The sequence below is a fragment of the Drosophila elegans genome, unplaced genomic scaffold (genome assembly GCF_018152505.1).
Source record: "Drosophila elegans isolate 14027-0461.03 unplaced genomic scaffold, ASM1815250v1 contig_773, whole genome shotgun sequence".
NCBI lineage: Eukaryota > Metazoa > Arthropoda > Insecta > Diptera > Drosophilidae > Drosophila > Drosophila elegans.
In genome coordinates this window covers 252,907-324,995 of record NW_024546126.1, presented here as the reverse complement: position 1 = coordinate 324,995, position 72,089 = coordinate 252,907, and the positions used below count along the sequence as shown (strand labels likewise).

General features: G+C 39.9%; 1 protein-coding gene and 2 pseudogenes across 1 annotated transcript; all 3 read left to right on the top strand.

The window, feature by feature from the left end:
• Nucleotides 1-33,222: 33,222 nt before the first annotated feature.
• On the top strand, nt 33,223-33,734 carry LOC121467819. Its single transcript, XM_041710125.1, has 3 exons — nt 33,223-33,334; nt 33,372-33,545; nt 33,624-33,734. The coding sequence occupies exons 1-3, from the start codon at nt 33,233-33,235 to the stop codon at nt 33,732-33,734; spliced, it is 387 nt and encodes a 128-aa protein (XP_041566059.1). The 5' UTR covers nt 33,223-33,232.
• Nucleotides 33,735-52,042: 18,308 nt separating this feature from the next.
• Nucleotides 52,043-53,477, top strand: LOC121467820 (annotated as a pseudogene).
• Nucleotides 53,478-53,694: 217 nt separating this feature from the next.
• On the top strand, nt 53,695-58,814 carry LOC121467818 (annotated as a pseudogene).
• Nucleotides 58,815-72,089: the final 13,275 nt, after the last annotated feature.

Here is a 72,089-nt window from a genome sequence, read left to right as displayed (position 1 = left end):
TATAGGATAATTCTCCAGTTTCTTATTTCTCGTAGGGTTTTCGAAAATTCGTGCGTGTGTGATTTTACGAAAATAATATATAAAAGTGACGGTCATGGTTCATGATGAGACCAGATCCGATAAAACCTAAAAGCTTAAATTTATCGGTAGAAAGAGAAAATACTAGATCAGGCGTAGACATTCCTTCCACCTTGCAATATACTACGAATTCCAAAAAGAATTCTTCGATGACTAGTAGCAGTAGGATAGCATCCATCCTAGCACAGTATTCTGCGCCACCAGACGCCCACTCGGACTCGGTAATAACCCAGGCTGGATCAGATTAGGGTAGACGTCTGCACCCAGAATCACGGAGATTCCTGTCGGTCTGTAGAAATTTGGATCTGCCAGGACGATGTTGGCAAATTGTGTCCGAACTGTGTCGGACAATTCCCTCGCAGGAGTACGCATCCGCAGCTGGTCTTCCACGCTGAAAACCAATTCCATCCTAGGCGTCTCTGCATTGATAGGGATAAGGGAAGCTTTGCAGACGCGCTCGCTTCCAACTCCCAGGATTGGGAGATTCATGGCTTCGGACAACGAATTGTCAATTCGGCTGACGACTGAACAAGCGTCCACCATAACTTTGACATCAAATTTCTTTGAGCCTACGTCGAAACGTCGAGGTGTGCGCGAGATGGGTTGAAAGCCGAGGCATCTCAGCAGCTTGAGGCGGATTTGGGGAACGTTGACGTCGGTTCTTCCTGCGATAAACGTGAAGCCGAATGTGGTGATCACTGCCACAGACCTGAATGTTGATGTGCCAGGCAATTGGGACAGTATTTATTGATCAAGACTGCCCGCATACGACGCTCCGCATTCAACTGTAGGAAACGGGAGCAAGTCCGTAAAGGATGTATTCCTGTACAGACTCGGCATCGGAACGATTTAGTTCCTCGAGAACTTTCCGTTGTTTGGGCGTTTCGGTGGGACGGCATTGTCGGATGACGCAAAAAAAAGGGTAGCGAAAAAAAACTACTAAAGACTGAAGGAAAAAAAAATTCATGGATTTGATAAGTTGATGTGAAAATATAGTTATTGACATTGAACACATTGAACGTTGTTGTCTACGGGAGGAACACCACTTTACTAGAAGGTCTTTTAAGGAGTCCGCGAGTAGTGCGAATAAATGGATCCACTACGCGAACGTTGTTATCAGAGCCAGGGTATACCTTCTGAATGCGACCAAGTCTCCAGTCACATAATGGCGTGTTGTTCTCCTTAACAACGACCAAGTCACCTTATGTAAAGTTTTTCGTTGGAATCTGCCATTTGCTGCTTTTGTGGAACTCTTGGAAATATTCTGTTTTCCATCTCGAGAAAACATTTCAATCGAGTTTGTGCACTTGTTTCGTACGGTCGTGTTAAGCTCCTAATTATCAACTAGAAAGTGATCTTCAATTTCTTCTGATGTGCATATCTGCGCGCAATCTATTTTTAGACGCAGTCCGACGGTGTCTTTACCGAGTTCTACCAATTTAACAACCGAGCGGCAGTGTGCGTTGTGTACGACTCTGCCCATTGGGCTAGGTCTTGTCTCTCGTTTGTGCTCCCACTGCCCAGCGAGAGATAAGAAGTAAAGACTTTTGAACATTTTGCATTTGATTTCAATTGTTTTCCTAATCGAAAATATAGTTTATTAAAAATGAATAGCAACACACCTTCTTATCCGCCACTCTCGAAAGAGCTGTACGGACTTGAGAAGATGAAGGAAATCGCTGGCCAATCTCCCGCGAAACTTCGAGCCAAGCTTGCAAGAGATTTGGCTCGACGATATGTGGACACCCTTCTACAACAAGACGAAGAAGCTGTTAAAACTAGCTCTGCAACACCTGTAATTAACACCGTTACAGCTACAAGTGCCAGTTCTGGCACCAGTTACCACTCCAGTTACCTCTGCAGAAATGTTAACGTCTCCAGGAATTAACAATTTCCCAAAAGTACCCGATATGGGGTGCTCGTTTCAAGCACCAAGTACTTCTCTTCGCAGGAAACGAAACACTTCAAACTGCAGTAAAGAGCCAGAGAGCATCAATAAAAGTAAAGGCAATGTAAACAAAATTGGTAATTCAGGTCAAACTTCGACGTCCAATGGACTACGCAACAACCGATTCGCACCTTTATCTGAAGAAATTAACTCTATTGAGGATATGGAGACAAATGATGAAACGTTTGATCCTAATGGCCAGAAGCATAGCTCAAGCCAACCTGAATCGACCAAGCCGAAACTTCCACCCATATGTGTTCCAAAGGTAACCAATATTCTCACTCTGGAACCACCCTTGATGAAATCATCTCTGCAAATCAATATGAGATACGAACATCTAAATTCGGAAGTACTCGCATATACACTGACAGTACTGAGGCATTCCGCAAGGTGGTTCGTAGCCTGACTGCATTAAATTGCGAGTTTTGGCATCATCAACTCCGTGAGGACAAACCATTTAAGCTGGTGCTGAGGAACATACATTCCATGCTTTACGGACAAAGGTTTTAACGTTGTTAATATTTACTGTCCAAGAAAGCCTGGCCTGTGCGGGACTATGGACAACGTTATTGCTGATGATAGGCAAAATTTGTTTTACGTCAATCTCAAGATGACTCCGAATGTCGCTGAGTCGCTTAAAATTAAACTAATCGGAAGGCATAGAGTTACGGTAGAAAAGGCTACACGCAATAAGGATCTCGTCCAATGTTATAAATGCCAGAACACACTCAAAATTGCTGATTTATAAATCAGTCTCTGATCAGCTTTCGTTGCGAGCAGACGCGTTTTTCATTTCGTTATGACCCCATTTACGTGCTCTGAGTGCAATGTTGCCGTTACGCATGCGTAACTTCGCGGTTTTGAGGCGGTTCGATGTTCATCGCTTTGTCATCGCACTTTCCACATTTCTTGTGTTAATTTGCCTGAAGAGGCAATACAATTGCTAACTATTATGCCGAATCTGTTATGGCAATGTGATAGCTGCGTAGTGAGCAATGATTCGCACTCAAAAACAGACGAAATCATTGAAGAACTTCGTGAACTTAAAGTCCTATACTTGCACTTATATACAAAGTTTCAAATCGCTTTTCCTGAATCTGTGGATGCCCCGGCTAATGTCAACACCAACAAGCGGAAGAAGGAAAAAGTTGCCAATAAACCTCCGACTTCATCTTCTTCCCATCATACGAATCCCGTTGTGTCAGACCATAACCCTCCCAATGAGGGCTTTACGGTTGTCTCCAAGAAAAATAAAATTAATCGTAACAACAAGAAGCATATTATTGGTTCGGCGCTCGCTTGTGATCAACTTTCAGTATTGCCCAGCAAAAGATTTTTGCATATTGGCAAATTCACTGTAAACACAAAGCCAGAGGCGCTGTGCAAGTTTGTTTCTGACAAGTTAAAAGTAAATTCTGACAGCATATCATGCTATTCATTATCAAAAAAGAGGTAGATCTTAGCACACTGAAGCTCATTAACTTTAAGCTTGGAGTCCCTGAGCAGTATTATCAGACTGTCCTCAGCGGTGATTTCTGGCCACGATCAGTTAAGGTGAGCCGATTCATTCACAGGGATAGAGAGCACTTGGAGTCTACCGTGGTGGACACATTGGGTGGAGAACCATTGCGTACATCTACCCCTGCCAAGCTTCCATCAAAAAACCCCCAGTAATCGACGTCACTGGCTCTGACGTCATTAGCAGTTCACTTTCGTGCATCATTTATAAGCGCAGTTCTCAACTTCATCACCAACAACAAATGCATAAGCTGGTGCTTAAGCCGCTTGCCCTCTACATCGTTCTTTCGAATCAAGGCGCGCAGCCGCAGCAGTTTTCGCAACAACAACAATACGGCGCTCTCTTCGGAGTTGTAGCGGCGCCTGAAGAAAGTTTGTTTGTTTTGGCTTGAAAACTGGCGATTATTTTTTTTTTGTATTTAGCGACCTTTGGAGAGTAGCCAGATGTCTAGCCAAATGTAGTGTCGGAAATTAGTGTTTAGCAAAAAAAATACTAATTAGTATTTTTTGCGGGTGATGCCAGATAGTTCCACGATCAGCTGTTGCTGAGAAGCTTGTCCTAAGCCGAAATGGCGGATTTTTCAGCTGTCAGAAATTTCTAGAAAAGGCCGCAACCGACGCCGCTTGATTTCCTTCTTAATTAAACCGGCGTGGCCGTCAGACGTGTGCTATTTTATCCGTTCCCAATCGGCAAAGTGGGAAAAAATATATACACGCGGTATTTCGAAGTTCTCAAAGTGATTTTTTTTACTCAATATTTCGAAAAAAAAAGTGAGTTGTGTGGGTTTTCTCACTAAATATTTTCAAGTGCTGAATTTTCGATCTCTTTTAAAAGGCTGAAATTTTGCGTTTCGGGGAGCACCCACCTCGGCCGGCAATTAGATCTGCCCTGTGGAGCACCCACGCTGCCCAGCGTTTTGGATCAGCCCGGAGGACCACCCACCTTGGCCGCAATTAGATCTGTCCCGCGGAGCACCCACGCTGCCCCGCGTTTCGGATCCTCCAGGAGGAGCACCCCATTGTCGGCGACCTGCAGTCGCCCTGAGGAGCACCCGCCTTGGCCAGCTAAGCCGCAGTGCCTTAGGGAGCACCCCCAAATTTTGTTCAGTGATCAGTTGAAGCAGGGAGCACTCCCTAATTTGTTCAGTGATCAGCAGTTGAAGCAGCACCCTCTCATTTAATTTAACAAAGAATTATCTCGGCCAGATAATCCTATAGGCTAGAAAAAAAAAAAAAATGTCCAATTAGATCGGGCCTAACCCAAATTCAAATTTAGAAGAAAAAAAAATGTAAAAACTACGCTTGGGCTCGATCTTAACCTCATTTGTAACCTAAAAAAATGCAGCTTGCGAAAATGTTCACGTGCATATCAGCCAACCAGGCTACACTGGGAAAAATTCCCAAACTTGTGTTAACGTAAAATCAAAAAAAAAAACGTATTAAAAGAATGCGATTGAATTTTGAAGTGACTATAATTATGTTATGAAAATTTAATTTAATTAAATAATTATAAGAATTAAATTAAGTTATGATTCATCTAGTGCGCGGTTAATTTACGGTTCCTATCTCCTGGCAAAAGTTTTCTTAAATTCGTTTTGATTCAAAAAAAATTAATTAAAAAAATGGTTTTGAGTGCACATATATTATATAAAACAATAACCATGTCAAAGCAGAAATGCCTTGATTTCTTTTCCAGCCTACCTGCGTCGGAAGATCGATCGTCCGCCGAGGAACTAGCTGTGTGAGTTGTATTACCTTTATTTCAAATTATTAAAAATTAAAATAATTTTAATAAAATTAAAATTTTATTAAAAATAAAAAAAAATATATATATATATCAATGCCGAAAATTTAAGAAAGCTATTACTTCTAACATTAACTTTGGAAAAAAAAAAAAAAAAATTAATTTACAATGAGAATTTTTTTTCTTTAAAAAAAAAAATTTAATTTTAAATAAAATTAAAAGTAATTACCTAGCGAACCACTGATGAATATTGAATTAAGAATGAATATTAGTAATCATAAAAAAAGAACAAATCTTTGAATTTCCTTTGAACATATAACTATTTATTTATTTTTAAAGATCATTTTGTTAATATACCCTATACTTATTTTTAACTATTTTTACTATACATATGTACTTTACATTAATAATTATAAACACCTGTGAAGCCCAGTATTTATCCATGAGGTTTAACGCGTATTATATTTTTATCTTTTCTCGCTGAAATTGTTTTCTCGTTTGTAAATTATCTAAGAAAGATTAAAAATGTTTTTATTGAAATCAATTGAAATAATCATTTTAATGAAAGCTTAAAGAAAACCAAATAACTGAACTCAGCTGATGTCTCTGCGGTCGTAGGGTATAAAAGGGATCACCAGAGTTATGCTCTAGCGGCAGGTGGTCATAGGTAGGGTGGGCAATATGCGAGCCAAATTACATCTACGGCGTCGCAAACAACAAATTTCTCTTTCTCTTTCTTTTACACTGTCCCCTTTCAATAATTTCTCAAAACTTTTCTTTTCTAATTTATGCATCTTTTCTTCCGGTTAAGTATCTAGCTTTTGATTTTGTCGCATGCACGCTCAATTCTGATTTTATTAATAGTAATACGTAGACAGTGTCAAGATCTGTACGAGCAAGACCTCCACCTCCCAAGCCGACGAGCTAGAGTCGGAATATTTAGCGTGCGCAGCCAATACAGATCCTTGAAAACATTAAAGTACTTTGCACTTTAGTCAAACGTTACACGCTACAGTTATAATTTATTATTATTAATAAGAAAAGTGGCCTTAATGAATACAGTTTAATTCATTGAGACTCACAGATGCATAAATTTAAAAAATCTTTAACATTTTTCTTTACTCTTTTTAAAATTTTTTCTTAAATTTGTAATTATTCCTGGAAAAAAGTTCGAGTGCTACTAGTATTTCTGACTGTCCGAAAATTATAAATTAACGAGAGAATTTTTTTTTCTTTAAATAGCAGAAAGGACAAGGTGTCTTGATCTGAGGAAAGCAGAGACATAAACCAGAACTAGGTAGATTTTCTGTCCCGGAATCAAATGCCGAGTCATTGAGCTTATCACCTTTATGAAATTAAATTAGTACATATACTTCTCTATACGGAAAATACTGGCATTACTCACCAGCTGTGCCATATCCAGAAAGATGTTATGAACAAATTTTTTTTCCCTTCTTGGGACTAGAGGATTTATATTCTTTTAATCTGGAGTTGGAATACAAGCGAGTATGTTCTAGAACAATCCGCTGACCAAGTCCATATAAAGTATAAAACTTCTTTCCTTTCTTCGTCTTTTATTTTCTAATTTCTGAGAAATTTTATAAAAATATAGATACTCTTCGACGTAGAGCATCAAGCAAAGAGTTATTTCGGTTTTTTCCGTTTGGTTCAAAGCTTTAAAATTTTGCTTACCTATTATCGTATCTCTTATATTGTATAACTCAAACTACTATCGTACCGCTGATATTTTATCACTGAAACTACTCTCGTACCGCTGATATTTTTGAGGAAAATATTATCTTACCGTTTATATACAGTTGATTTGCTAAAACTATTTTTTTATCGTCCGTGTACATGAATTGAATATACCGATCTCCGGAAAGGGTTGCCGAAAGAGGCGCAAACATCGTCTGTCCGATATGCAAGGCCGAAGTATACCTAGTAGAGGTTTGCCTTACATCATGTCAACATGAATTTCACAAGCGATGCATAGAAACGCATTGGAAGAAAAGTGCACTGTGTCCGGTGTGCAAAGCTTCCTGTAGGCCAACTCTCCCAAAGAGTGGGGATAGCCGACAAACTCGTAGCCAATCGAAGAACCGTCAGCCCGTTGATAACGCGGACAAACAAGTATCAGATGATATAGCTTCTTCATCAGGATACAATTCCAATACTATTAACAGCGGTGATACTATTCCAAGTGTTATTACCGCAAATGCCATCACTTTACTAGCCATGGAGCGAAGATTACTAGCTACACTTACCGAAAGTATGGCCAGTTCAATTCAAAAGTCCGTTTCTGAAGCTATGTCAAGGATAATGTCCGATCAAGGTGCTAATAGAACCCCAAGCGAGCTGAGTCAACCGTTCAATTTTTAACAGTTCGGAAGTGGTTTCAATAGGATCGATACAAGAGAAGATGCCGGGGTGAATTCTAGACAAAAGATTTTAGCTCCGTGTTCTCCTGCGTCGCTACGAAGTGCCAATGCAGACTTGTTAAATCGACCAGATAAAGTAGTTCATATTTTGAACGGCTGGAAAATAAAATTTTCCGGTGTAGGAGTGTCAGTGGACAATATTATTTACCGCGTTGAAGCATTAACTAAGGAGACGTTAGGCAATAATTTCACTGTACTTTGTAGGAATGCTAGCGTTCTTTTCGAAGTGAAAGCCAATGAATTCTATTGGCGATATCACAAAGCTTATGGTGAAGTCCGATGGGATAGCTTTTGTTCAGCCTTGCGTCTACAGTTTCGACCGAGTAGGGATGATGGTGATCTTGAGGAGTTGATTAGAAACACCAAACAGAAGCCAAACGAAACTTTTGATAGTTTCTATGACAACATTTCAAGTCTAATCGATCAATTAGAACAGCCTTGGATGCCTCTCAAGCTCATTCGGGTTCTCCGAAACAATCTTCGTCCCGAAATTAGACATGAAATCTTGAATATCGACATTCAATCAGTTTCAGAACTGAGGGAGATTTGTCGCAGGCGTGAAGCGTTTTTGTCTGATGTTAGACGTTGTCAGGGTTATTTCAAATCTTCCCCTTTCAAACGTGAAGTTTCGGAATTTAGTCCAGAACCGGAGATGCCTCCAGAATCGGAATCCGATAAAGAAGGCGATATCGAAGCCTTTTCCTTGTTGTGCTGGAACTGCCGCAAGGAAGGTCACAGGTATCAGGACTGTGTAGCCGAAAGAAGAGTTTTTTGTTACGGATGCGGAGCACTCAACACATACAAAAGAAGTTGTAACAAGTGTTCAAAAAACTCCAGAGCGGGCGGGTCGATGCCGCCATACAAACAGAAGGCCTCCAGTGCACTGGCGTTCGGAGCCAAGCAACGATGACCGATCAATAGAGCATGCAGCTATAGTTGCACCAACAGTTTTACCTGACGTACAAATATCCCCAGACTGTCCTTTGCTTCACAGCAAAATTCCAATATTAGGAAAAATTAATATCCCGGATGTAAATAATGAACAAGAATTAGAAAAGCGAAAAACGCGAAGTTCCGTCCGAATAAAATCATTTTGGCAAGAGGTCAAAACGTGTAAAGCCGGACTGGAATATATTAACTCTCTACCTGCAGGACCAAAAGATCCTCGACCCTTTTTACTAATTCGCATGTTCGATCGTACCGTTTACGGACTGTTAGACTCTGGCGCGTCGATAAGTTATGTCGGTGGAAACCTAGCCAGTGACATAAGTAACAGTAAAGAATTTAAGTCGATAAAAGGCAGCGCTACAACTGCTGATGGAACATCTCAGCAGATAGTTGGTCATTTAAAAGTTGTTGTAGAATACAACGACGTTAAAAGACCCTTAAAAATCTACGTGGTACCTTCGCTGAAGCAAAATTTGTATTTAGGCATAGATTTCTGGAAACTTTACGATTTACTTCCGAAATGCATTAATATATCATCACTAGAATCCGATCCTGACCGTAAGGTTAATACTGATCAGCATAACTTGTCCGAGGTTGACAAAGCCAAATTAACGAACGTCATTAATTGTTTTCCGTCTTTCACGCAAGAAGGTCTCGGCAAGACCAACTTGATAACGCACTCAATCGATGTCGGTACGGCTAAACCGATAAAACAACGACACTTTCCTGTCTCACCCGCAGTAGAAAAGGTCATGTATGCCGAGATTGACAGAATGTTACAATTGGGTGTGATAAAGGAGTCCGAAAGTTCGTGGTCTTCTCCTATTGTAATGGTGACGAAACCCGGAAAAGTTAGGATTTGTCTAGATTGCCGAAAGGTAAACAGTTTCCCCAGATAGCGGGAATTTTAAGTCGTTTGCCTAAGGCGGAATTCATATCCAGCCTTGACCTTAAGGATGCCTATTGGCAGGTTCCTTTAGAGGTTTCATCACGAGACAAAACGGCCTTCACTGTCCCGGGTAGACCGCTTTACCAGTTTAAGGTTATGCCTTTTGGGCTGTGCAATGCCACTAGCACAATGTCCCGTTTAATGGACAAGGTTGTGCCAGCTCATCTCAGAAACGAGGTGTTCATTTACCTTGACGATTTATTGGTAGTTTCTTCCAGCTTTGAGAGACATCTTGAAGTTCTCAGAGAGATCGCGCTGCAGATAAAGCGTGCAGGTTTGACGATCAATATTGGCAAAAGTCACTTCTGTTTGCTTCGTGTGCGATATCTAGGTCATATAATCGACGATGGTGGAATACGCACCGACCCAGAAAAGGTGACCGCAATTACTAATTTTCCGTTACCGAAGACGTTACGCAGTCTACGAAGTTTTATGGGTTTGTGTGGGTGGTATCGTAAGTTTGTTCCTAATTTCGCTGCACTCTCATCTCCTTTAACAGACTTGATGACTACAAAACGAAGGTTTAGTTTAACCGACGAAGCCATTAAAGCTTTCGAAGTCTTAAAACTTTCACTCAGCAAGGCTCCAGTCTTATGCAGCCCCGACTTTACAAAGCCTTTCGCGATACATTGCGACGCTAGCAAAACAGGTATAGGCGCAGTACTAGTACAGCTGTCGGAAGAAGGAGACGAACGACCTGTTGCTTTCTTTTCAAAGAAGCTGAACAAAGCTCAGCGTAATTATACTGTCACCGAGCAAGAATATCTAGCGGCGGTAGCAGCTCTTAAGAATTTTAGGGCGTATGTGGAGGGACATAAATTTAAAATCATAACAGATCATGCCTCATTGAAGTGGCTAATGTCAAATCACGACCTAAATTCACGACTTGCTCGATGGGCTTTAGCTTTACAAAGATATGATTTCACAATTGAACATCGAAAGGGTTCTCTAAATATTGTTCCCGACTCACTTTCCCGTGTTAACGAAGACGTGGTAGCCGCTATAGACTTACGCGAAGGATTTTTAGTGGACATGAACTCAGAGCATTTCCAATCAGCTGAGTATATTTCACTAGTAGAAAAGGTAAAAGCCAATCAAGAAAATTTTCCTGATCTTAAGTCTGACAGTGGTTATGTTTATCGGAAAGCCGAACATTTAACGAGAGAGCAAGTTCATGATGAGTATGCTTGGAAGCTCTGGATACCTAAAGAACTGGTTCCAGAAATCCTCTCGCGAGCTCACGATAGTCCTTTATCTTCTCACGGCGGCATACACAAGACGATTAAGAGAGTAAGGCGATACTATTTTTGGCCTGGCCTTGTTCCAGATGTAAAGGCTTATATAAATGCCTGCGAAGTGTGCAAAACCACTAAAGCTCCGAATTGTGTATTGCGACCGCCATTAGGAAAAGCGCAGGAAAGTCAGCGATTTTTCCAACGGTTTTTCATAGATTTCCTTGGACCTTATCCTAGATCCAGAAGTAGAAATATCGGTATATTTATCGTGCTCGACCATTTTTCAAAATATGTCTTTCTCAAACCCGTAAGGAAAATAGATAGTGCAGTTATAAAATATCTAGAAGGGGAGCTGTTTATGGCATATGGGACTCCTGAAACAGTGGTGTCCGACAACGGCTCACAATTTCGCTCTTACGCTTTTCAGAAATTGGTGCAGCAATACGGCATTACGCATACGCTGACGGCTGTCCATTCGCCTCAGGCTAATGCGTCCGAGCGCGTTAACCGCTCTGTAATTTCTGCAATTAGGGCTTATCTTCGACCTGACCAAAAGGACTGGGACGAGTATCTCAACAGAATATGTTGCGCGTTGAGATCGTCCGTTCATGCTAGTTTGGGAACCTCTCCCTACTACATGGTCTTCGGACAACACATGATTACATCCGGTGGTACATATTCTTTGTTAAGAAAGTTAAATTTACTAGATGATCGGTCTTTAAAATTCAATCGTCAGGATTCATTTAAAATAGTTCGAGATAAAGCTTGCAAGTTAATGCAGGAAAAGCACGATATAAACGAGAAGCGATATAATCTTCGCTCTAGAGTTGTGTCTTTTGAAGAAGGGCAAGAGATTTACCGTCGAAATTTTAAACAAAGCTGTTTTAAAACTGACTACAACGCAAAATTCGGTCCTTCATTTGTGAAAGTGAGGGTTCGAGAAAGTTAGGAAACTCTTATTACGAATTAGAAGATTTACAGGGTCGAATTATAGGTACCTATCATACAAAAGATGTTCGACAATAACGTGTCTTCAGTCGGTATCTGTCTAGTGTAACCCTAGCCAGATTTTCCGGGGGAGCTTTGTAGCGGCGCCTGAGGAACGTTTGTTTGTTTTGGCTTGAAAACTGGCGATTATTTTTTTTTGTATTTAGCGACCTTTGGAGAGTAGCCAGATGTCTAGCCACATGTAGTGTCGGAAATTAGTGTTTAGCAAAAAAAATACTAATTAGTATTTTTTGCGGGTGATGCCAGATAGTTCCACAATCAGCTGTTGCTGAGAAGCTTGTCCTAAGCCGAAATGGCGGATTTTTCAGCTGTCAGAAATTTCTAGAAAAGGCCGCAACCGACGCCGCTTGATTTTTGAACTTCCTTCTTAATTAAACCGGCGTGGCCGTCAGACGTGTGCTATTTTATCCGTTCCCAATCGGCAAAGTGGGAAAAAATATATACACGCGGTATTTCGAAGTTCACAAAGTGATTTTTTTTACGCAATAATTCGAAAAAAAAAAAATATATATATATCAATGCCGAAAATTTAAGAAAGCTATTACTTCTAACATTAACTTTGGAAAAAAAAAAAAAAAAAAAATGAATTAACACTGAGAATTTTTGTTCTTTAAAAAAAAAAAAATTTAATTTTAAATAAAATTAAAAGTAATTACCTAGCGAACCACTGATGAATATTGAATTAAGAATGAATATTAGTAATCATAAAAAAAGAACAAATCTTTGAATTTCCTTTGAACATATAACTATTTATTTATTTTTAAAGATCATTTTGTTAATATACCCTATACTTATTTTTAACTATTTTTACTATACATATGTACTTTACATTAATAATTATAAACACCTGTGAAGCCCAGTATTTACCCATGAGGTTTAACGCGTATTATATTTTTATCTTTTCTCGCCGAAATTGTTTTCTCGTTTGTAAATTATCTAAGAAAGATTAAAAATGTTTTTATTGAAATCAATTGAAATAATCATTTTAATGAAAGCTTAAAGAAAACCAAATAACTGAACTCAGCTGATGTCTCTGCGGTCGTAGGGTATAAAAGGGATCACCAGAGTTATGCTCTAGCGGCAGGTGGTCATAGGTAGGGTAGGCAATATGCGAGCCAAATTACATCTACGGCGTCGCAAACAACAAATTTCTCTCTCTCTTTCTTTTACACTGTCCCCTTTCAATAATTTCTCAAAACTTTTCTTTTCTAATTTATGCATCTTTTCTTCCGGATAAGTATCTAGCTTTGTCTAGATTTTGTCGCATGCACGCTCAATTCTGATTTTATTAATAGTAATACGTAGACAGTGTCAAGATCTGTACGAGCAAGACCTCCACCCCCCAAGCCGACGAGCTAGAGCCGGAATATTTAGCGTGCGCAGCCAATACAGATCCTTGAAAACATTAAAGTACTTTGCACTTTAGTCAAACGTTACACGCTACAGAGTTTCGCTATCTCATCATCAAGCAGCTTCATACACTCAGTCGCCTCCTCATATTGGCGCTCTATCCATCTCCTGCTGCCTCGCTGCTTCGCTTTACTCGTGGATGGTTGAGCGATTGTGTTGAATTATCACTCTCTTCGCACCCATATTTGCAACAACAACAAAATCAGATGACTTTGCCCTTTTCTTTATGCAGCTTGAAAAGAGTTCGCTTCTATACAGCGTTCTCTTCCGGGTTGCGCTCCCTTTACCCCCCGATGCATCGGCGCTTCGGCCAACGTTTGGATGGCTTACTGGTGTTTTTGGAGTTCCGCTCACTTCCTCATGGTTGCCAACGGGTGATTTTAAAATCTTAGATTTTTACGGACGCTTGCTCTCCCGACAAGTTTTTCTTCTGTTGTCTCTCTTTGATGATGAGCTTTCTGCATTGCGCTCCCAAGGGCACTCATCGACTCTGGAAGTATCTGCAAGTTGGTCTTCTACGATTGTGCGAATGGATTGCAACTATAACCTTCGTAATGATAATCTTCCACTACCAATACGTATCCGGACTGGAATATTGCGTACGGCTCTGAATGACTTTTTTGGACTTGCGAGGCAAAGGCCGCATGTGGATTTTACGATACCATTTCTTGACTTCCGTTATGAAACTATGGCAACAGCTTCTGAGGATTCATCAGTAAAATGAATTGGAACTAATTGCCTTAAAATATATTTTCAAAACATATCTGGAATGAGAACTAAAACTCAGTCTGTCTTCATGAGCACTTCCAACAGTGGTTACGACATAATAATATTGTTTGAAACCTGGCTCAACATCAAATTCAACTCCAATGAGTTCTTCGATACTAATTTATTCCTTGCCTATCGCAAGGATAGAGACTTCAGCAGAATGAAGTGCGAGAGAGGTGGAGGCATCATCATGGCTGTCCGCCGTACCTTCTCCTGCTGCGCAGCTGTACTTTCAAACCAGGACCCTCTTCCGGACCAGTTGGCTGTTGAGGTATCTGGATTATCTGGGATGACTGTAAAGTTGCTTCTTATATTCCCCCTGGAAGTGACTTTACGCTTTATCAGGCGCGTATGAATAACATTGCCAGCCTACATGCCAGCATAGATGACTCTGTTGGCCTCGTTGTGACAGGAGATTTTAATTTGGAATCTGTTGTATGATCATGTGATCCGCAATCCCATTCTATGGTGCCTGGCAATGTACACCAGCCACATGAAATTATTGTTATCGATGATTGTTATAGTATGGGCCTCACCCAGATAAATTATATCTTTAATGATTAGCATGGGCTACTAGATTTAATATTCATCAACTCTATTGTTTATCCTCGGTAAGCCTTGCTGAATTTAGTATTTCTAGTTGTGATGTTCATTATTAGTCCTTATGCTTTAATATTGAATTTTATAATTTCTTGCCAGTTGTTAACTTTATTCCTATGTATAATTTTGATAATGCCGGCTTGGTTGCCGTAAGTGATTGCCTCACGTCTGTGGATTGGGTTTCCTTGCTATCAAATGCTTGCATTGAGACCAAATACAATAACTTTCTTGTCGCTTTAAAAAATATTCTTGACAGCACTTGTTCAACGAAGATACGGGGTTCCTATAGGCTTCCTCGGTATACAAAAGGTCTCCAGAAATATAAAAATCTAAGAAATAAGTTCTACAAACGGTTCATTAGATGGGGAATCCATTGGATCGTGATAGATATAGGCAACATAAGCGGGAATTTGAGTTTCTTAATAAATTTCTATATAATCAATACATTTCCGAAATTGAAAATAGCTTAAAGTCAAATCCAAATGTGTTCTGACGTTTTATTAATTCAAAGAAATCTTACTCTTCCATACCGTCAACTGTGTCATATAACCGCAAATTCTGGGACAAATATTGCAAACTTATTTGCTTCCTTTTTTTCGGCCAAATTTGAGTCTGCTTGTGACTGGAATGACCAGCAAATTCTAAATAAAATTCCAGAAATTTGTAATATTCGTTCCCTTGAAATTAATGATGAGGACATTTCTTAAGCTATTTCGCAATTTGACGACTCCATTAAGCCTGACATTGATGGAGTTTCTTCATTTTATCTTTAAAAATTTTATCACAGTCTTCTTCAACCCCTTAAGATGATCTTCTCGTCTTTGCTACTTCAGGGTAAATTTATTTCTAGATGGAAAATTGCCAAAATTTTACCGGTTCATAAAAGCGGAAGCAAGTCTGAGGTTTCTAATTACAGGCCGATTGCTAAAATAAGCAATATTGCCAAGCTATTCGAGAGAATTTTAGTTAAAAAATTATCCTTCCTGATACGTACTTATATTGACCCCAATCAGCCCGGGCTCATGCCTGGTCGTTCTACTACCTCGAATTTAGCTATTTTCGCGAAACATTGCATACAAGCCTTTGAGTTACATTCCCAAGTGGACACAGCTTATACTGATTTCGCCAAGGCTTTTGATAAGGTTTCTCACTCTGCCTTGCAAGTAAAACTTTTTAAGCTTGGTATTCACGGCCCTTTTCTAAATTGGATCTCTTCTTATTTGGCAAACCGATCCTATCATGTTGAAGTCAGCGGGTTTGTTTCTAACCTCTTTGAAGCAACCTCTGCTCGTCCTCAAGGCAGTTCTCTTGGTCCTTTGCTTTTCATTATTTTCATTAATGATATTTGTTTCTGCATTCAATCTTCTTTATGCGGATGACCTTAAAATATGCATGTCAGTGAATTCCTTAAATGACAGTTGTTTGCTACAATTGGACTTGAACAAAATCAGTTTATGGTGTATTCAGAACAATTTACCTCTCAACCTAAATAAATGTTATGTTGTTCGCTATAGTAAATGTATCTTAAATATTCTTTCTACATATGTTATCTATAACCATTCGCTCTCTGCACTTACTGAGATTATGGATCTTGGGGTCCTCTTCGACAGTAAATTTTTGTTTATTAACCATATAAACCATGTTCTGCCGAAGGCATATGCAATGTTCGCATTTGTCAAAAGAAACACTATACTTTTTAAGGACCCATACTAACGACTGACAGTGTTCTCAGCATTTGTGCGTTCAAGAGTGGAATATGCTTCCTTTATTTGGAACCCGTCAAGTGTTGTTCATATCAATAGTATTGAGAGGCTGCAGAAAAAGTACCTAAAATTTGCACTTCAGCTTTTAAACTTTTCGGAACCTTTGCCAGCTTACTCTAACCAATTTGCCTACTGCATACCTGCAGTCTAGAAGATCGCCGTTCGATAGCGAGCTTGCTCTCTATCAATGATGTTATAATTGGTTATATAGATAGGCCCTTCATATTAGGCTCAATTAAATTCAATATCCCTGCCAGGAGTCTCCGCACCATCATCCCATTTTTTGAAAGTGCTGCGAGGACTAACTATGCGTGTAATTAGCCAATCTTAAGAACTTTAAGACTTTTTAACTTTTTGTCACTAAGTATTCGATTGGTTTGGGGATCCAAGAAGGATGTTCTTAGGCAATTACTTAGGGAATAGTTTTTAATTAATACTTAGTTTTAAATTAAGTTAGCTGATAGCCAGATAAGGATATATCCATTGGCGAATAAGTAAATAAATAAATAAATAAAGCCTGTTTGTGGGAATTGTGCCGGTGATCATCCTACCAACTCTAAATCCTGGGAGTCGCATATTAACAACCAATGGATGTGTGCAAACTGCGGTGAAAATCACCCTGCTGGTTTTAAAGGCTGCAAAGTAAGAATGGAATTGTGCAAAAAATTAAAACCTGGGTTAAAACTCAGCAACACAACAAGCAATAGGGCAAACGAATCCCGAAACGATCAATTTTTCTCCATGTCAGCTATCAGAGATGGCGTCTCTTATGCAGACATGGCCAGAAATAGCCTTCCGAGCAGTACCAGCGCTGCAGCCAGACAGGCTTTGGCACATATTCCTGGAGATGACCGCAACTCTGACAGAAATCTGTCCACCTTGGAAAGGGCAATCTTTGATATAAATGCTACGCTGGATCAACTCTTCAAACTAGTTATGGAAACGATTGAGTTGAACCAGGCCTTTCGCGACCTAGTTCAGGTTCTAATTTCAGGGAAATGACAGTCGCAACACTTAAGATCGGACTATGGAATGCAAGAGGTATAGTTAAGAAGAGTGAAGAACTTCGTCTTATTGATAACTCAATAGACATTATGCTCATTACAGAGACCCATATGCGTCCTGGTCTTAAAATGTATTTACTTGGTTATGACCAATACCTTGCCAATCACCCTAGTAACACCGCTAAAGGCGGTTCTCATCAAGTCTAACATTATCAACACTCAGGCTGAGCCCACAACACGAAATGATTTACATCTAGCTAGTCTCGATCTTCCAACAAATGGAGGTGTTCTTAAAATAGCTTCATTGTACCTTCCTCCCAGCGAGCCCTGGACAAAAAACGATTTCGACCAGCTTATAGCATCTCTGGGCCCTAAATTTTTGGCTGGAGGGGACTTTAATGCCAAACATCAATGGTGGGGCAATATAAGGTCTCGTTTTCGGGGAAAGCGTCTTCAAGAAGCCATAATTTCTAGCTCAAGCCAAATTCTAGCTACTGTGGAACCTACCTTTTATTCTTCCAATATCAGACTTACGCCAACAGCCCTGGACTTTTTTGTTGTGAATGGAGTACCACTCAATAAGCTCTCGATCGAAACAAAATACGAGCTATCCTCCGATCATTTGTCAGTTGTTGCAACTCTAAGTCAAACACAGGAATACAAAATCAAAAGGAAATCAATACTACCGCCCGGCTCCTCAGTTCAAAAATTTAAGGAAACCATAGACAGAAGCTTAAATATCAACACAGTGATTAACCATCCAGATGATCTCGAAGACGCGGTAACGGTTTTCACGGAAAAGATATACACTGCTGCGACGGCTGCTAGCCCAAATCAAAGACATCCTACGGACCAAAATAAAACCAACCTGCTCCCACAAAATGCTTTAGTTCTCATACACCTAAGAAGGAAAGTTCGTCGAGTATACAAGAACAGGAGATATGCGAATCTACAACATTTACAAAAGGCTTTCAAATCGTCTAAGTAAAGTCTTGACAAAGAACAAACAAGACCAAATTGACTGTATGTTGGAAAATGCGAGTCCAGATGAATCGCCTAATTACTCCCTATGGGAGCTCACGTATCGGCTTAAGAGACAGATCACCCCAAAGGCTCCTATCAGAAATCCCGCTGGTGGTTGGTGTCGCTCCAGTCAGCAGAAGGCTGATATCTTTGCTGACAGTTTAGAGAACAGATTTAAGCCGTTAAACCTAACTCCGATAGAAAATCGAATGCTTGTGCAAATTCGTCTGGACAGACCTTTTCAAATGGCCCTGCCCACAAGGCCTGTAACACTGAAAGAGGTTGTGACACAGATCGGAAAGCTCAAAAACAAAAAAGCTCCAGGTGAGGATCTCCTGGACAACAAAACGCTCAAAATTCTTCCCAAAAAAGCACTACTTTTTATAGTCCTGCTGCTCAACAGCGTCTTAAAGCTGAGTCATTATCCAAGTACATGGAAGAGTGCTATCATCACAATGATTCCCAAGCCAGGAAAGCAAGCCACCGAAGTAGACGCATACAGTTTGGTTTCCGAAAAAGTCACGGTACTCCTGAACAGCTACACCGCGTTGTCAATTTTGCTTTGGAAGCCATGGAAAACAAAATGTATGCAGTTGCTGTGTTCATGGACATTCAACAAGCCTTTGATAGGGTATGGCACGACGATCTCCTAAGTAAGCTGAAGATTATACTAACGCCACAGCTTTTCCTCTTCATTCAGAGCTTTTTATCGGAAAGGAAATTCAGTGTGACTATCGGTTGTGAGAAGTCGTCAAAACGTCCAGTCTCAGCCGGTGTATCCCAAGGCAGTGTACTAGGCCCGACACTTTACTCACTCTACACGTCAGATATGCCAGATTCCTCGGGCTGTACCGAAGTTGACGATGATAACATGCTCATCGCAACATACGCCGACGACACTGCGGTTATGGTCAGGAGTTTAAGTATAGATATTGCAACCTTGGGCCTGCAGGAGTACGTGACACGCTTTGAAAAGTGTACTGCAGAATGTAACATAGGCACCAACTGCAGCAAATGTGCTTGTTGCCAAGCCTCCACAAGGCCAAAAAACTGCTCAGGCATTTCCATGCTCGGCTCTGTACTTTGACACGAGTCCTACTACAAGTACCTTGGTGTGATTTTGGATAGAGGACTCACTTTCCAGAGGCACACAACCATGGTCAAACAGTCTGTGCTTTCAAAGGCAGAAAGTATGTCCTAGGTTCTATCTCCAAGAAATAAGCTCTCACTGTTCAACAAAGTTCGCATCTATAAAGCTATTCTTAGTCCAATCTGGAAATATGCATTACAAATCTACGGCACAGCGTCTAAGTCGAACCTAAGCAAAATACGAGTAGCACAAAGTAAGATTATCAGATCGATTTGTAATGCCCCCTGGTTAATGAGAACTAGTGATTTAGAAAGAGATCTCCAAATCGCAAAGATAGGCGATGTATGTCGTACGCACGCCGAAAACTACCTCAGACGTCTTGGCTCTCATCCTAACACCCTGGCGAAGAGGCTAATATGGAGACCTAAGAAAAGAAGACTTAAAAGTTACCACTCACATGACCTTCCATTAAGATATATTTAACCCATTCGAAGTCTGAAGATATTAAGATGTAAAGTAATAGATGTCAAGAAGACTTAATGTATAATCTTATATGCCAAAACTTTGTTATCCCCTATATTTACAACCTGCTCAAGCTGCCACATAGATAGCAGTATACCCGTTAATTTTGAATAAATATACACTTAAAAAAAAAAAGAAGAATAGAACTGGCTTCGCCGGTCACAAGTGGTTCGGCGACCGCTAGTAACACGCTTCGATTTGACGCAAGAGAGTGAATAACTCTTCAAACGTGTATATAAAATTTCCCGCCGTCTTGTAGAAATGGGGTTTGAAACTCTTAACTCGCGCTTCGCACAAACCTCCCATATGAGGAGCCCTGGGGGGATTAAAATGCCAGAACAGGCTTTGATGGTAAAAGGTCGAAGTGACCTTTGGCTTCAGGGTTTCAAAAAAGGGTTTGTTCAATACATTTTCAGCTCCGACAAAGGTCTTTCCATTATCGGAGTAGAGGTGAAGAGGGCAGCCTCGCCTTGACGAGAATCTGGAGAACGCACCAAGAAATTTTTCAGTTGTCAAATCTGAAGTAATCAAATCCAGTGTAACTCATTACTTCGAATGGCCCAGCGAAATCAAGGCCAGTGTGCGTTAAGGGCCGTGAGAATGTGCTCCTGGATTTTGGCAGCCTTCCCATCAATTGTGAATGCACCTTCTTTCGATGAATAAGGCAAACTTTGCATGGGGTCGTCATCTTCTTAATAAGGTTTCTAAGTTTTGGAGTCCAGAACTTCGTTCGAATGAGACGCAAAATGAGTTGGTTACCACCGTGAAGAGAAATACGGTGTGTAAAACGGACTAAGAGCTCAGCAACTCTGGAGTAATATGGCAAAAGAATCGGATGACTTTCATCGATTTATGAAACGCTGCACGAACGCCATAACCCTTAACATGCGGTTGAAATCGGAGAATCTATCAAGAATGTCCCATATTGGACAGGCTACGCACTGCCTTTTTCTCAAGATCAGTTTCAGCAACTGCGTCACAGGGCTTAGGCCATTCTTGATGTGGGCGAACTAACCATGAGGGTCCATGCCACCATAGGTCACTGTCAGCCAGTTCTTCAGATGATACTCCTAAACTAGCTAGGTCTGCTGGATTGTGTTCTGAACGCACATGAGACCATTTGCTTTCTTGCAAGCTAATGTGATCTTGGTCACTCGATTAGCCACAAATGTTTTCCATTGGCACGATGGTTTATTTAACCAGGCCAAAACAACAGTGGAATCAGGTCCAAAGTTCTGCCAGAAGAACAGCTCCACAAAGCTCGAGCCTAGGCAGAGACACTGTTTTCACTGGCGCAACCTTAGTTTTAGCTGTCAGAAGCTCAGCGGAAATGATGCCGCCGCGTTGAACTCGAACATATATCTCCGCCCCGAATGCCTTTTGGGAAGCATCGCGAAACCCATGAACTTGGACCTTTGCGCCGGGTTGAAATTGTATCCAGCGCGGAACGCGCACTTTCTGCAGGAAATTATGGTTGCGAAGGAAATCGTTCCAACCAATTTTCAAAGTCTAGCAATCTGGGACAGGATTTCTCGTTTTGAAACTCCCAGCGTTTTTGTAGTGCTGACTTCCTCAATCTCGAGAAAGTCGACCGAGAGCAGATGCTCTTTGGGGAAAGATTCGAGAAGGTTTCTCACATTGGATGTCCATTTACGAAACGGGAAACCAGCTGAACTGAGCGCTGATCTTAACTCCGAAATAGCTAAAATGGCTTCGGACTTTGTGTGTGCTCCTGCAATCACATGATCGACAGACATATAACTAGAAATAATGTCAGAAGCACGGAGGTACTGTGCTTCGACGTCATAGGATGGCTGCGTACTTTACTCCAAAAGTGACAGTCTGAAGTTCGTAATCAGCGATATCCCCTTGATCATTTCGAAAGAGGATTCTTGAAACGGAATGTGTGAGGGGGTTATTCCGATTTGGCGATACATTTTTGTAATATCGACGTTGAATAGGAATTGAAATATACGCCACTTAAGGATTTGAAGGGTCAGATCAGATAGTATTATTGGACCTGGATACAGAATGTCGTTTAGACTGTTCCCATTTGATGACGGACTCGAAGCATTGAAAAGTACACGTACCTTTGTAGAGGCACTCTCGGGTTTAAAATTGCGTGGTTCGGTAAATAAAAATTGGTACTGTCCGTGTTTGAGGAGACCTGCTTGATATGGCCAAGATCCAAGTATTTTTTGATGACTGAGTCATAAATGTTTTTCAAAACAGCATCTTCTTTTAAACGGTTTTCGTTCCGTAGAATCTGTGCGAGATGTCCTCTAGCGACGCAATTTAAACAAAATCGACTTTGTTTAATATAAGTTTCTTGCTCTGTTCGAGACATCTGGTGGAAGCGAGGACAAAGTCGAACTGGATGTGCCTCTTTGGAGCAAAGATCACAGCTGCGCACCTTTGGAGCAACCTGGGTCTCGAAAAAGTTCACTCTTTTGGGTGCGGCACCGGTTTTGTGGTGTTTAAAAAATTCTAACCATGAATCCACCCTTACCTGCATTGTCTTCTAGCAGCCAGACGGTTAATGTAAGCGATTTAATAGCACAAATAGTTAATAATGAATTGAGTCCTTTGAGGAATGAAATCGCAAGTTTAAAGACACAATTAAATCACAACATAAAGAAGGTTGAAAAATTCAAGGTGGAAGATATTGATCCAAACGTAAGGTGTGATACTTCTTATGAAATCATTAAGTCGGTTCGAGAATCTTAACGCGAAGAAGATAGTTATGTTAGCTGGAGAGAATCGGCGGAAATAGCAATGGGACAATACAAAAGGAGAAGTGCAAAACACTTTTCGGCACTATATATTCTGCGAAATAAAATTACAGGCATTGCCAATGATTGTAACGATCCTGCTTTGCTGAGGTAGCTTAACGGTGTCCAGGTTTTCGTTCCAACATTTATTTATGTCAGGAGTGGTTGCTGTAAGAGGTCGACCCGGTTCCCAGAGTAGGACACGTAAGCGGGTTCAGTGAAATCGAATCGGTATGCGTTTATTAAGAATTATTTGTTACATAGGATATATATATATAGTTCGTGCTGCAGGGGCTCGTCCGCCCGTAGGTTGCCGGGGTCTTCTTCCGTGTCGTCGTTCGGCGTCGTCGTTGGCCGTCGTCGTCCCGGTGGCGGCGGCGTCGGCGGCGGTGGCGGCGGCGGGTACCCTGTGGATGAGAAAGGAAAAGCCACGTCCCTCTTGGCTATGCTTATGTCTAGGAGGATGAGACAGTTTGGAGGCCGCTTGGGTCTGCCATGTTTCGAGAAGAGGGTGGAGTCGCTTGGGGCTACCAGTTTCGAGCAGAGGGTGGAGGCCGCTTGGGTCTACCAGGTCCGAGAAGAGGGTGGAGGCCGCTTGGGTCTACCAGGTGAAATCGGTTCGGCAGACGGCCGGGGAGCGCCTCGGAGAACCGAGTGGTGGAGTCCCCCGAAGATCGGGTGTCACTAATGACGGTCGGTCTTGGGGTGTGGGATCCCAAAGGTCGGATATCACTGATGACGGCCGGTCTTTAGGGGGGGGTGGGGAGAAGGGGAAGGGGGGAAACAACTAACTACAATGTATTGGGTGGACGGGGTACTAGACCCTATCCCGAAAAAGACTCCGCAGTTAACTCCCGGAGAAGTTTGCTTACTTCAAAGTGTAAGCCTTACCTTCTCCGATCGCCGTCGGCCGCCGAGTGATCTGTATGGACCACCGGCGCCCTTTTTATATCCTCCCGGCCCTCGCCAGTGTGGCTGTAGTTTCATAATCCTATAGCCATGGCCATACCGCGTGTGGCTTGTGGTGGCTATTGGTCAGTGTGACCGTTTCCTTTGTTTGGCGCGCCCGCCCGGATATTTAAATTTGAATATTTCCGTTTAACTTAAATTTATTTCGGCTTCTTGCCTTTTTACGGTATTGAACTTATTATTTCGGCTTCTTGCCTACTTAACGACTATCTATAGCTACTGCTTATGTTATTATATTATATTTACTTTGTGCGCTCCTGAGCGTCACACCTCCCCCCCTCTTGAGAAGACACGAAGTGTCTTATAGTGATACGTCTTCCCCTTCCAAAGATGACCTTCCACGTCTTCCGGTCGTCCTTTACTAATATACTCTGCTGCTTTCCCTTTCTCCTTCTGTTCCATCTCTCTTTAATTTCGTTGACCGCCCTGGCTGACATCGTTGCATCTCTGGGTACGATCCACCCCATCTCGTTCGTGAACCACTCCACTTGTGGTGCCTGTGCGTCTGGGCGCGCCTCAGTCTCATGGCTTGCATCCGCCGCTTGCGCCTCCTTGTCCTTCGGGTGTAGCTCCAGGATGTCCCGGTCTGGCGACGGTGTCCTTACCCGATCTCCGTGTTGCTCCTGGACACTCCTGTCGGCCACTGCCTCAAGGGGGCTGCGAGGAACATGGGCGATCCGGATCCGTTCGCCTCTAGCGGTCGCCATGGCCGTTCTTGCTGGCGGTCGGGCTGTCTGTTGCCCCTCTGGTTGCGACTGCTCTTCCGGAACTTCTTCTTTGTAATGTCGAATTTGTTCCTGTTGTTGTTTTCTTTGTTGTTCCAGAAATTTGCTGATTTCCTCCTCCGTCGGCTCCGTATCGTCTGTGCTCTGCCCGGGTTCTATTTCTCCTTGTGTTGTCTCTGCCTCGGTGATATCTAATTCCAGGTTGCCGCATTGGATTCTTGTGCGCGTTTTGGCCAGAAAGTCTATTCCTAATAATATTCCTCCTGTTACCTGATTTAAGATGAGGAAGTCCAACTCGAATTCTTCTCCTGCGAACTGTATGTTGGTTGTAAAATCTCCATCCGATCTTTGCTTTGATCCGTTCGCTAATGTTATTTCTGTCCTTCCCTTCCTCCATTTTCCATATTTTCTCAATTCGTTGTATCTTCTCTTGCTGATCACACTCCGTGAAGCTCCTGTGTCCACTGTTCCTTTTGCTTTTACTGGTCCGATTTTTACCGTGGCCAATATTTGGAATCCGTCACAACTTAATTGTTCACCTGTCGCTGGTATTTGTTTTTGGTCCTGAGCTGCCAGCGTTATCTGCTCAGGCCTTGGCGTTTCCCGCTCCAGCTGGGCAACATTCCGCTGTTCTTGTTCCATTTCTGCCGCATACCCAGCAAAACAGTCTTGGGGGGTTTGTGCAGGTTCTTGCGGCGTGCCCTGTTCCTCCGCATCTTATGCAGATTTCCGACGTCAAATTCTGGTTTCCTGTTGTTATTGGTCTGTTGGTTCCTTCCATAGTTTCTATTTCTTCCACTTCTTCTGCCAACTTCAGGAATTCTGTTAATGTTTTAAATCCCGACCGTCTCGTGTAGAGCTTTATTTTACTTCTGCAGTTTCTGTATATCCGGTCCAGCTTTGTCTCTTCTGAATACTCTGTAAATCTCATTAGTTTCCTCAGGTTCATTGCGTATTCCCTTGTTAACTCTGTTTCTCGCTGCCGTAGTTGAGTGATTTGTGTTTCCAACTGTTCCTGATATCTTGGTGGCAAAAAGTGAGGTCCTCCCATGTCCTTATCTGGCTCGGTGTGGTGTTCCACCAGTCCACTGCTACTCCTCCTAGGATGAATGGCATCGTCTGGATCAGGGCATCTTTGTGTATGCCGTAGCCTTTGGCCCATTCCTCCATCTTGCTGATGAATTCCAAGGGATTGGTTGCTCCTTGGTAGCGGATCCCCCAACTCCTTACTTGGTCTAGGATTTCCACTTCTACCTTTTGTTCCTTTCTGTCCGGTATGTCTGAAGTTTCTGATTCCCGCCGTGGTGGGGTGTTGGTTTGTTTGACCCGTATGTCGATCTGGTTCGCCATTGTGTTGAGTTCCTCCGCTGGTGTGCTGCTCTGATCCGTTGCTCCTTTTTCCTTCTTGTGCTTCTCTGCTAGTACTCCCAGTCTTTGCCTGATCGTCTCCGTGTGGTCTGGGTTCTTTGCGAATGCTGACAGTATCTGTCTTAGCTCCTCCACTTTTCCTGTTGTGTCTAATCCGAACTCTCTTGCGTACTTGATCAGATCCGCCTTAGTTGCTAGGTACACCCACGTCGACATAACTCTGTACCGATGTCTTTCTCTTTGCAACCACTTTAACCTGTTCGGGCGCCATGTAACGATCCTGCTTTGCTGAGGTAGCTCAACGGTGTCCAGGTGTTCGTTCCAACATTTATTTATGTCAGGAGTGGTTGCTGTAAGAGGTCGACCCGGTTCCCAGAGTAGGACACGTAAGCGGGTTCAGTGAAATCGAATCGGTATGCGTTTATTAAGAATTATTTGTTACATAGGATATATATATATAGTTCGTGCTGCAGGGGCTCGTCCGCCCGTAGGTTGCCGGGGTCTTCTTCCGTGTCGTCGTTCGGCGTCGTCGTTGGCCGTCGTCGTCCCGGTGGCGACGTCCCTGTGGATGAGAAAGGAAAAGCCACGTCCCTCTTGGCTATGCTTATGTCTAGGAGGATGAGACAGTTTGGAGGCCGCTTGGGTCTGCCATGTTTCGAGAAGAGGGTGGAGTCGCGGGTACCCTGTGGATGAGAAAGGAAAAGCCACGTCCCTCTTGGCTATGCTTATGTCTAGGAGGATGAGACAGTTTGGAGGCCGCTTGGGTCTGCCATGTTTCGAGAAGAGGGTGGAGTCGCTTGGGGCTACCAGTTTCGAGCAGAGGGTGGAGGCCGCTTGGGTCTACCAGGTCCGAGAAGAGGGTGGAGGCCGCTTGGGTCTACCAGGTGAGATCGGTTCGGCAGACGGCCGGGGAGTGCCTCGGAGAACCGAGTGGTGGAGTCCCCCGAAGATCGGGTGTCACTAATGACGGTCGGTCTTGGGGTGTGGGATCCCAAAGGTCGGATATCACTGATGACGGCCGGTCTTTAGGGGGGTGGGGAGAAGGGGAAGGGGGAAACAACTAACTACAATGTATTGGGTGGACGGGGTACTAGACCCTATCCCGAAAAAGACTCCGCAGTTAACACCCGGAGAAGTTTGCATACTCCAAAGTGTAAGCCTTACCTTCTCCGATCGCCGTCGGCCGCCGAGTGATCTGTATGGGCCACCGGCGCCCTTTTTATATCCTCCCGGCCCTCGCCAGTGTGACTGTAGTTTCATAATCCTATAGCCATGGCCATACCGCGTGTGGCTTGTGGTGGCTATTGGTCAGTGTGACCGTTTCCTTTGTTTGGCGCGCCCGCCCGGATATTTAAATTTGAATATTTCCGTTTAACTTAAATTTATTTCGGCTTCTTGCCTTTTTACGGTATTGAACTTATTATTTCGGCTTCTTGCCTACTTAACGACTATCTATAGCTACTGCTTATGTTATTATATTATATTTACTTTGTGCGCTCCTGAGCGTCACACCTCCCCCCCTCTTGAGAAGACACGAAGTGTCTTATAGTGATACGTCTTCCCCTTCCAAAGATGACCTTCCACGTCTTCCGGTCGTCCTTTACTAATATACTCTGCTGCTTTCCCTTTCTCCTTCTGTTCCATCTCTCTTTAATTTCGTTGACCGCCCTGGCTGACATCGTTGCATCTCTGGGTACGATCCACCCCATCTCGTTCGTGAACCACTCCACTTGTGGTGCCTGTGCGTCTGGGCGCGCCTCAGTCTCATGGCGCCTCAGTCTCATGGCTTCCTCTGCCTGTGCATCCGCCGCTTGCGCCTCCTTGTCCTTCGGGTGTAGCTCCAGGATGTCCCGGTCTGGCGACGGTGTCCTTACCCGATCTCCGTGTTGCTCCTGGACACTCCTGTCGGCCACTGCCTCAAGGGGGCTGCGAGGAACATGGGCGATCCGGATCCGTTCGCCTCTAGCGGTCGCCATGGCCGTTCTTGCTGGCGGTCGGGCTGTCTGTTGCCCCTCTGGTTGCGACTGCTCTTCCGGAACTTCTTCTTTGTAATGTCGAATTTGTTCCTGTTGTTGTTTTCTTTGTTGTTCCAGAAATTTGCTGATTTCCTCCTCCGTCGGCTCCGTATCGTCTGTGCTCTGCCCGGGTTCTATTTCTCCTTGTGTTGTCTCTGCCTCGGTGATATCTAATTCCAGGTTGCCGCATTGGATTCTTGTGCGCGTTTTGGCCAGAAAGTCTATTCCTAATAATATTCCTCCTGTTACCTGATTTAAGATGAGGAAGTCCAACTCGAATTCTTCTCCTGCGAACTGTATGTTGGTTGTAAAATCTCCATCCGATCTTTGCTTTGATCCGTTCGCTAATGTTATTTCTGTCCTTCCCTTCCTCCATTTTCCATATTTTCTCAATTCGTTGTATCTTCTCTTGCTGATCACACTCCGTGAAGCTCCTGTGTCCACTGTTCCTTTTGCTTTTACTGGTCCGATTTTTACCGTGGCCAATATTTGGAATCCGTCACAACTTAATTGTTCACCTGTCGCTGGTATTTGTTTTTGGTCCTAAGCTGCCAGCGTTATCTGCTCAGGCCTTGGCGTTTCCCGCTCCAGCTCGGCAACATTCCGCTGTTCTTGTTCCATTTCTGCCGCATACCCAGCAAAACAGTTTTGGGGGGGTTTGTGCAGGTTCTTGCGGCGTGCCCTGTTCCTCCCCATCTTATGCAGATTTCCGACGTCAAATTCTGGTTTCCTGTTGTTATTGGTCTGTTGGTTCCTTCCATAGTTTCTATTTCTTCCACTTCTTCTGCCAACTTCAGGAATTCTGTTAATGTTTTAAATCCCGACCGTCTCGTGTAGAGCTTTATTTTACTTCTGCAGTTTCTGTATATCCGGTCCAGCTTTGTCTTTTCTGAATACTCTGTAAATCTCATTAGTTTCCTCAGGTTCATTGCGTATTCCCTTGTTAACTCTGTTTCTCGCTGCCGTAGTTGAGTGATTTGTGTTTCCAACTGTTTCTGATATCTTGGTGGCAAAAAGTGAGGTCCTCCCATGTCCTTATCTGGCTCGGTGTGGTGTTCCACCAGTCCACTGCTACTCCTTCTAGGATGAATGGCATCGTCTGGATCAGGGCATCTTTGTGTATGCCGTAGCCTTTGGCCCATTCCTCCATCTTGCTGATGAATTCCAAGGGATTGGTTGCTCCTTGGTAGCGGATCCCCCAACTCCTTACTTGGTCTAGGATTTCCACTTCTACCTTTTGTTCCTTTCTGTCCGGTATGTCTGAAGTTTCTGATTCCCGCCGTGGTGGGGTGTTGGTTTGTTTGACCCGTATGTCGATCTGGTTCGCCATTGTGTTGAGTTCCTCCGCTGGTGTGCTGCTCTGATCCGTTGCTCCTTTTTCCTTCTTGTGCTTCTCTGCTAGTACTCCCAGTCTTTGCCTGATCGTCTCCGTGTGGTCTGGGTTCTTTGCGAATGCTGACAGTATCTGTCTTAGCTCCTCCACTTTTCCTGTTGTGTCTAATCCGAACTCTCTTGCGTACTTGATCAGATCCGCCTTAGTTGCTAGGTACACCCACGTCGACATAACTCTGTACCGATGTCTTTCTCTTTGCAACCACTTTAACCTGTTCGGGCGCCATGTAACGATCCTGCTTTGCTGAGGTAGCTCAACGGTGTCCAGGTGTTCGTTCCAACATTTATTTATGTCAGGAGTGGTTGCTGTAAGAGGTCGACCCGGTTCCCAGAGTAGGACACGTAAGCGGGTTCAGTGAAATCGAATCGGTATGCGTTTATTAAGAATTATTTGTTACATAGGATATATATATATAGTTCGTGCTGCAGGGGCTCGTCCGCCCGTAGGTTGCCGGGGTCTTCTTCCGTGTCGTCGTTCGGCGTCGTCGTTGGCCGTCGTGGTCCCGGTGGCGGCGGCGTCGGCGGCGGTGGCGGCGGCGGGTACCCTGTGGATGAGAAAGGAAAAGCCACGTCCCTCTTGGCTATGCTTATGTCTAGGAGGATGAGACAGTTTGGAGGCCGCTTGGGTCTGCCATGTTTCGAGAAGAGGGTGGAGTCGCGGGTACCCTGTGGATGAGAAAGGAAAAGCCACGTCCCTCTTGGCTATGCTTATGTCTAGGAGGATGAGACAGTTTGGAGGCCGCTTGGGTCTGCCATGTTTCGAGAAGAGGGTGGAGTCGCTTGGGGCTACCAGTTTCGAGCAGAGGGTGGAGGCCGCTTGGGTCTACCAGGTCCGAGAAGAGGGTGGAGGCCGCTTGGGTCTACCAGGTGAGATCGGTTCGGCAGACGGCCGGGGAGCGCCTCGGAGAACCGAGTGGTGGAGTCCCCCGAAGATCGGGTGTCACTAATGACGGTCGGTCTTGGGGTGTGGGATCCCAAAGGTCGGATATCACTGATGACGGCCGGTCTTTAGGGGGGTGGGGAGAAGGGGAAGGGGGGAAACAACTAACTACAATGTATTGGGTGGACGGGGTACTAGACCCTATCCCGAAAAAGACTCCGCAGTTAACTCCCGGAGAAGTTTGCTTACTCCAAAGTGTAAGCCTTACCTTCTCCGATCGCCGTCGGCCGCCGAGTGATCTGTATGGGCCACCGGCGCCCTTTTTATATCCTCCCGGCCCTCGCCAGTGTGACTGTAGTTTCATAATCCTATAGCCATGGCCATACCGCGTGTGGCTTGTGGTGGCTATTGGTCAGTGTGACCGTTTCCTTTGTTTGGCGCGCCCGCCCGGATATTTAAATTTGAATATTTCCGTTTAACTTAAATTTATTTCGGCTTCTTGCCTTTTTACGGTATTGAACTTATTATTTCGGCTTCTTGCCTACTTAACGACTATCTATAGCTACTGCTTATGTTATTATATTATATTTAGTTTGTGCGCTCCTGAGCGTCACACCTCCCCCCCTCTTGAGAAGACACGAAGTGTCTTATAGTGATACGTCTTCCCCTTCCAAAGATGACCTTCCACGTCTTCCGGTCGTCCTTTACTAATATACTCTGCTGCTTTCCCTTTCTCCTTCTGTTCCATCTCTCTTTAATTTCGTTGACCGCCCTGGCTGACATCGTTGCATCTCTGGGTACGATCCACCCCATCTCGTTCGTGAACCACTCCACTTGTGGTGCCTGTGCGTCTGGGCGCGCCTCAGTCTCATGGCTTGCATCCGCCGCTTGCGCCTCCTTGTCCTTCGGTTGTAGCTCCAGGATGTCCCGGTCTGGCGACGGTGTCCTTACCCGATCTCCGTGTTGCTCCTGGACACTCCTGTCGGCCACTGCCTCAAGGGGGCTGCGAGGAACATGGGCGATCCGGATCCGTTCGCCTCTAGCGGTCGCCATGGCCGTTCTTGCTGGCGGTCGGGCTGTCTGTTGCCCCTCTGGTTGCGACTGCTCTTCCGGAACTTCTTCTTTGTAATGTCGAATTTGTTCCTGTTGTTGTTTTCTTTGTTGTTCCAGAAATTTGCTGATTTCCTCCTCCGTCGGCTCCGTATCGTCTGTGCTCTGCCCGGGTTCTATTTCTCCTTGTGTTGTCTCTGCCTCGGTGATATCTAATTCCAGGTTGCCGCATTGGATTCTTGTGCGCGTTTTGGCCAGAAAGTCTATTCCTAATAATATTCCTCCTGTTACCTGATTTAAGATGAGGAAGTCAAACTCGAATTCTTCTCCTGCGAACTGTATGTTGGTTGTAAAATCTCCATCCGATCTTTGCTTTGATCCGTTCGCTAATGTTATTTCTGTCCTTCCCTTCCTCCATTTTCCATATTTTCTCAATTCGTTGTATCTTCTCTTGCTGATCACACTCCGTGAAGCTCCTGTGTCCACTGTTCCTTTTGCTTTTACTGGTCCGATTTTTACCGTGGCCAATATTTGGAATCCGTCACAACTTAATTGTTCACCTGTCGCTGGTATTTGTTTTTGGTCCTAAGCTGCCAGCGTTATCTGCTCAGGCCTTGGCGTTTCCCGCTCCAGCTCGGCAACATTCCGCTGTTCTTGTTCCATTTCTGCCGCATACCCAGCAAAACAGTTTTGGGGGGTTTGTGCAGGTTCTTGCGGCGTGCCCTGTTCCTCCCCATCTTATGCAGATTTCCGACGTCAAATTCTGGTTTCCTGTTGTTATTGGTCTGTTGGTTCCTTCCATAGTTTCTATTTCTTCCACTTCTTCTGCCAACTTCAGGAATTCTGTTAATGTTTTAAATCCCGACCGTGTCGTGTAGAGCTTTATTTTACTTCTGCAGTTTCTGTATATCCGGTCCAGCTTTGTCTCTTCTGAATACTCTGTAAATCTCATTAGTTTCCTCAGGTTCATTGCGTATTCCCTTGTTAACTCTGTTTCTCGCTGCCGTAGTTGAGTGATTTGTGTTTCCAACTGTTCCTGATATCTTGGTGGCAAAAAGTGAGGTCCTCCCATGTCCTTATCTGGCTCGGTGTGGTGTTCCACCAGTCCACTGCTACTCCTTCTAGGATGAATGGCATCGTCTGGATCAGGGCATCTTTGTGTATGCCGTAGCCTTTGGCCCATTCCTCCATCTTGCTGATGAATTTCAAGGGATTGGTTGCTCCTTGGTAGCGGATCCCCCAACTCCTTACTTGGTCTAGGATTTCCACTTCTACCTTTTGTTCCTTTCTGTCCGGTATGTCTGGAGTTTCTGATTCCCGCCATGGTGGGGTGTTGGTTTGTTTGACCCGTATGTCGATCTGGTTCGCCATTGTGTTGAGTTCCTCCGCTGGTGTGCTGCTCTGATCCGTTGCTCCTTTTTCCTTCTTGTGCTTCTCTGCTAGTACTCCCAGTCTTTGCCTGATCGTCTCCGTGTGGTCTGTGTTCTTTGCGAATGCTGACAGTATCTGTCTTAGCTCCTCCACTTTTCCTGTTGTGTCTAATCCGAACTCTCTTGCGTACTTGATCAGATCCGCCTTAGTTGCTAGGTACACCCACGTCGACATAACTCTGTACCGATGTCTTTCTCTTTGCAACCACTTTAACCTGTTCGGGCGCCATGTAACGATCCTGCTTTGCTGAGGTAGCTCAACGGTGTCCAGGTGTTCGTTCCAACATTTATTTATGTCAGGAGTGGTTGCTGTAAGAGGTCGACCCGGTTCCCAGAGTAGGACACGTAAGCGGGTTCAGTGAAATCGAATCGGTATGCGTTTATTAAGAATTATTTGTTACATAGGATATATATATATAGTTCGTGCTGCAGGGGCTCGTCCGCCCGTAGGTTGCCGGGGTCTTCTTCCGTGTCGTCGTTCGGCGTCGTCGTTGGCCGTCGTCGTCCCGGTGGCGGCGGCGTCGGCGGCGGTGGCGGCGGCGGGTACCCTGTGGATGAGAAAGGAAAAGCCACGTCCCTCTTGGCTATGCTTATGTCTAGGAGGATGAGACAGTTTGGAGGCCGCTTGGGTCTGCCATGTTTCGAGAAGAGGGTGGAGTCGCTTGGGGCTACCAGTTTCGAGCAGAGGGTGGAGACCGCTTGAGTCTACCAGGTCCGAGAAGAGGGTGGAGGCCGCTTGGGTCTACCAGGTGAGATCGGTTCGGCAGACGGCCGGGGAGCGCCTCGGAGAACCGAGTGGTGGAGTCCCCCGAAGATCGGGTGTCACTAATGACGGTCGGTCTTGGGGTGTGGGATCCCAAAGGTCGGATATCACTGATGACGGCCGGTCTTCAGGGGGGGTGGGGAGAAGGGGAAGGGGGAAACAACTAACTACAATGTATTGGGTGGACGGGGTACTAGACCCTATCCCGAAAAAGACTCCGCAGTTAACTCCCGGAGAAGTTTGCTTACTCCAAAGTGTAAGCCTTACCTTCTCCGATCGCCGTCGGCCGCCGAGTGATCTGTATGGGCCACCCTCGCCAGTGTGACTGTAGTTTCACAATCCTATAGCCATGGCCATACCGCGTGTGGCTTGTGGTGGCTATTGGTCAGTGTGACCGTTTCCTTTGTTTGGCGCGCCCGCCCGGATATTTAAATTTGAATATTTCCGTTTAACTTAAATTTATTTCGGCTTCTTGCCTTTTTACGGTATTGAACTTATAATTATTTCGGCTTCTTGCCTACTTAACGACTATCTATAGCTACTGCTTATGTTATTATATTATATTTACTTTGTGCGCTCCTGAGCGTCACATGATGCTTTCACTCATAATGCAACTGTATTGAATTTTGACGCCATAATGGCAAGACTAGATTTTGTTTTTAGTGACAAGCGACCTATACATATTTTAGAACAGGATTTAAGTATATTAAGTCAGGGCAAATTATAGATTATGGAATTTTATAATTTGGTAAATAAAAAATTAACTCTCTTGATTAACAAAACCATTATGACACGTGGGAGGAATAAGCCAATTACATCTGAACTTAATGAAAAACATAGAAAGACAGTACTACGAGTGGTCATAACTGGGCTTAACGTCCATATCTCAGATGTAATATCTTCAATGAATCCACCCGATTTGCGAACAATTTTATATCATCACAATGCAAGACTAATGAGTCAAACTTATATGGGCAACAAAACTCAAATAACAAACCAAGACAATATAACAATAATAATAATAATCAAATAAATACTAATAACTTAAGGTTTAATCAAGCAAATAATCAAAGCAAAAATAATTATAACAACTTTAATCAAAATAGAAACAATAATTGGAATCAGGAAAATTTAATAATAACCAACAAAATCAGTGGAACTCTTTTAGACCACAACAAAATAAGCCAGAGCCAATGGATGTTGATGAATCAATTCAGAGGTCAAATAGACCCCAGAACATTAATAATAATAAAGGATATAATAATTATCAAAATAACAACTGCAATCAAAATAAATGGAATCAAACTAAAAGAATTGAAACACAAAACACACAACAGGAACAACCTCAAAATAAAAGAGTACAAACAGGAACTGTTAACCAACCGGCTAACAAGACTATGAGGTTGAACAACATTGAGGACCACTTTTAGGGCAGACTCAGGAGTAGGCCTACCTTACATAATAAGACGATAATAAAATAAATAAAAAAATAAAGATATTGATTGATACAGGGGCAACTTCTTGTTATATTAAAACAGGAATTTATAAAAACAAAAATGAACTATCAATATATAAAAGAGTATCCACAGTGAATGGATATTCAATAATTAAGTTTTATCATATGATTACTATTTTCGATACGCGGTTTACTTTTTACTTTAGATGGGCTAGACTCAGATTTACTTGTTGGCTACAACCTATTGAAAAAAATCGGAGCTGTAATTGATACAGCAAAAGTGGTAATAAAGTATAATGGAAAGGAGGAAAAATTAAATTACGATAACGGTAGTATTTTAAGCCAACATTCTTTGACAGAAGAAAACACCATTCAAATCCGAATCTGAAGAGGGAAATCAAAGTGCATTTAGTTTGGAAAACATAAATCCTGAACACGCCGTCGTTGAATTATCCGACTAAAATAAAAGTTTGGGATTTAAAAATCATGAACGCGCCGTCGTCGAAATATCCGACCAAAATAAAAGTTTGGGATACAAAAATCCTGAACACGCCGTCGTAGAAGTATCCGACAACCAAAAAATTAACAATATACAGAATTCATCGTCATATCAAAGAAAAGATTTGGACAACAAAATATTAAATATTATTAACAATAGGACTGACATACTCGGTGAAATAAATACGGAAACTGCTATTTTATAGTAAGCATTATCCTTATGCTCTATCAGCTTCAGATTTTGCAAATTCTGAAATCGCCAGAATGCTTCAAGAAGAAATTATAAGGCCAAGCAGAAGCCCTTATAATTCCCCGGTATTAGTCGTACCAAAAAAGGGTTTTAACGGAGATGGAACTCCAAAACTTAGACTAGTAATAGATTATAAGAAACTTAACGAAAACACCATACCGGATAGATATCCAATGCAGGATCCTTCCGTAATTTTGTCAAACCTCGGGAAGGCTAAATACTTTTCCACAATTGATTTGGAATCAGGATTCCACCAAATTCTCATGAATGAAACAGACATTCTCAAAAAATAATGGAACATACGAATTCCTGAGAATGCCATTTGGGTTAACAAACGCCCCTAGAATATTCCAAAGAGCGATGGATGATATTTTAAGAGAACAAGTTGGAAAAACGTGTTATGTCTATATGGATGACATTATTATTTTCTCAAAAACAATTGAACAGCATTATAAAAATTTAATTGTTATAATTTTTAATTTATAAAATTTTGATGAACGCAAATATAAAAATTTCGATTGAAAAATCAAAGTTCTTCAAATTTGAAACAAACTTTCTCGGTTACGTTGTTTTTCACAATGTGATTAAAACCGATCCCGAAAAAAATTTCCACAATCGTAAAATATCCAATCCCTAAAAATATTCGAGAGCTTAGAAGCTTCCTAGGCCTTACGGGATACTACAGAACATTTTTTCAAAATTACGTTAAAATTGCTAAACCGTTAACGATATATTTAGAAGGCTAAAATGGCAAAGTATTAAAAAAGGCATCCCGTAAAACTTCTATACATTTGGATGAGCCAGCTGTAAGCGCTTTCAACGAGCTCAAAAATAATTTAATCGCACAAGTAGAGTTAGTTAAACCCGATTATAATACAAAATTTACTTTAACAACCGATGCGTCAGATTTGGCTATTGGTGCGGTTCTTTCTCAGGAAGGAAAACCAATTACTTTTATATGAAAAACTCTCACAAAAACTGAACAATTATATGCTACTAATAGGAAGGAACTTTTAGCTATAGTTTGGGCTTTTAAAAATTTACGAAATTATTTATATGGAGTTACCAACATTGAAATTTACACAGATTATTAACCTTTTTCATTTTCAATTTCTCAAAAGAAACCTAATATCGAAATGAAAAGATGGTATTCATTCATTGAAAGTTATTCTCCAAAAATTATTTATAAGCCAGGAGCAACAAATGTTGTTGCTGATGCATTATCTAGGATACAAATTAATAACTTAACAGAAAGTATCGAGTCGGTCTCAGATCAAAAAATACAGCATTCAGCAGAGAGTAGTTTTGAGAATGTTATTCAAGAAACCCGAAAACCCTTAAACCAGTTTAAGCAACAATTGCTAATAGCAACGGGGAGGTATACAATACATGAGTCGATTAATGTGTTCGGAAATACTAGACATATTATAGACACTCCGGAAAATTTAATAACTATCTTAAAGGAATACATTCCACCTTATATAACAATCGGAATTCATTGTAGCTTAGAAGACCTTTATATAATTCAAAAACCACTTAAGGATAATTTTATAAATAAATTTTTATTTACTAGAATATTTGTCCAAGATGTAGAAAACGCTGAAGACAGATCGCTTATAATAACAGAAACGCATTGTCGAGCACACAGAGGGCTTGATGAAAATTATAAACAAATTAACCGGCTATATTATTGGCCTAACTTATATCAAAAACTAAAGGAGTTTGTTAAGAATTGCACAATCTGCAATCAGAACAAATATAACGGACATCCAGTGCAAATTCCTATCGGTCAAGCACCTATTCCGGATAGAGAAGGTGAAAGTTTGCATATTGACATTTATTACGCCCAAAATCTTATATTCATCACTTGTATAGATTCATATTCAAAATTTGTAGTTGTAAAAGAAATCCCAAATAAATTAAATATAGAAAACAAAGTTTCAGAGATTCTGCAACAATTCCCATTAGCCAAAACCTTATGATAGATAACGACCCAAGTTTTTCTTCATCCAATTTAAATCTTTTGTACAAACGGGAAAGAAACGGGATATCTTTATTTTATGCTTATGATCCTCGACATGGTACTTCCAACGGACAAATTGAAAGGTCACACTCTACTTTAACAGAAATTGCACGTTGCATTAAAGATTAACTTAACTTAGTTGATTATTCCGAAATAGTAATTAGAGCAGCTCAAAAATACAACTTATCAATTCACTCTATAACCAATCAACGACCGTATGATATATTATTTTATAAAATCAAACACGATAAAACTCCCCAATTGTTAAAGCAAGCACAGGATAAGATGTTAGATTTTCATAATAAAGACAGAAAAAAAGGACTATCACGTAGGAGAAGTAATTTACGAAAAGAAACACGGGGAAAGAAATAAGCTTAATTGTATATATAAAAAACAGGTAGTTAAGGGAAATCATCCTAATAAAGTTAATATTATTAACAGAAAGAGTACGACTCATAAAGATAATATTAAATTTTAAACAAATTGACTTATCATAAATTCCAGATAATGAATTCAATAATGTACTTATTATTGCTGGTAGCTACAACCGACTCCGAAATTACACAAGCCATGATTTCTTTCTTTATAAGAATACCAAAGAAGTCCTCATTTATGAATCATACGCAAATTTATTTCATATAACTAATTTTAGATTTTATAAAGATTTTATTACTCTTGAAACAGAATTTTTAAACAGTCATAACGTTCAGAATTCACAATGGGAAATACTCCACGATTTAAAAATTATCAAAATACTTATTTCTCAAATAATACCCACTAGATCAAAAAGAGGCATTAATGAATTAGGCACAATTTGGAAATGGATAGCAGAAACAACAGATCATGATGATTTCATAAAAGTTCAAAATAAAATTGATGATTTGATAAAAAACAATAACGATCAATTCGTTATTAATTCCAAAATATTTAAGGAAATAAAAACTCTATCTGGTAACTTTAAAACCGCCTTTAAAGATAAAGAAATTCCAATCAGAAAACACCGCCTTCGTTCGCTGACTTACGATCTTATAAATTTAATGAACACAATTACATTAGCAAATTATATGTTTTTTTTAACACAAAAATTCTAAACAATGATGACATACAAGAAATTTATAAACATGAACAAAAACCTGTTATTATTACTGATCTATGGAATATATCAGAATTTAAAATCGCTTTGCACCAAAATCTTATTATTATATACATTAAATACCCTATAATTATCGATCGTTGTGAAGTTTACAACTCAAGATCCATTTCTCAAGTAATGGAAAATTGTTAATCAATAATAATGTCGCAATATGTAAAAATAAGTTTTATGTAATGTCTAATTTTAAGACGGAATTATTTAGCAACTATTGCACATTAAGCCCAGAAGATTCTTGTTTTACCAGATTACTAAATGGAGAAAAATCTTTATGTAATAAAATAAGAGAAAAAAATAAAAATGTAGATGTAATCCAAGAAGGATCCATTTTTATAAACGGAGAAAATACAGTTAATGACAATCATTTAATAACCTTTAATAATATTAATAATAAATACTACACTAATGTAGAAAATAAGATATTGGAATACATCCCTGCACGAAAATATACTAACTTCTTAATTTCCGAATATATTATATCAAATGATTCGGAACTCTCATTCGATAATATTAACATATGAAATCCTTTTATTTAAATTAAACAAACTCAATCACCAATTACATTAATATTGATCATAATCGCATTTTTATATTTAATTACCATGCTTCTAATAAATACAGAAAATTCGTAATATTCAAACCACGGCAAATTCACTTTGAAACACAACCAGAAACTAATATCCCCGACAATGAAAACACTGTAGAGGAAAATATCATTGTCGAATTGACTATATATTCGTTATACCCATCAGTTCCAATTTAAAATGGTGGAGTTATATGATGTTTATATTATAAACATCCATAAAATGTGAATATGGTATTTCCAGTTCGGCGCTACCTTAACGGATGCTCTGTGGAACTAAGGAACGACTGGAAATGAAATTTATATATATAAACAAATGTACATATGTTGAAATGTGTAATTTATTTGTTAAGCAATTTCGCACATGTATACATGTGTATGTGGTTCAATGTTTATAATACTTCAGGAAATTAAGTACAATGATATGTACATATGGATAGGGATGGCACTGAATGTGTGTATATGTATATGTTCAAATGTATTTTGATGTGAATGTGTAATTTATTTATTAAGCAACTTCATAAATATGGAATCCAATTATGCACGTACACAGTATGTATGTATATATACAAAATGTGAAATGAGGATTAGTACAATGATATGTATATAGGATACGGATGGCACTGTTTGTGTGTATTTACTTACCTGGAAAATCCGGCTCGAAGGACCAAAAATGTATTTAAGTGGTGGTTTCCTTGGATGATGAGAAATACACAAATGAAAAGAAATACTGTGTTTAGGGAACTTTCGAATAACTCTCCAGTTTTTTATTTTGTCGTAGGGTTTTCAAAAATTCGTACGTGTGTGATTTTACAAAAAAAAAGAATATAAAAATGACGATCATGGACCAGATCCGATATTACCCAAAAGCTTAAATTTATCGTTAGAAAGAGAAATTTTTAAAAACTAGATCGGTCGTAGACAAGCAGTAATATATATTTTATTAGGTTTTTACCTTATTTGTTTGATGCCAACTATTTTTGTAACAGGGCATTCTCACTCTCAAACCATTTTTTGCGATGAGGGCATTTAATCCAAATTTAATTGAGCGGCGTCCAGAAATCGGCTCCAACCAAAATGTCCAACGGCTCCAACGAAATGTCCAACGCACCAACGAAATGGGTCCGACGAAAATGGCCAAAGATATTAACTCCTCAAAGTGTCCAATTTTATGGCACAAATGTCCAACCGGAGCTCAAGTTACAATAGTGGTTCTCGAGAGTGCGAATGATCGAAAGCTCTTTCTAATACAAGAGCGCAAGTTCGACTTTCAGAGATCTTAGGTACTAATTGTTACATTGTTTTGAAAAAATAAATCGCCACCGAGTTGACTGAACACCCCGACAGATGACTACTTTTCCCATAAACCAATGTAATATTCAATTACATGTATTTTGCGACGCCTGAATTTACGCATACGCAACGTTCGCACAAATGCGCTTCGATTGTAAAAACCAACTTAAGAGCATTCTGATAGCAGCTAAGTCGCGTGTAGCCCCACTCAAGTCAATGACAATCCCAAAACTGGAACTATAAGGATCCTTGATAGGAGCCTGGCTTATCAAAGCTTTTAAAGAAACACTGAATCTCAGAATAGACTCCACTTTTTTGTGCACAGAAATTGTTTTGTATTGGCTGAAAACCAGCAGCAAAAGATTCAAAACGTTTGTAGCTCAGCACCTGGGAGAAAGTACAAGAATTAACAAATTCCAATGCGTATCGTATTATGGTCAGAACGACGAGAATGGTCAGATGATGCATTCCGAATAGGTATAGTTGTTAAAACATTTCCATCAAAAGATGGGCATGTACAAATTGTAGATGTTATGTACTGTAAAATTAATTAAGCTAGATATGAAACACAATTGTAAACTCGAATTTGGGAGGAGGATGTTGACATTGTTTTTATTAAAAAATCAAGGAATTGTTTTAAAAGTGTGATCCCTTTTATTTTTTATATATCGTTCTTGTTAGAAGGTTGCCACTTCTTTAAACTGACTTCACTTTTTGTCAAGCTTTAGGACAAGCCAGACGACAAGCGCAAAAAAAGTTTTAAAAATTGTGATAAAGGCATAAAATAAACGGTTTAAATCATATAAAAGTGTTAAATCTATTAAATAGAAACAGACGAGCGGTTCCTGGACTTATTTACACTTCGTTTGACCGAAACTTGTGTTTCCTTGAATTGGATAAAGTGTCTATACCATGACATATTGGAGTTACTGAAAAGAGGTCTATCCATATTCATGGATTCGCAGACGCTTCAGCAAGGGCATTTCGCTGCTGTTTGTATTTTATTTATTTCTAAGTAAAAAAAATGGAACTTCGGCCTCTAAATCCACATTTTACGCTTTCAGAGGTTGAAAAAAAAACTAGAAGAACGTTCCTCGGTTGCGGTCTTAAAAGCACTTAGTCATCAACCCGATGAGATTCTTGCTCTACTTGAAACTCAGTCAAGATATCAAGATATCAAGATCTAAAAACCTTGAGAATTGTCGGGTACATACTACGGTTCGTTTGATGTCAAAGAGCAGTATACATCAGTTGTTGTCACGACCCAAGAATTGAGACATGCATTTCTGACGATAATACACCGCATAAAGCAATTCGAATTTGCTGAAGAATTTCGCAAGATAGAAAAATCGGAAATACTTAAACAATCCTTACAGAAGCTAACTCCGTTAATTTGGAAACATCAAGATGCACAACGAATTTTTCCTCTTCTACGTGTCGGTAAATTTGCTAAACTATTCTGCACAGGACCAACCACCACGCAGGCCCACGCATACTTGTCGGCTTACTTCAGCAACAAATTTGGATCGTCATGCAATGTACGCATTGCTTCAGATATAAACCTCGATTGCTATCCCAAGTCATGGGAAATCTACCCGCTGATCGACTAAACGGACAATTTCCATTCGAAGTCAGTGGTGTGGACTTTCGTGGTCCAATTAAGGTTTCGCTGAATTTGCGTGACAAGGCACCTGTGAAAATGTATATCGCAGTCTTTGTGGAAATCAGCAGTGAAGGCAAACAAGCATTTTCTCATTCGGGCAATCGGCAGCGGTTTGTTGAGCAAGGATGAGCGCGACACAATCGTCGTCGAAGTGCAACTGTATTGAACACTAGGCCAATAGTAGCCGTTACTAGACGTCATTACTAAAATATTTCCGGGTTCGGATAGCAAGGCTCGAATGGCAGAGGTTAATACGAAAAACGGTCATGTAAAACGAGCCATTCATCGACTCGCTCCACTATTTTGGAGACTTTCTATGTAGGCGGTGTTAAGCCATTTCTAAAAGAATGTAAACACTGTATGTTAAGATCAGAACTTTATGCTAAGCTCTTCCTAAATTTGTATTTGCACATGCAGCCGCTGCGCTCGACTAATGCTCTATGCAGAGGAAAAGTTCAATAACGCCAGTAAAGTCAGTTGGAAAATTATACTCAACAGATTATCCGTTCGTCCGTTTCTACGCAAAGGAGTCTATCAGTTTTAAAGCTATCTACATAAAAACTTTACCAGAAGCTGTCTTCTGTTGCAGGTAGTTAATAAGTCGGATCTAGCCGATTCGATTACATAGCTTCATAGAAACAATCGAAAAAAAATTTATGAAAAATGGCATGTCTTTTGTTGTTTAATTTTTTTTTAATATCCTTTAATTTATAACAACGATTAAATATTTCAGAACTACGGTTTTAATTTCTTAATAGCTCCCATTGGAACAATCATACATAGAATTCCACTTCGAGACTTCATACTATAAATAAATGAGTTAGTGAACAATTTTTTAATAGACTGAAAGAAATAAGTTAGTCACAACAACAGCACTACCACCACGGATATACGGATTACCAAAAATCCACAAAAAGGGACTCTCTTAAGACCGATATACTCATATGAACATAGTAAAAATTTGTGATGATAAAAAGTTAATGTCGTTCGTTGCAGTCTTACTATTCCACAGCATACCTATCCTGCAATAGACACAAATAGGGGGAAATAGATAAAAATGGATAAAAACACACATTGAATTACCAGTTGTAAAAATTTAGCCGAGTCGATCTAGTCATATCCGTCTGTCTGTCAGTCTGTCCGTTCGTATAAACGTCGAGTTCGCGAAAATTATAAAAAGGAAGGAGTTATAAAATCGGAAGATAATAGTATATAGGAACAATCGAAAAAATATTCGAAAAAAATTATAACTTTGTTGTTTCTTAATTTTTTTGTTCTTCAAGATATAATACTAGCTTAATATGTCAGAATAACGATTAAAATTTCATTCAATTAAAGTAATAAATGAAAAAATGTATTTAAAAATTTTATAAAAAATGGAAAACGATTTCAAATTTCTGCCGTAGAAACGATCGAATAATTGAGCTTAAAATCGTCATAACTTCAATGTTTTTAAACATACATGCATATGATCGAAATTTAGATGTTTTAAATAATATTAAATCTTCGCAATAGCTACAAGGGTATATAACGATTTTAAGTCTACTGCCGCCGCTCTGCTGCTGCTGGATTAGATAGGGCCGTGGTGATTGCTGATGTAGGAAGACAGATTCATAGAACTGTTAGCAAGGGGCAGGGGTGCTGGACGCTCTTATCTTAGTGTTGGCAATGCAATTCGACAGATGGAGTCACCTATTTTTTTGTGGGAAAATATTTAGTTTGAAGTTTTTTAGCTGAGAAAATAATAATTTGTAACTTTACTAGGCCGTCTTTCCCTGGTTTTTTTTGATGGCAACCACAAATGAGACTAATTTTTACGAGATCTGATATATATTTTTGGTGCATGTGCAAATTATAAAACCGTTGGGTATTTATTTTATATTTTATTTATTTCCATACGCCCGTAAGGGCATAGGTATTTTATACAGAGTTAGTTCTCTGGAGTACAACTTTTGACTTAACTAAAGAACCTATCCAACAGCAGCTTGAGACCTTTGCCTGACTGCAGCGCAGTCGCCAAGGTGCCAGGTCAGCGTTTTGTCCCTGCCCGTGGCGATGACCCCTCCGCGAGTGCTCTGTTCTGACTCCGGGTATTTGCACCCGGAACGCGCGGTCAGCGGTTTCTTCGCTGCGCGTTCAGGCCACCGGATATGGTCTGCAACTCGGCAGTTTCTTCTCTTGGACACTGCCTGTGTTAACTTCTCCCCCCTTCAAGTGGTCGACGTCCCGGGGACCCGCTCGTTCCACATCGTTGTCAGTTCTTGGTTTGGTGTGACTTCTGGCCCTTAGATAGCGATAGCCGAGCCAAATGGTGGAACACAGGAAGAAGGTAGCAAGTAGGGCAAAGGAGTTGCTGAGGAAGGACCCCAGTGTAAGTTCTTCTCTGAGGGTCTTGATGTGGTGGAGATTGCTCAGACTCAGCTCGTGAAGAAATTGGAGACTCAGCCGGTTCTGGTGGGCCGTGATGTTGACTATGGCCATGGGCGACACAGCAGGTTTTCTCATTGAACTTCCCAATTAATTTACGAACCAAGTTCCGTTGGCTACCTTGTCAGAATAGGTTACCAGGTAGGTTCCGGATATTTTTGTCTCTCGCCCTTGGTTATCGGTTATGGTCACGTTGGCATCGTTCACGATGAGGGTGCCATGATCCACAATGGTAAACTGATCCAGGTGACCTGGGAGTGTGGGGCAGTGCGCAATAGCCCCAGAAACAATTTGCTGTGCGCAGGTGCCATTTTGCAGCTCCCTGCAGAAGGTGGCGCCGACCGTCGTTTTGCAATGACCGATGTTAAGGTTTCGCGCTGGGCATTCGGCGACAAGGTTCCCATCTTCAAAGTCCAGGATTTTTTTCTGGTGCTGAACTGGATAGACTGTTATCTTCTTACATATTAATTTAGGGCTAGGGAGTTTAATGAGAAAATGTAGAACTTCGGAATTTTGAAAAACACTAATGCTAGATACCTCTAATAATTCTATCAAACTAACGTCAATTAGCTGTCTGTCCTTGAATTCGCCAATATCGGAACTATCCAAAATTGCTGGACTTACGATATTTAATTTTGCCAGGGTTAAGCCCATTAAAATGTTTTCTAGATCTGTGATTACAATTCTATTTTTTTCTAGAATAATTTCCAAAAGGTGGGTTTCTTTGTCTGTTTCGAATTTATGGATTTGATTCATTGAGTTTGTGAGTTCATTTAGACGTTTCTGAAATTTGATATTTAATTCTGTTTGTCCTTCATCTGTTCTAATTAATTGTTCTTGATTGAATTTTATTTGCTCCCAATCGTTAAAGTCGGGTGTGCCGGAAATAACTTTTAGTGCTGTCCCGAGTAAGTTAATACTCCTAGCGGCTCTATGGTGGATTTTTAAGGTAGTCACCAACTTGCGAATACTTGTAAGGTCCGTCATTATGACTGGTGTCCTGTGATCGTCTGTAAATGTCTTCGTCATTGTTTCCGTCTGGTCGGCGTAGTCTTCATAAGTCGTCACGTTCGTTGAGTGCTGTAGGTATCCGTAGGACTCCCAGATGACAATTTCGTTGTCTTCTATCGGGATGTAGTCTGCGTTCGTGTAGTCATTAAGTTTTACTGTCGCGTCCGTCTTGACAGCCGTAAGTACAAAAACTAAAACGAATTTTCATAACCTAGAAAAATATAAAAATAATAGAAAAAGGGGTTCAGTAATCTCGCGAAGATGGTTAGCGTAGATTGTCCTTGTGGACCACCCTCCCCTCAATTTGGACCGTGGTCCCCAGGTCTGCTTCAATGTTTTTTTTCCGAACATAGTGGCGAGAGCTTGTTTCCTATGCGTTTGTTTGCCTTTAAGAAAACTTTTTCACCAGCTCGATAGCCCTTTTGGGTCCTATCTTTGTTTACCTGGTCAAGGGATTTTTCTTGAGCCTGTTGGATTCTCTTACTAATTCTGCTTTCGAAATCCGCGGGTTTTGAGTGAACAATCTCTATGGGTTTTTTGTTGGTTACTGAGTGGATAGAATTGTTGTATTTGTTGGTTGCCAAAAGAATTAGTTCGGTCGTATCGCTTAAGTTGCCCTCTATTTTCAAGCATCTGGCTATTTCTGTCAGAGTACTATGAAACCTTTCTACTTGACCGTTTGAGGTGCTATGTAGGGGCGGGGCGTTGGCGATGGTGATATTGAAATGATTCATGAGTATCGATTTAATTGTTTTGGAGTTGAACGACCTTTCGTTATCACAATAAATTGTTTTGATTTTTGGGAAGAAATTTATTATGTGCAGTATAGGGGATTTTACGTCCTCTATGGCCCTCGATGCGATAGCCTGCACCGTGGGGAATTTTGAAAATTTATCGATGCATGTTAGAAAAAGGGTTCCATCTGTTGAAAAAATGCGATGTGGAGAATTTCACCCACAAAAGAAGGTATCGGTGTTTCTGCTACCACTTGCTTAGATGGATGGCGTTTGTATTTTGCCATTGAACAGGTCTTGCAATTCAAAGTTGTTTCCGAAGCATTTTCGGAAAAAAATAGTTCCTCAAGATTTGCTTTACATTTTCTTGTGCTGCTCGGTGAGCCCTGTTGTGTTCTGCTATGACAATTTCCCTCTGCTCAGTTGTATCCGTTATGTCCTGCACGAAGCTTTTCGTATATTTGAATGACGTGCTGGGGAACAGTTCGACTAGTCGATGTTGAATAAATGCCAAGATCGGAAGGGAGCAATATATTGCGTTTACCACCACAACATTAACTAAGTCTTGTAAAATGTTAAGCAGATTTTCTCGGCTAGAAATTTTTATTACGTGTCGCACCTTGCTTTTAAACAAGATGAATGTGTCAACAGAGGAGCTGTTTCCTTCCTCAATAACTATTTGGTTCCGGAAACAGTTTACTGGGTTGTCCGTCGTGTCTATGGTGTATGTCAGTGATTGTTCGCTGTGAATGGTTGCTACGTCTGATTCTATTTCGTCTTCTAAGACGTTTATGTTCTGGCGAGACAGCGCGTCTGCCACAAGGTTTTCTTTGCCAGGTTTATAAACTAATTTCGCGCCGTGATCGTCGATAATCCCCTTCCAGCGTTTTAGTTTCGCGTTAGGGTTTTTGTCCGAGACGGCAAAGGTAAGTGGCTGGTGGTCGGTAAAGATCTGCAAGGCTTTCACTCCGTACAAGTAATTCCGGAGGTTTTTCAGTGCCCAAACTATAGCGAGGAGCTCTCGCTCGTTGGTTGCATAATTTTTTTCGTTGTCCCGCAGCACTCGTGATATCATTGTGATGGGGCGGCCATCTTGTGATAGTACTGCTCCCAATCCAGAGCCTGACGCATCAGTCGTCAAGTCAAATGGCTTTTTGAAGTCCGGGTAGGATAGCAGAACGTCCTCTGATGCCAGGATCTCTCTCAGCCTGTCAAATGTTTCTCTCTGTTCCTTGGTCATATCTATGTCGACTTTTCTCGACTGATATTTGCTAATTTTACCATTTTCTCCCTTTAGGATATTCGTTAAGGGTCTTTTTTTTTTATGAAGCACCTATAATAGCTTGCTAGTCCCAGGAAAGATCTGAGTTCGTATAACGTTCTAGGCGGGGGGAATTGTTTTATTGCTTTGATCTTCTCAGGTGAAGTTCGTAGCCCTGTTTGAGACACTATGAATCCCAAGTATTCGACGCTTTTTTTGAAGAACTTTGACTTTTCTTGGGACACTCTCATGCCCGCCTCTAAGAGTTTCGTTAAGGCCCAATCCACGTCCCTAACATGGTCCTCTTTTGTTTTGGAAAATATTATAACGTCATCGACATACACATAGCATATCTTTGAAATTCCTTCCCGGAGGACATCGTCGATGGCCCTCTGGAAAATGCTCGGGGCATTTTTAAGTCCAAATGGCAGTCTACAGAGTTCGTATTTGCCGTTGTTGATTGAAAAGGCTGTCTTTTCCCTGTCCTTTTCTGCCAGCTCTATCTGATAAAAGCCTGACTTGAGGTGGAGTGTCGTAAAAAATTTCGACTCGCCCATATTCGACAGTATTGTCGAGATGGTAGGGATAGGGTATCTATCGTCTACGGTTTTTTGGTTGAGTTTTTCTAAAGTCGATAACCAATCGCTTCTTTTTAACCCCATTTTGGTCAGTTCCTTTTTTGTCCACAACCCGGGTAGGGTTATTATATGGGGACTTGGATGGCCTTATTACGCCGTCCGCAAGAAGTTGTTTAACCTCTGCATTGACGAATTCGGTTACACCCATGGGGTGCGGGTATGACTTAGAGTATACCGGTTCCCCATCTGTTTTAATCGTTGCCAATGTGTTTATGTTGAAAGGCAGCGCTTCGTCCGGATCGGCGAAGGCTTTATGATTTTTTACAATCATTTTATCGAAGGTGGCTTTAATTGCCAGAGGAACGTCCTCGTCATCGATTTTTATGAAGTTAACGTTTTCCGCTTTAGCAAACTGGATCTTTTCAGTTCCATTGCTAGTGTGCAGAACATTTTTAGTAAAATCGAGCTTCGCATTCACTTGTTTAAGTAAGTCGAGTCCGATAATGCCGTTAAAATCCTTAAGGTCGTTAAGAATGAAAAAGGGTGTTTTTACGTTGAACACTAAAACTAGACATTTTTTATTTATTTTAGTAAAGCCATGGATCGACTTTACTGTGAAGGGTTTATCAGCTGCCACGATGCCTTTCAGCCCCGGGAGTGGAGTAATGTAATTTTTAGAGGTGCCTGTGTCGATTAATAGTTTTATTTCTTTTCCTGCTACCGTACGTGTAATGTAAGGAAGCAAGGATTTTATTCTAAAAAATTTTAGGAGTCTTCTCCAGCTAACTCGTCCTCTACCTCCGTGGTGCTTGCTTGCCCAACGAAGTCATATTTCTCATCGTCGGTTTTTTCTTACGGCATGAAGTTTATTTTTCGTTGGGATCGTGTCGACCCCATTTGCCACGCCGTGGGCTGCTTGAACCTGGAGGAGGTTCTAGTGCTGGTTGGCTTGGACCTGCGCTATTATATGGTTTTTGTTTAAAAGAACCGCTCTGATTAGTTGCTCCCTTTTGGGTCCTGACAAAGTGAGGGTTCTTTTTTATCGCCCCCTGGCTTTGGTTCTGTTCATAGTTTTTCCACCCCGTTTGTCGCTGGTTGCTCGGCCTAAATATCTTTTCCTCGCTGTGGCGGGCGAAGGTGGCTGCGAAAGCGCTTCTGTCATTACTTGCCTCAGCTTCTTGAGCTAATGCCAAGGCTGATGGTAAGTCTCTTGGTTGCGCCGGAAAAACGGCTATTTTCAATAACTTTTTTAAGCCAGATATGAACGCATGTAAAGCGTCATCTCTGTGCTGTTCATTTAGGACTGCCGCCGCGGTGGCGTCGTGAGTCATGATTGTTTTGTTGGTAAGAAGCGTTAGCTTCCGTTCGATCTCGTCATAGTATTTAAGAAGGGGAAGTTCTCCCTGTCTTGATAGACTTAACTCTTGTTTAATTACGTGTGCTGGAGTTTTGTCCGCATACGTAAAATCCAACCTTGCCAGTATGGCATGAAAGTTAAACACTGTGTTAAACGAGGCTAATACAGCCGCTGCCGCGCCCCGTACCTTATTTTTAAGTATTCCTACAGCCTGGTAATGTCGGCTGCTGCCTTTGTATGGCTCAAATACCCTATATGCTGCAGTAGCAGCCTGCCTCCAGGAAACATAGTTTTCTTGCTTTCCGTCGAACTCCGGGACAGATTTTACCATGTCCAGGGGTTCGTTATATTCTTTTCCCGGTTATATTTCTATTTCCAGAAAAGTCTGAATTTTCGGAGTTTTATCCTTTAATGAGCATAACTCCCCCATAAGTTTGGCTAATTTTTCATCGAATAACTCTTGTTGCCTTTGGAGCGCGCAGGCTATGGCAGCTTCCATGCTCGCAATTTGTTCAGCCAGCATTTCTTCTGTGTTCTGGGTTCGTGCGTTTTTAAAGTCAAGAACACTGTCTCGGATGTGTGGTACCCTGCTGGTCGATGGGTGACAATCTCTTTCAGATTGATTCTGTTCTGACTTCTGCCTTTCTACTCTTGTCTTCAAAAGTTTTTTTGTATTCTTCTAGAACTTCTTCGTCCGATGAGACGTTGTCGCTATTTCTATACATGAGTCAGAAAAAAAATATCGTGGGTTCCACAAAATTTAATCAAGGGTTTGTTAAAAAAATATTTTTGCACCTATTATTTTTTGCAACAAAATTTAAATATCAAAAAGAACGTTTTATTAAAAAAATGTTTTGTATTTTTTTGTGACGGAAATCAGGCATCAAAAATATAATTTTTTCTTACTAAAAATTCTCCAAAAAATATAACTGGTTTATTTTATTATATGAAAATTTGAATTTTATTCGTTTTTAAGTGTCAATGAGATTTATTTTTGAAATATTTGCATTAGCGAACACTTAGGACAAAAAACCTACTCACATGTTCTTATATTTATTTCGTCTTCGAGTTCTATGTTTTGTCGACGGCTTTTGCCGCCACTGGTACTACCGCAGTCGTTGTCGCTGCCGCTGGTGTTGTCGCTGCCGCCGCTGTCGCTGCTGTTGTCGCTGCCGCCGCTGGCGCTGCTGTTGTCACTGTTGCTGCCGTTATCGCTGCCGCTGCTGTTGTCCTCTTAGGGAGTAATTTCTTGAACTTCCCGTTGCAGACGGTTTGTTTTCACTGGTTAAGAGCAATTTTTTCCAGTTTTCCCTCACTTTGTTAATAGTTAAATATTACGGTTTGATTTGCGTATTTATTTTTTTAGTGCCAGTTCTTGACCGCACTTTATATTTTCACTTGCATCTATTGCACTGGATCGCATGTGTCGTTGATTTTACTTTTTATTTTCACTTGCAATTTCTTGCACTTGGATCGCGTGAGTATCGTTGAGTTGGGCGACAATTATAAAGCCGTTGGGTATTTATTTTATATTATATTTATTTCCATACGCCCGTAAGTGCATAGGTATTTTATACAGAGTTAGTTCTCTGGAGTACAATTTTTGACTAAACTAAAGAACCTATCCAACTGCAGCTTGAGACCTTTGCCTGACTGCAGCGCTGTCGCCAAGGTGCCAGGTCAGCGTTTTGTCCCTGCCCGTGGCGATCACTCGCTCCGCGAGTGCTCTGTTCTGACTCCGGGTACTTGCACCCGGAACGCGCGGTCAGCGGTTTCTTCGCTGCGCGTGCAGGCCACCGGATATGGTCTGCAACTCGGCAGTTTCTTCTCTTGGGAACTGCCTGTGTGCATATTCTATAGAAAGCAGCGGAAGTCTAAGTTCTGTGGCGCTCACATATTTGGTAAAGAAATCTTGTTTGGTTTCATTAAATGTGAAAAAGCTTTCAATAATTGCGTGAAGACATTTGGAAATTAATGTACATTTAATTTATTTATTTAGTTAGTTTTATGTAAAAAAAATTAAATTAATCATTAAGCTGAAAAAGAAATTTGGAAAAGTGTCAAACGTATCCTTATACAAATAAAATATGTAAGAAAAGGCAAACGTGCGTATGAGAAATGTACTTCAAAAATACTTTTCGCACCGCCAACTTCTAAACTTCTAATTTCTTTTATGCATTAAGGTCACGCCAAAGCTATAAAAAGGGGCTAAGAGTATGACCTTAAAAATGTTCAGAAGAAGTCCACCCCAATAAGCACTTGTATTTGGTAAACTTTACTGGAAGTCTCTTTTCTGTTGTTCATGTGTACAAAACTCTAACAGGAATTTGTACCAACTAATCCCGATGTATTTTGTTTTCCACAGAATCAGATAGAGCTAATCGTCAGCAATTGGAAGTCCTATCGGCGGCCGAGCAGCTGCGGCTTCGTCGTCACAGCGAAGGCAACGCCCCTAAACAGAAAAATCAACCTCGCAAGGGCCAGCCTGAAACGCATTCACAGTCCGATTCGCAGTCCGTTGTAGCAGGAATAAGTGGCCAGCAAAATATGTTCAGGGAAAGCCGAGGGGTCTCGTTGCACGACTCCGCGTCCACAAATACAAATCCGGGCTTATTAAGCGAGGGACAGCTTAACGGGGATCCGAAAGCGGGGCTGGAACAACAAATCCGCTGCCGGAACACGAAGTGCGAACAAAGTTCCTCGCCAAACGGTGCAAAGAAGTTCTTCAAGTCATGCCATAATTGTTCCCATCTATACTGTTCGCGTGAATGTCGACGAGCCCACTGGGAGAAACATCGCAAGGCGTGCCTGCACTCGCGCGCTTCCAACCTCTGTCGCCAGGTGCTAGCTACCTGCAAAGACGACCTAGACTCGCAGCGCCACCTTAGTCTGCTGGCGCGCAAAGGAAGCATTTCACAGGGGCGGGGCGTGGTGCGGGTGCTCTTTCGCAGTGCCGAGGCCGCTGAAGGCTTCATTAAGAAAGGGTTCCAGTGCATGGGGGAGGCCAATTACGTGCGCTGGCCGGACCTTATGCCCGCCGAAATGGGACTGGAACTGTACTCTGAGCTCCTTAAACTCAGCACAGAGTACAAACCGGAGACCAAGATGCTAATTTACATGGCCATTTGCGTGGTGTCCGAGGCACCGGGCATGTGCGCTGGGAGCGTCAACTGGTCAGCCGTTGCCCCAAACTGAAGCTCTGTAAGACGATGATGGTCGATCTGGAGAAAAAGCAGACGGAGCTCCAGCATCCGCCGTCGGGAGTGGATGTGCCAGAGCGTACAGAGATCCTCATCCTCACCTTCAACTTTGACCAGCGCTCGTTGCACTACAATCGAGAGCTGATCCTCTCCAACATTCTGGACATCCTGTCAAGGCGCGGTGTCACGTTACGCAAACATTATCCGGAAATACTTCAGCGCCTGCAGGCCTACAGCGAAGGCCAGAGCGACAAGTTCAACCCAGTGACTCTGCATCCGCGTGACATTCAAACGGGACAAGGCTTTGTATGCATCATTATGCCAGTGCACTCGGAGGGCGAGCTTATCAAGCTTCCTTCAGCGGCGGACGGTGTCAATCGAGTGACTGCAATAGACGTCGGATGTCCCGCGACTCTTGCCCACCTGGATGAAGATGAGCTGCTCCAATCCACATCCAAGGATAGCTGATTAAGGGTCGACGAGAATAACTGCAGCAGCAGCAAAGGACGTCACTGTGGAAGAAGTGGCAGTGCCTTACTTTACAGCGACGCCTTGGGATGTGGCAGGGAAAGTACCCGTATGTGAGCCATTTTATAACCCCAGTTATTTAACGCATCTTTCATATTGAGCGGTCTTCCATTTTTGTTCGATTTTTATTTTACATTCAATTATTAAAAGAGTTACAATTGAGATGTAAACATAGCACTATAATTTAATAAAAATTAATTAAATTGTCAAAGAATGACAAAAAAAATGCTTTCCTTGAAGAAAGTGTACGATGACGTATCATTTTGGTGAAATATGGCAAGTAAATAAATCAAAATACTTATTTTACCCGTTACTCGCAGGACAAAAGGGTATATTGTATTTGTATGTAACAGGTAAATGTAAGCGATTCCGACCCTATAAAGTATAAATACTCGTATTCTTGATCATGATCACTATCCGAATCGATCTAGCCATGACGGTCTGTCTGTCCGTCCGTATTAACGTCGAGCTCTTAAGATCTAGAGATTTGGGTTTGGCATGCCAATTCTAGTGTTTCTCACGTAGCGCAAATTTATTTCAAAAGTTTGTCATGTCGCTCAGAGACATGTTAGACCACAGGTATTTGACTTTGTGTATGTGTTTTTTGGAAATCGAGCTATCATTTTTTTTAGAAGTTATTGGCAATTATGTTTGGTGACGTAACTGCATGTTCGAAAAACGGAGCTAGTGCCCGAAGAACAGCGGAAAACACACTTACTAGATCCTCGCACTTAATGTGTGTGAGAAATTTGCACGGGGAAACTTGTCAATGTATGTGTGGTTTTATAATGTTCGTGTGTACTCTGCCCTGCTATGCATAAAAAAAAAAGAAACGCTGTAGCGGGGGAAGTAGTGCTGCTCGCTCCTAGCTTGTAGTGTTTTCAATGTATATAGTTCGGCCAAAGGCGCCACATGAAGCCCCATTTTTTTTGGGAGTATATTTGTTTAAAATTTGTAAGCTGAGTAAGGGGTATCTAATAGTCGGGTTACTCGACTATAGCGTTCTCTCCTGTTTTAATATTTGGTAGGACCCTCACGATTTTTAGGAACGTCCAGAGAACGCCTCCTCGTCGCTTTACCGCGTTTTAAAGGAATTTCTGTATGGATTGGAACACTGGTAATGTATCGCGCTTGTTTTATTGTCAGTTGTACAAATTTAGCAGAGTCGATCTAGTCATATCCGTCTGTCTGGCAGTCTGTCCGTCCGTATAAACGTCGAGTTCTTGAAAATTATAAAATGAGGGAGTTATAAAATCGGAAGATAATAGCATATATGCTATATGCTATATGCTATATTTGAAAAAAATTAAAACTTTGTTTTTTAATTTTTTTCGTTCTTCAAGATATAATATGTAACGCTTGTGGCAGGTAAATCGATGGGCAGTGCCATCTATGAGGCAAAAACCGAAAGTGTCGCCATCTAGTGGTCAGTTGGGTGCCGCGATTGGGGTAAGAATTTTCGGAGACGAAGAGGCAACAGAGTCAATTGTCATGATCCCGGAAAACGAAGAGTTATTCTATGGGGGGCTAATTTAGCTTCCCGCCCAGAGCCACGATCTGCTGGCTTTCTTTCCCTTTTGGGCAGCCATCGAGTGCGGTTTAATTCAATTGTAAGTCTCGTACTTAATTAGTTGGTGAGAGTTTGGTTGAAAATGATATCTCTATAGTGGCCTTGTGTAAAGTGACGGGTAGAATTTCCGGATTCGATATAGCGCTAAATCCTGTTTATGGGTAAGAAATGAAATGGCTGGATTGCAGACCCAAAAGTGTTTTTTGATTTAGGTTTGGCGCTTAGTATCCGATATTGGATCCGGCCGTTGCTGTAGAGGGAACAATTCATCAAGACACCCAAAAGAAGAGCGAAGTCATCCGACGGGAGGGAAATTATCGTCGCATAAGGGGTCTCAAAGGCCTAAGAGTCCCCTGAGCTAATTATTTAATCCGCCTAAGTCGCTGGGAGCGGAGTTAGGATAAAGAGAGGGCAAAAGAGTCAAAAAGAACTCGAGATGTAACACCTGCCCAAATTACATATAATATTTATATTCCCTCTTCATCATCTTCGTTATCTCCCGCCTGCGATCGTAACTTAGCGAAGCTCAGCTTGGCAGGCAGTTTTTCGGTTATCTAGGTTAGGTTGATCTAGGTTAGACGCTTCGGTCCACGGTCCGACAAAAATTCAATTTAACTCGGCTTATAACAATACGGAATAATTGTTAAGTCGCCGCACGGAATGTAAGGCAGTTCAGAAAGCCAAAGATCGGTCGGAGTTTGCCGAAAGTGGATAGTTTATAAGCTATTTTATAAGTTTTTTTCCTTTTTTTTTTGTTGTCTAGGTAATGTGAAATAGGCCAGTGAGAGTGAAAGAGTAAGAAAAAAAGGAAAAGAAAAGGAAAGTGCAGTGATAGTTAGAAGGCCAGAAAAGCTTTAACAATGAATAGCTAGAAGCACGAATTGCTTTAAGCATTATTTATTTTAATTTTTTTTTCGGTGGACAAACAAGTCAATGTGTAAAAAAGGAAGGGAAGAACTGCAACGGAAAAGAAGAGAAAAAATTTACTGTTGTTTTGCACAGTGGGCTTGCAGTGTACATATATAAAGAAATTTGAATTTTCAGCCTAAGGTGCACCTACGGAAGCGCTTTCGTCGGTGGATCTCCGGAATGTTGGTGAGTCAGATATCACGTTTTATTAATATGTCTTTGTAAAATATATATATCAAGTGAGTTATTACGCGTCCCACCGTACAAAACCTAGCAGTTCGAATAGTCCATAAAGGAGAAGAAAAAAAAAAAGGGAGCGGATTTACCATCTCTCTTGTCTCTCAAATTTTTGAGTGAGAAGAATTTCGAAATAAGTAAAACAAACCACTCAATTTGATTTCGCCGTGAGCTTATCACTGCAATTTTCTGCCATTTCCGCATTCTCACTCTCGAATAATATTTTTTTGGTTTTGATTCGTATTACCATCTTACTTCGAAGATTAATTTAATAATTTAATTGTATTGCATGTATTTATGTTCTCATTTAATATTTTTTCAATATGTTCTCTAATTTTAGGAATTTGAATTAGGTTTTAAATATACTTTATAATGGTTGGCTAAGTTATATTTTTGTTTGCCTTCGACTAGGATGAGTCCCCGGTAGAACCCGAGTCAGTAGAAGGGGCCGTTCGATAATGTGATGGGGAGTTTTCGGTAAAGAACGGCCAAGGCAGGGAGGGCAAATGTGGTTCCGTTAGAACACCCGAGGAACTTTAGGAATTCCATTAATAATAATAACTATCCCTCTTCGTGCTGGCGCGGATTCACATGATTTTTCCTACCCCATACCACTTGTCGCTGCACGCGAAAATTCGATAAAATTTTAGAATTTACTGGCTCGTGACGAAGGACAAGATCACCACCCCAAATAGCCGACAAGGAACAGCTGGACCGTCGCGCGTGCGTCCTTGTCGTCATGCAACAACATCCTAGCCACGTACTCGTTACAAATACTGGTTTAATATGTCAGAATTACGATTGAAATTTCATTCCATTAAAGTAATAAATGAAAAAAAAAAATGTATTTAAATTTAATTTGTTTTGGACATAGTAATGGTTTAAAATCTTAGAATTGCTCTTTTAATTTTATTAAAAATGGAAAACGATTTCAAATTGCTGCCATAGAAACGATCGAATAATTGAGCTTAAAATCGTCATAGCTTTAATGTTTTTAAACATACACGCATATAATCGAAATTTAGATGTTTAAAATAATATTAAATCTTCGCAATAGGTGCAAGGGTATATAACGATTTTAAGTCTACTGCCGCCGCTCTGCTGCTACTGGATTAGATAGGGCCTGGTGATCGCTGATGTAGAAAGACAGATTCAGAGAACTGTTAGCAAGGGGCAGGGGTGCTGCACGCTCTTATCTTAGTGTTGGCAATGCAATTCGACAGATGGAGTCACCTATTTTTTTGTGGGAAAATTTTAGTTTGAAGTTTTTTAGCTGTCTTAGTCTTAGTTCTGTGGCGCTCACATATTTGGTAAAGAAATCTTGTTTGGTTTCATTAAGTTTGAATAAGCTTTCAATAATTGCGTTAAGACTTTTGGAAATTAATGTGCATTTAATTTATTTATTTAGTTAGTTTTATGTAAAAAAAATTAAATTAATCATTAAGCTGAAAAAGAAATTCGGAAAAGTGTCAAACGTATCCTTATACAAATAAAATATGAAAGAAGGGGCAAACGTGCGTATGAGAAATTAACTTCGCACCGCCAACAACTATTTTGTAAAACTTCTAATTTTTTTTATGCATTAAGGTCACGCCAAAGCTATAAAACGAGGCTAAAAAATGTTCAGTCTCGTTGCACGACTCCGCGTCCACAAATACAAATCCGGGCTTATTAAGCGAGAGACAGCTTAACGGGAAGCCGAAAGCGGGACTGGGACAACAAATCCGCTGCCGGAACACGAAGTGCGAACAAAGACGACCTAGACTCGCAGCACCACCTTAGTCTGCTGGCACGCAAAGGAAGCATTTCACAGGGTCGGGGCGTGGTGCGGGTGCTCTTTCGCAGTGCCGAGGCCGCTGAAGGCTTCATTAAGAAAGGGTTCCAGTGCATGGGGAGGCCAATTACGTGCGTTGGACGGACCTTATGCCCGCCGAAACGGGACTGGAACTGTAGTCTGAGCTACTTAAACTCAGCACAGAGTACAAACCGGAGACCAAAATGCTAATTTACGTGGCCATTTGCGTGGTGTCCGAGGCACCGGGCATGGGACAGGCGCCGGTGCGCTGGGAGCGTCAACTGGTCAGCCGTTGCGCCAAACTGAAGCTCTGTAAGACGATGATGGTCGATCTGGAGGAAAAGCAGACGGAGCTCCAGCATCCGCCGTCGGGAGTGGATGTGCCAGAGCGTACAGAGATCCTCATCCTCACCTTCAACTTTGACTAGCGCTCGTTGCACTACAATCGAGAGCTGATCCTCTCCAACATTCTGGACATCCTGTCAAGGCGCGGTGTCACGTTGCGCAAACATTATCCGGAAATATTTCAGCGCCTGCAGGCCTACAGCGAAGGCCAGAGCGACAAGTTCAACCCAGTGACTCTGCATCCGCGTGACACTCAAACGGGACAAGGCTTTGTATGCATCATCATGCCAGTGCACTCGGAGGGCGAGCTTATCAAGCTTCCTTCAGCGGCGGACGGTGTCAATCGAGTGACTGCAATAGACGTCGGATCTGCCGCGGCTCTTGTACACTTGGATGAAGATGAGCTGCTCCAATCCACATCCAAGAATAGCTGATTAAGGGTCGACGAGAATAACTGCAGCAGCAGCAAAGGACGTCACTGTGGAAGAAGTGGCAGTGCCTTACTTTACAGCGACGCCTTGGGATGTGGCATGGAAAGTACCCATATGTGAGCCATTTTATAACCTCAGTTATTTAGCGCATCTTTCATATTGAGCGGTCTTCCATTTTTGTTCGATTTTTATTTTATATTCAATTATTAAAAGAGTTACAATTGAGATGTAAACATAGCACTATAGTTTAATAAAAATTAATTAGATTGTCAAAGAATGACAAAAAAATGCTTTCCTTGAAGAAAGTGTACGATGACGTATCATTTTGGTGAAATATGGCAAGTAAATAAATCAAAATACTTAATTTACCCGTTACTCGCAGGACAAAAGGGTATATTGTATTTGTATGTAACAGGTAAATGTAAGCGATTCCGACCCTATAAAGTATAAATACTCGTATTCTTGATCATGATCACTATCCGAATCGATCTAGCCATGATCGAGCTTTCATTTTTTTTACAAGATATTGGCAATTATGTTTGGTGACGTAAATGCATGTTCGAAAAACGGACCTAGTGCCCGAAGAACAGCGGAAAGCACACTTACTAGATCCTCACACTTAATGTGTGTGAGAAATTTGCACGGGGAAACGTGTGTGGTTTTATAATGTTTTTGTGTACTCTGCACTGCTATGCATTAGAAAAGAAACGCTGTAGCGGGGGAAGTAGTGTACACCCAGAAAAAAGTAGAACGAATAATTTTAGCACGAACGTTCTTGAAAATCGGCCGAATAATTCTTAAAATTTTTAGGACGAACGTGTACAGAATAAGTACGGGTCATACTTGATAATAGTATTTACAATTTTTTTTTTTAACATACAGAGAAAATATATTTTATAGCTTTAATTCTGATTATAATGTCTATAAATAATAACAGAATTATAAAAAAAGCATTTAAATCTATAAATTAAGCATTTTTTCACTAGCAGACATACGATTATACGTTAATTTTGTACATTCGAGCACATTTGTGTATATCGATACACATCAGTGTTATCGGTCGATATCTTCTTTTCGGCTAGTCAATCGCAAAGCTGCCTTACTTTAAAACGAGAAGTGCGCAAGTAAGAGATCCGAGTCGCAGCGCAAAAAAATGGAAAGAGAATCGCCCAAAAAGCTGGAGGACGCGTTGGAAGAAATGGGAATGCAGGGTGTGCTGCCGTACCTGCAGGGTAAGTAATTGTGCATTAATGTGAAACAATAAACTATTAGCAAATGTGGTAACATAAAAGAGAAGCGATGTCGTCAATAAAATTAAAATTCGCGTGAATTAAGTTAACTTACGAATTAAAGTAAAACAAACTAATACTTTAATATAACAAAACGGAGTAGTCGTTAATAAAATTATATTTCGCGCGAATTACATTTTTGTTAATTTATGTGCCTCTTTCCTGATTCCGAAAACAACAAGAACAATGCAAAACATTCTTGTGCCAGTTATCGCGACTTTTTCCAATAAAAACTAGTAAAAATAAGAATTGGTGTTAAATCAGAGTTTATAAAAAATAAATAAAAAGGCTGACGGAAATTTTTACAAGGGCACATACATACATACATACATATGTATATATATATGTGAACGAGCGCTTTACCGTTCCTTTTTGTTTTCTATTCCTCTTTTTCGGAACTCAGTGCGGTACAGTTGCTTTTTTTTTCTTAGTAAAAAAAGAAGGAGTAAATTCGCGTGCACACATGTACATGCATACGTTTGCTGTTTGTTGCTGTTTTTTTTAGTTCGTGTATTGGAATTTGCTTCTTAGAAAAATCATTTTAATAGTTTTTATATTAATTTCATACAGAAGCTGGAGTGACTTTGTCACTATTAGAAAGTGTGACAGAGGAGGAGCTAAAGGAAGCAGTTCCCCAATTGGGACTGCGTATGCTATTCAAGCGGAAGCTTACAATTTGGAGAGAAAAAAATGTAAGTTTAATAATAGACATTTTTTAGAGTAGTTTTTAACGCAATATTTTATTTAGAAAATTACCAAGGTCAGCGCACGCCAAAACGAAAACGAGACCAATTTTGTGCTCCACAAGGTAATTATTTTTTATAAATTATAGTTTTTTTTAATTTTGTATATATAAAATGAACAATTTATTTTTGTTGCAGAGCATTCGTTCGATTATAGAGGCGAAGGAGCATGGAAAAACGTTAATTAATGAAGGGAATCTTGTTGAGGTGGATAGAATCTGGCTGATCAACGCAATAGTTGAGGAAGCCATCAACAACTACATTGCCATAAAAGTCGGCGACTTTCCCAAACTTGTTGATGAAATTGTTTTAATTTTTCCCAACGAAAGCCTGAACAAGGTAAGAATATTGGTATATATTTAAAAATATAATATTATTACATATACGAATGAAAACCGATTTTTGCAAAAGCTGCAAGGGTATAGAAAATCGGCTTGCCGAAGTTTACTTCCTTTACTTTCAAAATAATTCCTATTGTTTCCATAAAAGCTTATGCTTTAGTCGATCGATCTCAACGAAATTTAAATTCTGAAATATTCAACCAATACTATATTTAAAAAAAAAATAATAATAAAAATTAACAAAGCTAAATTTTTTCATATATTATTATTTCATATTTTCTAAGCATTATATTTAAAAGTCTGTTTATCGTACTATTATTTAAAGGACTTTTATTTTATCGAACGTGAAAAGTACAAGAATCCGGGAGGAAAGCTGTACTCGAAGTACAAAAACAAGCGACATCAACTTAACAAAGAGAATTCCTCGGAGACAAGAAGGGAAAGGAACGCAAGAGTAGGCAGTATCAGAACTGACAACGAAAGTGAACATCTTGGTACAGAAGTTGATGAAGGAGTTGCCAAATCTTTGAAAGCAATTTTAAAGAGAGACTGTTCAGATTGGAAAGACGTTTGCGAGAAGTGGCAACAAACTTTTCATATTCGTCAAAAGGACCTGAACCAATTAAGTGCTGCTGAGTTTGTTAAAGCCTGGCCAAGACTTGGCCATGCTCAAGCACCCGAATTAGTAAGTTATTCTTTATGTGTAATAAAACATTTAAAATAAGTTATTTATTATGAGATTCAGAGATTCAGTCGTTTAAGGAATACCCAAAAAGACTAAACATCTTTTTGAAACAATGAAATACATTTTTAAAACATTTTCGGTTTGCTTGACTTTGATCAATAATAATCATGCTCAACTGTAGGGCTTTCATTTAATTTTGTCTTAAAGTTGTAGAACTTTTTTTTAAGCGGAATTACGGTTCTATACAAATTTGGAATTTAATGGTAGCCACTTAATTTCTGTTAAAAAATGTTAAAATCTTTTTAAAATATAATTCGAAAGCCGAATAGTTGAACTTTATTATTGAAAGAATTCTATTACTTGTTATTGAGACGCATTTTTGGTAATTGTAGTTTTCTTTTATTTATACTACACAGGTAAATATAGATTTTAAACAGCTTTACCCAGACAAAGTCCACAATTTGTTGTGTAAATGGGACGACTTTAAACGCAATATGCTTCCCTTTTACGAAAAAAAATACAATACGATCTCAGCAGGCAACAACTTGATCAAGCAAAGTCGGCAATAAAAGAAGGTAATTTAATTTGTTTGTTATTACAAGTAAATCGCGAGGTTCACAAGCACTCAACAAAACTCCTTAATTTTAAAAATAAGGCAATTGACCTAATTTAAGGACAACTTACATTAAATTTTAGTTTAGAAAAACAAGACCTACAACGAAGTTTAAGGCAATAATAAAGAGAATTGCCTTTTTTCTGAGTGAATTAACCTAACTAATTTTCTTTCATTGCAGATGCCCAAGATTTTTTGATAACAATTTTGCTCAATGCCGTGCTGCCACCGTCAGCGCGTTTTGAAAATGGAAAAGGGAAGAAGCATAAGAAGTTGACCATAGCAGACGCGCAGGATTCAATGGTGATGCGTTTGGCTTGTCTTAACGACTTAAAGCGCCAAATTAACAAAAAAGTGTCGTTGCACTACATCGAGGGATCAACTCTTCAACCCTTCGTCATCGTTCAGAGCTCTTCGGATGTAGATATCCAGGGCTTTTATGTTTATTTCGATGAACAACTATTTAAATTTGATTCCTTTCTTATAAGTCTTGACATTTGTTTTAAAATATTCAACGCGTATGGTCTTAAGTATCCAAAGCCTTGTGAGCAAGCTTGGACATTGATTCAAATTTTCATATATGAGATAGAAACCAAATTCGATAAGAAATCGTCAAATTTGTCATCAATATTAAGTTATTTGAGAAATTAAAACTAAAATGTTTGTGTGCTTTAGATGTCAAAAGTCGCTTCCAAACCCAAAGCTATTAGTTTCGCATCTTAAAATAAGCCATTTATTATATAGAAAATCTTTAAGACTCATTTGTAAACAACAGAACTGTGAACAAGTCTTTTCTAATTTTTCACACTTTCGCCAGCACTTAGACAAAATCAAAAGCCAATACCAGAGTATGGAGAATTGCCATTTTCAATTAGAGATCACTGTTCTATAATTTCTTCCTACTCAAAGTTTGATTTTGAAAAAGCTTACTTACGCAAAAAACACGTCTCTAACGAAGTAGTATCTTTGTCAATGTTAAATTATGAAACTGAATCAATAACAAATGAAAATGGTTTGACAGAATCTGGCAATACACAGTCAAAGCCCAATTTTAGTTTAAAAACATTAAAAAACAAAGCTGTTCATATTTCCTTTCTACTTCACGAACTTAAGTATATGCCAAGAAGCCATGTAATCTCAATACAAAATATAATTAGTTTTTTAACGTATGAAATAGCTTCTACATTAGAAGTCCATTTAAAATTTTGTTTGAACGACGAAATTAAGAACATTTTGAATTTTACTAAAGATCCGTTTAACGAAATTTGTACCGAGCACCAATTTATTGACGCCTTAAAACTTTTAAGTTTATATGAGGAACCGGAAAATTTCTGAAATTGTTTCATGTGGAAACCCTACGTTAGGTCCAAAAATATACGATATATTAATAATGCCAATGGCTTTAAACACAAATGATTTCAGAAATTTTGCAAGTGGTGAGCTTTTCAAAAATATTTTAAAAAGTTTGGATTCGGAAACGGTTGTTCCTTTTATAATATATCTTGATGACTTTCAAATTAACAATCCGCTGGGCACCCACACATTTTCAATTTGCGGTGTGTATATTAATTTTCCATTAATGCCACAGTACTTGTTGTCCAAATTGCAGTATATTTTTAATATGGCCTTTATTTCAACAGCAAATCTAAAGCACTGTGGAAACGAAGTTTCATTTTATCATTTAGTTGAGCAAATAAAAATTTTAGAAAATGGAATCATGCTAAAAGTCGACAATGAAACTAGAAAAGTTTGCTTTGTTTTGTCATTAATAGTATGCGATAATTTGGCTGTAAATAGCATTCTCGGATTTGTTCAATCTTTTAACTCAAAACGCTATTGTCGGGTATGTAAGCGAACTAAGTCTGAGATGCAACTAGACTGCACGGAAAACAAGAAAAGTCTAAGAAACGAATATACAAATGCAAAGGATATAAAAGACAAAGATTTTCAAGAAACAGGCATTAAAGTGGAATGCGTTTTTAATAATTTAAAAACTTTTAGAGTCTCGAATAATTTCTGCTTTGATTTAATGCACGATGTCCTTGAAGGAGTATGTGTTTATGATATATGTAACGTACTTTTAGCTTTAATTAAAAAAAAAAATAATAACTCTTGATGAAATTAATTCCAGAAAAGTATTGTTTCCATTTGGTGAAACAGAAATAGGAAATAATTCTGTTAAAATTGAATTAAATCGTTTAAAAAAGTTCAACTTAAAAATGACTGCATCAGAAGTTGCTACTTTTATATACAGTTTACCGTTAATGATTGGAGACATTGTGCCAGAAGGATGTGAGGAGTGGGAGGTGCTTTTAATATTGTTAGATATCATGGATTTCTTGTTTAGATCAAAATACAATTTAAGTGAGTTATGCTGCCTAAGAAAGTTAGTTGAAAAACATCACTCGCTATATGTAAGTCTTTTCAGTTCTTTAAAGCCAAAACATCACTTTTTAGTTCATTATGCCACTGCAATTCAAAAATGTGGGCCGTTAAAATTTCTCTGGTGTATGCGTTTTGAAGCAAAGCATAAAGATGCAAAAATATACTTTCATAATGTCAATTCGAGGATAAATCCTCCACATACACTAGCTATTAAATCAGGATTAAAATTTTCAAAATTTGTTTTTGATCACCAAAATTTCTTAGAGCCGGTTTTAACTGTAAATAACGAATTAAACTCCAAAAATGCTCATGACGAACTGTTTAAAAATTTGTTAAAGGAAAAGTTTTCGGACTGCAACAAATTCCATTTGTATGATATCTTAATTTTTAAAGGAACTCGGTACAAAACCAATTACTACTTAGGTGTAATATTAAGTGACTTTGAGTTATTTAAAATTAATTTCTTTTCTGTCTACAACAACGAAGCTTACGTTATATGCCAACAAATTGAAATTACAAACTTTGATAAACATTTTCGTGCATACGTAATTGGCTCTGCTAAAGAATATTGTATTAGAAAGTTAAGTGAATTCGACACTGCTCCTTTGCATTTATATTCTGTAAATAATGATAAAACTCTTGTTCGTATTAAATATGTATAAGTTTCTTAAGAAAAATTGTTCTTATGTTTGTCAAAATATACAATACAAAAGTTGTACTTTTAAATATTAAGAAGTGAATCAGATATAATACTGAAATACCTTTCATTATGAAATTATATTCTTAAGTTAAAAACGTTTTGTACTTAAGAAAAGAATTGTTTATTCTTCAAATAATTATTGATTTCTTGAATAAAACATGATTTGTGCTTAAATTAAAAATATTCATTCTTAATTAAAGAGGGTTTGGTTCTTAAAAGAAGAATGGTTTACTCTCCAAATAAGAATATTTGTTTCTTACATGAAAAATAATTCGTTCTTGAAAATAACAGTATTCATTCTTTAACTACGAATTTTTCTGACTTAAATTAAAACTAGTCGTACTTAAATTAAGAACTGTTCATGCTTAAACGAACGTTTTTTATACTTAATTTGTTCACTTGCACAGTTTAAACTAAGACACTTTAAAACTTGAATAAAGAATTTTTCGTTCTCAAACCAATATCTTTCGCACTTTCTTCAAGCACTTTTGAGTACTTGGACTGATGACGTTCGTTCTTAAATGTAGAACTTCGGGATTGAATAATTCGTACTTGAATATAGTCTTTCGTTCTTAAATCAAAAAAATTCGAATTTACCCTACTTTTGACATCGTTCGTTCTTGAATTGACATCGAAATTCTTGATTTTTTCTATGAGTGTATGTATGTAGTTCGGGAGTATATTTGTGAAAATTTGTTAGCTGAGTAGGAGGTATCTAATAGTCGGGGTACTCGACTATAGCGTTTTCTCTTGTTTTAATATTTGGTAGGACCCTCACGATTTTTAAGAATATCCAGAGAACGCCTCCTCGTCGCTTTACCGCGTTTTAAAGGAATTTCTGTATGAATTGGAGCACAGGTAATGTATCGCGCTTGTTTTATTGTCAGTTGTAAAAATTTAGCAGAGTCGATCTAGTCATATCCGACTGTCTGTCAGTCTGTCCGTCCGTATACAGGAGTTATAAATTCGGATGATAATAGCATATATATATGCGATATTTGAAAAAAATTAAAACTTTGTTGTTTCTTAATTTTTTTTGTTCTTCAAGATATAATACTGGTTTAATATGTCAGAATTACGATTAAAAATTCATTCCATTTAAGTAATAAATGAAAAATAATGTATATAAATTTAATTTGTTTTGAACATAGTAATGGTTTAAAATCTTAGAATTGCTCTTTTAATTTCTTTAAAAATGGAAAACGATTTCAAATTGCTGCCATAGAAACGATCGAATAATTAAGCTTAAAATCGTCAAAGCTTCAATGTTTTTAAACATACACGCATATTATCGAAATTTAGATGTTTTAAATAATATTAAGTCTTCGCAATAGCTGCAAGGGTATATAACGATTTTAAGTCTAATGCCGCCGCTCTGCAAGGAATTTCTGTATGGATTGGAGAACTGGTTATGTATCGCGCTTTATTAATGTATATAATTGATATTTGTTCATAAAAAACAAGGGTTGATACCTATAAAAAATATTTAGGATGCACTTGGACTTTTTTTTCTATATGTCAACTTTTTTCAAAATAATGCTCAGGATCCGATTTCCATAAAACTGTTCTCTCAAAAACTGAACAATGGAGCATAGTCACCACACATTTAATAATATGTGTGCACCTAATTTTTGTAAGTGCTTTGCACTCCCAGTAGTGGGTTTGACAACAACCTTTTTTTTTTGGGTAACAGTGCGGTAATTAAATATGAGGTCCCAATTAATCAATTAATTTTCTGTTTCCTTGTTCTACTTATCATAATCATCGCCCCATACAAAACTATAAAAAAAAATCGTCATAGCTTCAATGTTTTTAAACATACACGCATATAATCGAAATTTAGATGTTTTAAATAATAATAAATCTTCGCAATAGCTGCAAGGGTATATAACGATTTTAAGTCTACTGCCGCCGCTCTGAAAGGAACTTCTGTATGGATTGGAGAACTGGTTATGTATCGCGCTTTATTAATGTATACAATTGATATTTGTTCATAAAAAACAAGGGTTGATACCTATAAAAAAAAATTTAGGATGTACTTGGACTTTTTTTTCTATATGTCAACTTTTTTTAAAATAAAGTATACATATCTATGCTCAGGATCCGATTTCCATAAAACTGTCCTCTCAAAAACTGAACAATGGAGCATAGTCACCACACATTTAATAATATGTGTGCACCTCTTTTTTGTAAGTGCTTTGCACTCCCAGTAGTGGGTTTGACAACAACCTTTTTTTTCTTTGGGTAGCAGTGCGGTAATTAAATATGAGGTCCCAATTAATCAATTCATCTTCTATTTCCTTGTTCTACTTATCATAATCATACCCCCCAAACAAAACTATAAAACATAAGAATATTATCAAGATGGGTGTTTTTGCCGCTAAGCTATGCCTTAAAATCAGTGATTTTGCTTACCGATCCTTCTGCGAAGTTTCTTAAGTATTTTGGAGTTCGAGATGATTTCAAAGCTTCTCACGGTCCCCAACATAAAGAAATTATTGCTTTGAGAAATTCGAACTTTTACGGATGGCAAAGGGGTTAAAAAAGTATATTTTGGTCATTTTTTTGAAAAAGTAGCACTTACTCTTTACTTACTCCGAATATATAACAAATTTTTCTATATGAATCTTTTCGCAAGTTATTAAGCAACGTAAACGGCTACTTTTCTCAGCTTGGAGAAGTTAACGCTGCTTAGGCAAGAATTTCATCCGAAAAGTATCCACCACCAATTTGTTGAGGAAAATGCCACAACAAAATGTTTTCAGGTTAAAGAAAGACTAATCTTAATTTAAGCATACTTATTTGAAAGCAGATACTTTGCAAAAAAATAAGCAAGATGTAAGCAAATGTAATGTTCTATCTTTCTCGCTAATTTTTATATCCTTACAAATGGTAATTTAATTTCAGTCAGAAGGACACATTCCCGAGTTTAACAGCATCATTAGGAGAGTCGATTTAGGCAAAAAACAGAAAACAACAACTAACTTAAGTCAGTCGCTCCGTGATTAATATAAACAAACAGCGAAAAACTTTATTACAAGTCGGTTTTTGTACCATTCGATAGATAAACACTTGGACTGGTTGAGAATTATTTGAAACTTCACTTGTGGCCAATTTCTTTAAAACAAAACATAAATTCTTATTGGCAAAGTAGAACCTCCAGTTTGCAACAACAACTGCACATCGAAAACGACAAACTAGCAGAGAAAGGAGTGAACTGGTAACTGCAAAACAAAAATAAAACCTCATAATGTCTTCTTCTTCGAAAGCCAACTAGCGACACCGCAACAACGCTGGGACTGCCAGTGAGTGCAGCTTATAGCCTTACTTACCGTAGCCTTCAGTAACACTCCGATTTGATGTCCACAGCACTACGGGAAACATGCCAATAAAATTGCAAAACTTGTCGCACAAAGCATGACAAACAATTTGTCTGACCTCCGTATGCATGGCGTGCCGTGCATGGGAGGTGAAATCATTAGAATTCTGTTCAACCAGCTCTGCTTTTCATTGCACCTCACTATTTTGGATTACAGATTGGTATTTTTAGATTTAGGTAAGCAATGTGATCTTAAATACAATGACATGTTCATGTGTAAACATTCTGCAAAGAGCAGATTATCAGCAAGAGTATCATATATACAATTGAAACTAACATGATAATTAATCCTACGTTAAAGGCTCGTGACCTGAAATATGATGAAAATTAGCTACTTTTATTTCATAACGATTTTCTTTTATTTCTTTTAATTCATTTCTCAATTTATTTATTTCTTCCTTATAGTTAATGACAGGTAATGTTAATGGATTGCAAACAACACTTGGAATCTTACCTATGTTAGTTAAATAAGAAACTACTATTGGCTCATTACTTTCTGATTTAAAACTGTGATGGGCTATTAATATTTTGTCATATGTTCTTATAGTGCAACCAGATGCGATAGTAAGAATTCTTGTGGAAAATTATTATATTGTATCCTAGCCTTTGTTAGTTCTGAAACCTTGAATAGCTAACTACTTTTCTTTTGTAACTCAACCCAGTAAGAAATTTCCTGAGGGATTTTTTAATAAACACAATTAAATACAATAATGACTATTTGGTTTAAATGGAGAGATCTCACTCATATTTTGAATTTAAATCTGCAATAATTACATCTGTTTGCGCACTCAGCGCTTGTATTTAAATCACTAGTTGTAGGGCGAGAGAGGGGCCAATAAAGCTTTCGTATGTTCGCTCTTGCGAATTCGCCCCGTCTCTCGCCACCGTAGCATAAGTTAGGTTCTAAGAGAAATTATTGAAATATAATTGTTAGTGATCCATCGAACGTCATCGTAGCCACTCCTTTTCGTCGCGCTTTCGACATAGTTTTCACAAGTTTCGCAATTAAAATCATCTCGAACTACTGCGTTCACAAGTTTTCGCGTTGTTAATACAAAATAGTATTAAATTTTCAACATCGTTCTCGGTTTTCACTGGCATTGGAACTACTCTAAACAAATGGGTAAGGTGTCTACCAAATATGGGGATTTTTACATTCAAAATTAGTTTATTATCTACAACAATTCCCTTAGCCTTTAATAAAGCATAAATTTCATTGAATCTACCATGGTTAATATCTATGAGTAGGTTAATTACTCCTACTTGAATCTTTTCGAATTCCTCAATTAAAGAACCTAACCCTTTAGTTACCATAAATAAATTAATTGACTCTTTATAAACATAGTAGCTTTCATTCAAAACCTGAGTTATATTTTTTATTCTCGATTTTAAAACGCAAATCTTTCGTGGGCCACCCTGTAAATTGACATATTGGTTTTTAATTTTTCGATCGACCACTTTTGTTGCTTTTGTGCAGGTAAATTTGCAATAGACACTTGGCAAACTAACACTAGGAATAACATTGTTGCCATTACTCCAAGTTTATGGATTCTGGGTCTTTTTCGAGCCCCCTTGTCTGTTTCAAAAGACTAGGTGATTTACTTTCTTCGGCTTTAATTCCAGCCAAAGGACAAACTTTCGTAATCGGTCTTAAAATTGAACCATCTTGAAGTTTTGTTTTCACTACTTTAACTCGGTCGTCTTTTCCTTTCTGTACCTCTTCTACTTTTCCAAGGGCCATCTAACGGGGTGACAATTATCTTCTTTTAATAACACTATTTGACCTTTGTTAATATTTTACAAATCTATAAATGATAAAAATTATAACTTTGCTGTTTTCTATTTTTTTTTTTAGTTTGTCCGTCCGTCCGTCTGGCCGTCCGTCTGTCCATCTGTCCGTGCGTTTCTACGCAAACTAGTCTCTCAGTTTTAAAGCTATCTGCATAAAACTTCCCCAAAAGTTGTCTTCCTATTGCAGGTAGTATAAGTCGGAACTTGCCGGATCGGGCGACTATAGCACATAGCTCCCATAGTCCGTCCGTCTTTCCCTCCGCTTCTACGCAAACTAGTCTCTCAGTTTTAAAGCTATCTGCATGAAACTGTCGGAACGAGCCGGATCGGGCGACTATAGCATATAGCTCCCATAGAAACAATCGGAAAAATAAATGATAAAAATTATAACTTTGCTGTCATCAAAATCGGACGACTATAGCATAAAGCTCCCATTGGAACAATCGGAAAAATAAATAAAAAAAATTTAACTTTGCTGTATTTAAATATTTTTTTAGTTCTTTGACATATAGTAATAATTAAATATTTCAGAATTATGGTTTCAATTTCATGAAAATCGGACGACTATATCATATAGCTCCCATAAAAATATTTAAAATTTTTTTTTTTTAATTTAACTTTTTTATTTTGAATTTTTTTTTAGCAATTTTTTTTTGATTAATTAATAATTTGACAGTTCAAAATTACGCTTTTAATTTTATTAAAATCGGAAAACGATATCATATAGCTGTCACAGGAATGTTTTTAAACAAATACGCAAGTAAATCATAATATTAATATTTTTAAAAATATATAGTTTTTGCAATAGCTGCAAGGGTATATGAGCTTCTGCTTGCCGAAGTTTGCTTCCTTTCTTGTTTTTTGAATCAATTTTCATCTATCGGAAATTGTTTCAATAGAACCTAAAGTGGGCCTTCCTATCAGAAAATGAGCTGGTGCTAAGACTTCTAAATCGTCGATGTCAGTATTGGCTGCATACAACATAAGTTATTATTATCCGTAATTATTCTTTTAAGGTGATATTTTACAGATTTAACTCCAGCCTCCCATATACCTCCAAAATAAGGTCCTGCCCGGGGTATAAAAGGCCATTTAATTTTTTCGTTTTCTAATAGGGAATGTTTTTAGTATTTTCATTAAGTTTGTTTGCGCACTTGGCGCTTGTATTTGAAGTTATTAGTTGTAGGGCGAGAGCGGGAGCCAATAAAGCTTGCGTCCGATCGCTCTTGCGAATTCGCCCCGTCTCTCGCCAGCGTAGCATAAGTCAGGTTCTAAGAGAAATTATTGAAATATTAAAGTGATCAATCGAACGTCATCAGAGCCACTCCTTTTCGTCGTCGTGCTTTCGAAATAGTTTCTCCACAATTAACGCAAAATAAATAGTCTCGAACTACTGTTTAAGGACATTTTCATAGGCTGGTAGGCTTCAGTCCGGCCAGGAGACAAAAACGGGAC

Excerpts from the sequence above, each read along its gene's own strand:
- LOC121467819 (XM_041710125.1), top strand. The coding sequence starts at position 33,233 with ATGCTTATGTCTAGGAGGATGAGACAGTTTGGAGGCCGCTTGGGTCTG. Across the intron at positions 33,335-33,371 it reads CTACCAGTTTCGAGCAGAGG|GTGGAGGCCGCTTGGGTCTA; the intron begins GTGGAGACCGCT and ends TCCGAGAAGAGG. Across the intron at positions 33,546-33,623 it reads ACGGCCGGTCTTCAGGGGGG|ACTCCGCAGTTAACTCCCGG; the intron begins GTGGGGAGAAGG and ends ATCCCGAAAAAG.